The sequence below is a fragment of the Staurois parvus genome, unplaced genomic scaffold, assembly GCF_062004578.1.
Source record: "Staurois parvus isolate SC_StPar_1 unplaced genomic scaffold, SC_StPar_1.0 ptg000270l, whole genome shotgun sequence".
NCBI lineage: Eukaryota > Metazoa > Chordata > Amphibia > Anura > Ranidae > Staurois > Staurois parvus.
The window spans coordinates 3,476,517-3,548,605 of NW_028318066.1; the positions used below are offsets into that span (position 1 = coordinate 3,476,517).

Consider the following 72,089-nt stretch of genomic DNA (forward strand, 5'->3'; position numbering starts at 1 on the left):
ACTCCCAGGGCTCTGACAGGAGAGACGTTGTCCCTCCGCTGTTTCATTCACAGAAGCCTTTGTATTTTGTGAATGAGTTCACATAATACAAAAGTGCTCTGTGATTGGGCAGGAGGAGGGGCAGCACAGCTGCTGCATGAGACTCTATAGCTGCAGTAGCTGAGACCAGAATGTCCAGCATCAGAGCGGCAAAAGTATAGTGATAGCTATGTTTTAGTACAAATTCAAATTGTAAATTAAAGAGATAAGTCCAGGAGGTGACATGCACCTAGTTGGACTTAACCCCTAGTAATCCAGTACACTGTACAAGATGGTTGATTTTCTGAACCATCCACGCTGCTTTCCCAATCTTCAAGGTTATAGGTGAGGTTGTTGAGGGCAGTGGAGGGAGTGTCCACACATGGGTGTCTCTTTAGCATCTGGCAAGCTAAAGGAGAAATCAGTGGAGGGATGGGGGGAAGGTAACACTGAAGAGATGAAAAAAGACAAGTGGACCTCATCTTCTGAAAATATCACTTTAAAGAGTTTGTTCATCTTTTCAGAAAAATTTAAAAGGTGAAATAACATCAGACACACTCCCCACCTCCATCCCACCCAGGTCCCCACTGCATTTACCACCTTTCTTTCTGTATGGCTTCTGGGATGGATCAAAATGATTCTAATTCAGATTGGTCAGTGCCAGCAGTTGAACACTTTGACAATTCAAAATAGCTTTGATTTGCCCTGGAAATTCACTAAGACAACTTGTTTCAACTACATTCATTATTTTATTTAATGATTACATGAAATTATTGTCTCCTCACAGATCATTTGATCGAAAAAAATCTAATTCACTAAACCATAATGCATGTGTTGTTTGCCATTATTAGTTATTTTTAGCCATGCAACTGTTAGTTTGAGTTCGCTTTTGCTTTCATTGCTGTAAATAACAGTTGTTTTGTTGGTAGTTAATACCATTAGGTATAGCATAGTTGGGGAGGAGGGGGGTAGACATATTTTCTGCACAGGGACTCCTTTTGTCTGCCACCTCTTCCTTTTGCTTCCCTGTTTCTTGAGATTGTTTACACAGCACTAAGGTCTGGTTCACACCAATGATTTTAGTGCTTTTTGCAGAAACCCACTACAGTCTATTTAACATGGTTTCCTATTGAACATGTTCACATCTATCCATTTTTGAACTGCTGCATTTTTGGCAAGGGTCAGGGACTTTTTAAAACACAAAACGTTGCATTTTTTGGTTTAATAGACTTCAATAGAGACATTGCAGAAAATGCATGTATTGTGTTTTTGATGCATTTTGCGGTTTAATCTCCCCAAGAAGTTGACCCCCCCCCAAAAAAAAAGTATAAAAACAGAAAACGCAACAAAAAACACGCACAGTTCTGCTTTCCAGCTCCGCAAAAGATAGCAAAGCAATACGAAAATAAAATCTTATGTGAATGTAGTCTTTGTATTTGTATTTGTTTTCTAGGAAAATGGTATGATTCATTGCCACTCAAGCATTAACAAATTTATTTGGCCAACCTCTAGCTTAGTAAGTTAGTTTAAACGAAGGTAGAGCTTGTTTTAAAAAGTTCTTATCTAAGGGTGGAGATAGCGTTTTCTTTATATAAAGACAGTTTTGCTTTCACTTTGCAGATGAAGATAGACGCTGGGCAGCCAACATCTTTCACTGTCTAGAGAACAGTAGGTATTTGTTCACCATTTGTCATTCACTTTTTTGTTTGCATTTTATAGGGTAGCAGAATACACTTCAAGTGTCAATATTGATTGAAACATGCTTAGACTTATTTTGATTTGTTCACAACTGAAACTTTTTAGACTCCGTGTGAAAGTGGACTAAACATTTGCCCATTTTACACCCATCTGTTGACAGATGAAAAACAGTCAGCAATGCGTTCTTAAGGGCACGTCATCTGTTTACATCAATTTTTCGTATGCTTCCTTAAGGTCAGATTTAGAACATGTCTGTATTTTTGTCCCGATAAAAAAAAAATCGGAAGCAGACAATAAAACAGATGTAAATGGATGAAGAACGGATGTAAATGGAACAGAACTAAACGGAAGATGGATGTTAACTGATGTAAACTGAATCAATTTTTTCTGACACTGATGATAACCATGTAAATGGAGCTTAATGTTGCATTCACACCTGTACATTCCAGGAATGTGCACAGAAAACCCGCATTTCCATGTTCATTCTGGGAACGCATGAAAAATGCGCTACAAATGTGCATCACACTTGCGGTATCTTTAAGAATAATAACATCACAACTGTGATGTGCGTTCGTAGTGCATTTTTTGTGCATTCTCAGACCGGGTGCAGAAATGCAGCCAGTAGATGCACATTTTCATGTGCAACAAATCAAGCAAAAAGCGCACTACAATGCATGATACAAAAAGATGCAAAGCCCAATGCTTGAAAAGGTGTAGGAGCGTCTATGGAGCGTTTGTCATGTATAGGGCAGCCCATTCAATTCAATGGGCTGCCATATGTGCATTGCCACAAAATGTGCGAATAATACAACAAAGCTTGCAAAGGAGACCACATTCACAAGACATTAGGTGTGAGTTAGGTCTTAGGGCTCGTTCACACTATGTGGAGAATGACATTTTTCTGTGCTGGATAAATATCAGTCACCACAAGGGCACAAATAAAACAATTGTTTTTCTATGTGCCCCGTTAACACCACAACACTGTTGTGATGTGCCTTGTAGTACAGTACATAAAAATCCAGGTGCACTGGATAGCACTGAATGTCACCGCACTGCAGCACAATGCACAGAAATGAAGTGCCACTTTGTGCACTACATAAAGAAACAGTCAACTTCCCCATCATAGCGCAAGGAAAAGCTGACAGCTGCCCGCATGCTAAAATGGTGCGTTTAGAATGCCATCAGCAGGAACAAGCCCTTAGTGACTACTAGATTGCCATTTGTTAACCTTTGTGCTTGTTATTTTTAGAGATGAGCAAATCGAACTTGGCGAAGTGGAATTCGTTTCGAATATTAGGAAAATTTCAAAATTTTTCCAAAAAAGGCGGCGACATGTGCAGTGACAAAGTGGGGATCTCTGGGAAGGCGCGCAGACAAGGCGCGCTGACCCATTATGCATTCATTCATGACATGTGATCGCATTAGCCAATCGGCAGCCAGCCAGCCAGCACTGTGTAATGGTCGAGCTATAAATGGCGGCCATTTTAGAATTCTCCATTAGCCTCCAGTCATTCAAGAGAGGCAGACCTGTCTGTATTGAGGGAGAGAGTTAGGGCCACAGAATCGTTACTTAGGGACACAGAACCGTTACTTAGGGACACAGAACCGTTACTTAGGGACACAGAATCGTTACTTAGGGCCACAGAATCGTTACTTAGGGACACAGAACCGTTACTTAGGGCCACAGAACCGTTACTTAGGGACACAGAACCGTTACTTAGGGACACAGAATTGTTACTCAGGGACAGACACAGAATTGTTACTTAGGGACACAGAACCGTTACTTAGGGACACAGAACCGTTACTTAGGGACACAGAACCGTTACTTAGGGACACAGAACCGTTACTTAGGGCCACAGAACCGTTACTTAGGGACACAGAACCGTTACTTAGGGCCACAGAACCGTTACTTAGGGACACTGAACCGTTACTTAGGGACACAGAACCGTTACTTAGGGACACAGAATTGTTACTCAGGGACAGACACAGAATTGTTACTCAGGGACAGACACAGAATTGTTACTCAGGGACAGACACAGAATTGTTACTGAGGGACACAGAATTGTTACTGAGGGACACAGAATTGTTACTCAGGGACACAGAATTGTTACTCAGGGACAGACACAGAATTGTTACTCAGGGACAGACACAGAATTGTTACTGAGGGACACAGAATTGTTACTGAGGGACACAGAATTGTTACTCAGGGACACAGAATTGTTACTGAGGGACACAGAATTGTTACTGAGGGACACAGAATTGTTACTCAGGGACAGACACAGAATTGTTACTCAGGGACAGACACAGAATTGTTACTGAGGGACACAGAATTGTTACTGAGGGACACAGAATTGTTACTCAGGGACACAGAATTGTTACTCAGGGACAGACACAGAATTGTTACTCAGGGACAGACACAGAATTGTTACTCAGGGACAGACACAGATATGTTACTCAGGGACAGACACAGAATTGTTACTGAGGGACACAGAATTGTTACTGAGGGACACAGAATTGTTACTCAGGGACAGACACAGAATTGTTACTCAGGGACAGACACAGAATTGTTACTCAGGGACAGACACAGAATTGTTACTGAGGGACACAGAATTGTTACTAAGGGACACAGAATATTTACTGAGGGACACAGAATTGTTACTCAGGGACAGACACAGAATTGTTACTCAGGGACAGACACAGAATTGTTACTGAGGGACACAGAATTGTTACTGAGGGACAGAATTGTTACTGAGGGACACCGAATTGTTACTGAGGGACACAGAATTGTTACTCAGGGACACAGAATTGTTACTCAGGGACACAGAATTGTTACTGAGGGACACAGAATTGTTACTCAGGAACAGACACAGAATTGTTACTGAGGGACACAGAATTGTTACTCAGGGACACAGAATTGTTACTCAGGGACACAGAATTGTTACTCAGGGACACAGAATTGTTACTCAGGGACAGACACAGAATTGTTACTGAGGGACACAGAATTGTTACTGAGGGACACAGAATTGTTACTGAGGGACACAGAATTGTTACTGAGGGACACAGAATTGTTACTGAGGGACACAAAATTGTTACTCAGGGACACAAAATTGTTACTCAGGGACAGACACAGAATCGTTACTGAGGGACACAGAATTGTTACTCAGGGACACAGAATTGTTACTGAGGGACACAGAATTGTTACTCAGGAACAGACACAGAATTGTTACTGAGGGACACAGAATTGTTACTCAGGGACACAGAATTGTTACTCAGGGACACAGAATTGTTACTCAGGGACACAGAATTGTTACTCAGGGACAGACACAGAATTGTTACTGAGGGACACAGAATTGTTACTGAGGGACACAGAATTGTTACTGAGGGACACAGAATTGTTACTCAGGGACAGACACAGAATTGTTACTGAGGGACACAGAATTGTTACTGAGGGACACAGAATTGTTACTGAGGGACACAGAATTGTTACTGAGGGACACAAAATTGTTACTCAGGGACACAAAATTGTTACTCAGGGACAGACACAGAATCGTTACTGAGGGACACAGAATTGTTACTGAGGGACACAGAATTGTTACTGAGGGACACAGAATTGTTACTCAGGGACACAGAATTGTTACTGAGGGACACAGAATTGTTACTGAGGGACACAGAATTGTTACTCAGGGACACAGAATTGTTACTCAGGGACACAGAATTGTTACTCAGGGACAGACACAGAATTGTTACTGAGGGACACAGAATTGTTACTCAGGGACACAGAATCGTTTAATTAAAGAATATGTCAGACAACACGCAGAGGAGTGGCAGAGGAGGCAATGTTTTAGGAGCGAGCAGACGTGGCAGCAGAGGAAGGGGTCGAGGCAGCACTAGTCGCAGCCAGAGGCCAGTGCTCCCGGTGTCATCCAGCGGTCGTGTCTCCACCGACAACCCTGCCGTCATCGATTGGTTGGCTCGGTCGTCTTCCTCTTCCCAGGTCACCTCTGACACCTACAGCCAACGGTCGGTGGGTACGTCAGACACAACCGTTAGTTGGCATGGCCCGGGAGCAAGCCCACTGAAATCACGTGTCCTCTACCTGCCCCTGTCCTTTGGTGTTCCCTCACCAAGCGAAGTATCGCATGCTGTGGGCTCAGCCCCACTGTACAGTGAGGAAGAGCTAACAGAGGGCGGTCAGGAACGGGGGGAGACATCCGCCTCTTCAGCAGCCAGGCGAAGAAGTACTGGCGAGGAGAGTGGCTCGGTAGCCGGTCTAGAGACACGTCTGTCTCCTGACCCACACGCAGCCGAGGGGGCTAGTAGTGAGGCGGAGACCCTAATTGATGATGATGAGGCTGATCGCACTTGGCAGTCTTGTCGTCATCAGGCTATTGCTTCCGCATCATCAGGAGAAGAGGGTGCCAGCTTGGCAGCGAGCAAAACAGTCGGTGGGTTACCCAGGAGGCAGCAGGGTCGCAGCAGTGTCAGTGGAGGCAAACGGCCACGGAGTAGAGCACCAGCTCCACTGCAGCCTACCACAACGGCCAGTAGTGGTGCCAGTGTGCACGGAGGAAGTAGCAGTCAGCCAGTGAGGAGTAGCGGGGGCAAAGTTTCCTACTCGGCGGTGTGGCAATTTTTCGTCAAGCCGCCCGAGGAAGTAAACGTAGCCGTATGTCGACTATGTGGCCAGAAAGTCAAGCGTGGCCAGGGGGCCCATGTTGGGCCAGGTCCAGAGTGTGTCATGGGTCCCTGTACGGCCTCCCATTGCTGCTGCCAGGTCCAGAGTCTCTCATGGGTCCCTGTACGGCCTCCCATTGCTGCTGTCTCCATCGCCACACTCTGCCATGTGCCACTTTCAGGGCTCCTCACACTGCTGGTGTGTTCCATTTTTTCATAGGGTGCTGGCAGATTACGGTCCTCCCATTGCTGCTGCCAGGCCTGTAATCTGCCATGGGCCCCTGTACCGCCTCCTCATGCTGCTGCCAGATCCAGAGTCTCTCATGGGTCCCTGTACGGCCTCCCATTGCTGCTGTCTCCATCGCCACACTCTGACATGTGCCACTTTCAGGTCTCCTCACACTGCTGGTGTGTTCCATTTTGTCATAGGGTGCTGGCAGATTACGGGCCTCCCATTGCTGCTGCCAGGCCCGTAATCTGCCATGGGCCCCCGTACCGCCTCCTCATGCTGCTGCCAGGTCCAGAGTCTCTCATGGGTCCCTGTACGGCCTCCCATTGCTGCTGTCTCCATCGCCACACTCTGCCATGTGCCACTTTCAGGTCTCCTCACACTGCTGGTGTGTTCCATTTTGTCATAGGGTGCTGGCAGATTACGGGCCTCCCATTGCTGCTGCCAGGCCTGTAATCTGCCATGGGCCCCTGTACTGCCTCCTCATGCTGCTGCCAGGTCCAGAGTCTCTCATGGGTCCCTGTACGGCCTCCCATTGCTGCTGTCTCCATCGCCACACTCTGCCATGTGCCACTTTCAGGTCTCCTCACACTGCTGGTGTGTTCCATTTTGTCATAGGGTGCTGGCAGATTACGGGCCTCCCATTGCTGCTGCCAGGCCCGTAATCTTCCATGAGCCCCTGTACCGCCTCCTCATGCTGCTGCCAGGTCCAGAGTGTCTCATGGGTCCCTGTACGGCCTCCCATTGCTGCTGTCTCCATCGCCACACTCTTCCATGTGCCACTTTCAGGTCTCCTCACACTGCTGGTGTGTTCCATTTTTTCATAGGGTGCTGGCAGATTACGGGCCTCCCATTGCTGCTGTCTCCATCGCCACACTCTGCCATGTGCCACTTTCAGGTCTCCTCACACTGCTGGTGGGTTCCATTTTGTCATAGGGTGCTGGCAGATTACGGGCCTCTCATTGCTGCTGCCAGGCCCGTAATCTGCCATGGCCCCCGTACCGCCTCCTCATGCTGCTGCCAGGTCCAGAGTCTCTCATGGGTCCCTGTACGGCCTCCCATTGCTGCTCTCTCCATCACCACACTCTGCCATGTGCCACTTTCAGGTCTCCTCACACTGCTGGTGCTGTCCATTTTGTCATAGGGTGCTGGCAGATTACGGGCCTCCCATTGCTGCTGCCAGGCCTGTAATCTGCCATGGGCCCCTGTACCGCCTCCTCATGCTGCTGCCAGGTCCAGAGTCTCTCATGGGTCCCTGTACGGCCTCCCATTGCTGCTGTCTCCATCGCCACACTCTGCCATGTGCCACTTTCAGGTCTCCTCACACTGCTGGTGTGTTCCATTTTTTCATAGGGTGTTGGCAGATTACGGGCCTCCCATTGCTGCTGCCAGGCCCGTAATCTGCCATGGGCCCCCGTACCGCCTTCTCATGCTGCTGCCAGGTCCAGAGTCTCTCATGTGTCCCTGTACGGCCTCCCATTGCTGCTGTCTCCATCGCCACACTCTGCCATGTGCCACTTTCAGGTCTCCTCACACTGCTGGTGTGTTCCATTTTTTCATAGGGTGCTGGCAGATTACGGGCCTCCCATTGCTGCTGCCAGGCCTGTAATCTGCCATTGGCCCCTGCACCGCCTCCTCATGCTGCTGCCAGGTCCAGAGTGTCTCATGGGTCCCTGTACGGCCTCCCATTGCTGCTGTCTCCATCGCCACACTCTGCCATGTGCCACTTTCAGGTCGCCTCACACTGCTGGTGGGTTCCATTTTGTCATAGGGTGCTGGCAGATTACGGGCCTCCCATTGCTGCTGCCAGGCCCGTAATCTGCCATGGGCCCCCGTACCGCCTCCTCATGCTGCTGCCAGGTCCAGAGTCTCTCATGGGTCCCTGTACGGCCTCCCATTGCTGCTGTCTCCATCGCCACACTCTGCCATGTGCCACTTTCAGGTCTCCTCACACTGCTGGTGCTGTCCATTTTGTCATAGGGTGCTGGCAGATTACGGGCCTCCCATTGCTGCTGCCAGGCCTGTAATCTGCCATGGGCCCCTGTACCGCCTCCTCATGCTGCTGCCAGGTCCAGAGTCTCTCATGGGTCCCTGTACGGCCTCCCATTGCTGCTGTCTCCATCGCCACACTCTGCCATGTGCCACTTTCAGGTCTCCTCACACTGCTGGTGGGTTCCATTTTGTCATAGGGTGCTGGCAGATTACGGGCCTCCCATTGCTGCTGCCAGGCCCGTAATCTGCCATGGGCCCCCGTACCGCCTCCTCATACTGCTGCCAGGTCCAGAGTCTCTCATGGGTCCCTGTACGGCCTCCCATTGCTGCTGTCTCCATCGCCACACTCTGCCATGTGCCACTTTCAGGTCTCCTCACACTGCTGGTGTGTTCCATTTTTTCATAGGGTGCATTACGGGCCTCCCATTGCTGCTGCCAGGCCTGTAATCTGCCATGGGCCCCTTTACCGCCTCCTCATGCTGCTGCCAGGTCCAGAGTCTCTCATGGGTCCCTGTACGGCCTCCCATTGCTGCTGTCTCCATCGCCACACTCTGCCATGTGCCACTTTCAGGTCTCCTCACACTGCTGGTGGGTTCCATTTTGTCATAGGGTGCTGGCAGAATACGGGCCTCCCATTGCTGCTTCCAGGCCCGTAATCTGCCATGGGCCCCCGTACCGCTTCCTCATGCTGCTGCCAGGTCCAGAGTCTCTCATGGGTCCCTGTACGGCCTCCCATTGCTGCTGTCTCCATCGCCACACTCTGCCATGTGCCACTTTCAGGTCTCTTCACACTGCTGGTGTGTTCCATTTTTTCATAGGGTGCTGGCAGATTACGGGCCTCCCATTGCTGCTGCCAGGCCTGTAATCTGCCATGGGCCCCTGTACCGCCTCCTCATGCTGCTGCCAGGTCCAGAGTCTCTCATGGGTCCCTGTACGGCCTCCAATTGCTGCTGTCTCCATCGCCACACTCTGCCATGTGCCACTTTCAGGTCTCCTCACACTGCTGGTGGGTTCCATTTTGTCATAGGGTGCTGGCAGATTAAGGGCCTCCCATTGCTGCTGCCAGGCCCGTAATCTGCCATGGGCCCCCGTACCGCCTCCTCATGCTGCTGCCAGGTCCAGAGTCTCTCATGGGTCCCTGTACGGCCTCCCATTGCTGCTGTCTCCATCGCCACACTCTGCCATGTGCCACTTTCGGGTCTCCTCACACTGCTGGTGGGTTCCATTTTGTCATAGGGTGCTGGCAGATTACGGGCCTCCCATTGCTGCTGCCAGGCCCGTAATCTGCCATGGGCCCCAGTACCGCCTCATCATGCTGCTGCCAGGTCCAGAGTGTCTCATGGGTCCCTGTACGGCCTCCCATTGCTGCTGTCTCCATCGCCACACTCTGCCATGTGCCACTTTCAGGTCTCCTCACACTGCTGGTGTGTTCCATTTTTTCATAGGGTGCTGGCAGATTACGGGCCTCCCATTGCTGCTGCCAGGCCCGTAATCTGCCATGGGCCCCCGTACCGCCTCCTCATGCTGCTGCCAGGTCCAGAGTCTCTCATGGGTCCCTGTACGGCCTCCCATTGCTGCTGTCTCCATCGCCACACTCTGCCATGTGCCACTTTCAGGTCTCCTCACACTGCTGGTGTGTTCCATTTTGTCATAGGGTGCTGGCAGATTACGGGCCTCCCATTGCTGCTGCCAGGCCTGTAATCTGCCATGGGCCCCTGTACCGCCTCCTCATGCTGCTGCCAGGTCCAGAGTCTCTCATGGGTCCCTGTACGGCCTCCCATTGCTGCTGTCTCCATCGCCACACTCTGCCATGTGCCACTTTCAGGTCTCCTCACACTGCTGGTGTGTTCCATTTTTTCATAGGGTGCTGGCAGATTACGGGCCTCCCATTGCTGCTGCCAGGCCCGTAATCTGCCATGGGCCCCCCTACCGACTCCTCGTGCTGTGACGTTGCAACAAGGTGGAATTCAACCCTACATATGTTAGACCGCCTTTACGAACAGCGAAAGGCCATCACCGATTTCCTGATGTTACAAGCGGATAAAGGTACTCCCCTGTGTAACTTAGATGTCAGCCATTGGCAGCTCATGCGTGACACCTGCCGCTTGCTCAGGCCCTTTGAGGAGGCCACGCTATTCGTGAGTCGGCAGGACTATGGGATGAACGACGTCATTCCTCTGTTGCACGTCCTGGAACAAATGCTGTTAACAATGGCTGGTCAGGGTGCGGTAGACGTGGCGCACAGATCTCAACGCCACATGACCCCTGTGGGGGTAGGACAGGAAAAAGAGGAGGAGGTAGAGGAGGACATTGGTGCTCAGGAATTATTGAGTGAAATGGGTGGTTTTTCCACTCAGCGGACAGGAGTGGAGGAGCAGGAGCATCTGGTAGAGGAGGAGGAGGAGGAGACAGAGGACCCAGACGCACCGTGGCAGTATGCTGTGGAGATGGAGGCAGGGAGTCCCTCGCATTCCTTGGCACAAATGGCCCATAGCATGCTCGGTTGCTTGCGTAGCGACAGCCGAATAATAACCATCAGACAGAGGGATGACTTTTGGCTGTCCACCTTGTTGGACCCTCGCTACCGTTCAAAAATGGTGGCCTTTTTCACACCTGCTGAGAGGGAGGCCAAAATAAAGTACTATAAAAACCACCTATGTAGTCAGTTGGTCTCTGCCTTTCTGCGCCAACGTCCATCCTCAGACACTGTGGGCCCTGTGCGCTCGCGTTCCGCTGCCATGGCAGCAAGGGAGGGGTGGGGTGGTAGGAGCAGTGGCAGCTCCACCAGCAGCGGCTGCCTCAGTCTGCAGTCGATGATGAGTAGCTTTCTTCACCAGCGCAGTGAGGAAACTACTAACCAGCCGCAGCAGCAGCAGCATCAGGTGGACCTGGAGCAGGACCTCAAACAACAGGCTTGGGCCTACTTGGACAGCACCCTGCCAACCGAGGTAGACAATCCCCTTGACTACTGGGCAACGAAACTTGACCTTTGGCCCCAACTAGCTGAATTTTCCCTTGAAAGGCTGTCATGCCCGGCCAGTAGCGTGGCATCGGAGCGCGTGTTTAGTGCGGCAGGAGGTATTGTAACTCCGCGGAGGACACGACTGTCCACCCAAAGTGTGGAGAGACTCACGTTTGTGAAAATGAATCAGGCGTGGATTAGTCTGGATTTCAAACCACCAGTTCCTGACACAACTGACTAAATCCGCCATGAATAATGCCCCAAACATGTGCCACTTTCAGGTCTCCTCACACTGCTGGTGGGTTCCATTTTGTCATAGGGTGCTGGCAGATTACGGGCCTCCCATTGCTGCTGCCACGCCCGTAATCTGCCATGGGCCCCTGTACCGCCTCCTCATGCTGCTGCCAGGTCCAGAGTGTGTCATGGGTCCCTGTACGGCCTCCCATTGCTGCTGTCTCCATCGCCACACTCTGCCATGTGCCACTTTCAGGTCTCCTCACACTGCTGGTGGGTTCCATTTTGTCATAGGGTGCTGGCAGATTACGGGCCTCCCATTGCTGCTGCCAGGCCCGTAATCTGCCATGGGCCCCCGTACCGACTCCTCATGCTGCTGCCAGGCCCGTAATCTGTCATGGGCCCCTGTACCGCCTCCTCATGCTGCTGCCAGGTCCAGAGTGTGTCATGGGTCCCTGTACGGCCTCCCATTGCTGCTGTCTCCATCACCACACTCTGCCATGTGCCACTTTCAGGTCTCCTCACACTGCTGGTGGGTTCCATTTTGTAATAGGGTGCTGGCAGATTACGGGCCTCCCATTGCTGCTGCCACGCCCGTAATCTGCCATGGGCCCCCGTACCGCCTCCTCATGCTGCTGCCAGGTCCAGAGTGTCTCATGGGTCCCTGTACGGCCTCCCATTGCTGCTGTCTCCATCGCCACACTCTGCCATGTGCCACTTTCAGGTCTCCTCACACTGCTGGTGGGTTCCATTTTGTCATAGGGTGCTGGCAGATTACGGGCCTCCCATTGCTGCTGCCAGGCCCGTAATCTGCCATGGGCCCCCGTACCGACTCCTCATGCTGCTGCCAGGCCCGTAATCTGTCATGGGCCCCTGTACCGCCTCCTCATGCTGCTGCCAGGTCCAGAGTGTGTCATGGGTCCCTGTACGGCCTCCCATTGCTGCTGTCTCCATCACCACACTCTGCCATGTGCCACTTTCAGGTCTCCTCACACTGCTGGTGGGTTCCATTTTGTAATAGGGTGCTGGCAGATTACGGGCCTCCCATTGCTGCTGCCAGGCCCGTAATCTGCCATGGGCCCCCGTACCGCCTCCTCATGCTGCTGCCAGGTCCAGAGTGTCTCATGGGTCCCTGTACGGCCTCCCATTGCTGCTGTCTCCATCGCCACACTCTGCCATGTGCCACTTTCAGGTCTCCTCACACTGCTGGTGGGTTCCATTTTGTCATAGGGTGCTGGCAGATTACGGGCCTCCCATTGCTGCTGCCAGACCCGTAATCTGCCATGGGCCCCCGTACCGCCTCCTCATGCTGCTGCCAGGTCCAGAGTCTCTCATGGGTCCCTGTACGGCCTCCCATTGCTGCTGTCTCCATCGCCACACTCTGCCACGTGCCACTTTCAGGTCTCCTCACACTGCTGGTGTGTTCCATTTTTTCATAGGGTGCTGGCAGATTACGGGCCTCCCATTGCTGCTGCCAGGCCTGTAATCTGCCATGGGCCCCTGTACCGCCTCCTCATGCTGTTGCCAGGTCCAGAGTCTCTCATGGGTCCCTGTACGGCCTCCCATTGCTGCTGTCTCCATCGCCACACTCTGCCATGTGCCACTTTCGGGTCTCCTCACACTGCTGGTGGGTTCCATTTTGTCATAGGGTGCTGGCAGATTACGGGCCTCCCATTGCTGCTGCCAGGCCCGTAATCTGCCATGGGCCCCAGTACCGCCTCCTCATGCTGCTGCCAGGTCCAGAGTGTCTCATGGGTCCCTGTACGGCCTCCCATTGCTGCTGTCTCCATCGCCACACTCTGCCATGTGCCACTTTCAGGTCTCCTCACACTGCTGGTGTGTTCCATTTTGTCATAGGGTGCTGGCAGATTACGGGCCTCCCATTGCTGCTGCCAGGCCTGTAATCTGCCATGGGCCCCTGTACCGCCTCCTCATGCTGCTGCCAGGTCCAGAGTCTGTCATGGGTCCCTGTACGGCCTCCCATTGCTGCTGTCTCCATCGCCACACTCTGCCATGTGCCACTTTCAGGTCTCCTCACACTGCTGGTGGGTTCCATTTTGTCATAGGGTGCTGGCAGATTACGGGCCTCCCATTGCTGCTGCCAGGCCCGTAATCTGCCATGGGCCCCAGTACCGCCTCCTCATGCTGCTGCCAGGTCCAGAGTGTCTCATGGGTCCCTGTACGGCCTCCCATTGCTGCTGTCTCCATCGCCACACTCTGCCATGTGCCACTTTCAGGTCTCCTCACACTGCTGGTGGGTTCCATTTTGTCATAGGGTGCTGGCAGATTACGGGCCTCCCATTGCTGCTGCCAGGCCCGTAATCTGCCATGGGCCCCCGTACCGCCTCCTCATGCTGCTGCCAGGTCCAGAGTGTCTCATGGGTCCCTGTACGGCCTCCCATTGCTGCTGTCTCCATCGCCACACTCTGCCATGTGCCACTTTCAGGTCTCCTCACACTGCTGGTGGGTTCCATTTTGTCATAGGGTGCTGGCAGATTACGGGCCTCCCATTGCTGCTGCCAGGCCCGTAATCTGCCATGGGCCCCCGTACCGCCTCCTCATGCTGCTGCCAGGTCCAGAGTGTCTCATGGGTCCCTGTACGGCCTCCCATTGCTGCTGTCTCCATCGCCACTCTCTGCCATGTGCCACTTTCAGGTCTCCTCACAGTGGTGGTGGGTTCTATTTTGTCATAGGGTGCTGGCAGATTACGGGCTTCCCATTGCTGCTGCCAGGCCCGTAATCTGCCATGGGCCCCTGTACCGCCTTCTAATGCTGCTGCCAGGTCCAGAGTGTCTCATGGGTCCCTGTACGGCCTCCCATTGCTGCTGTCTCCATCGCCACACTCTGTCATGTGCCACTTTCAGGTCTCCTCACACTGCTGGTGGGTTCCATTTTTTCATAGGGTGCTGTATGGCCTCCCATTGCTGCTGCCTCCACCGCCACACTGTGGCTCCACACTCTGATTTTGGCCCCGTGACTGCCCAAATGAATGAAGTGTGCGGTGATTCTAAGATCGACGGCACTCATCTGCATGTCATACTGACTGACAGTATTATTTCTCTTCCCCAGCAGACTCCAAGGGCATTTAAATTAAAGGTACAGTGTTCTGCACTAATATAAAGGCTCTCTGAAGCCTAGAAACACCCTTTTATAAATTAAATTCGCAGCGAATATATTCGCATCGAATCAAATTTATTCCTCGAATTCGCCGAATCGAATTTTTGAATACTTCGCTCATCTCTAGTTATTTTAGATAAAGACCCCAAAGACACAATTAAAATCATCTTTTACATGCATCACCCTCTAGTGTGCAACTAGACTAGTGTAGTGTATTATAGGCAAAATCATTGTGTGTGACTCATGGTAGTTGTGTGAGTCATGTGATTGGGGTCGGTTATTGCAGGTCAGCTGGATGACTCAGCAGGTTATGGCTCTATCGCCTCCTCCTGACTCTGGAGGACCATAGAACCTTCCAGTAGTCGGTAAGCAGGAATGGATGGAGGCCTAATCTGCATATTTATGGGTGGTCCGGCTAATCCCAGGTTTGGAGGCCCTCATAGAATGATGGACTGCCCTATAATTATGGGAGAGTCAGGCTTACAGAGGAGTCAGATGGAAGATTGAGTGCTGAGGAGACGATGCCTAGGATGGATCCCCGAGCTTTGGGGGGGGGGGCTCTAGCCTGGGCTTGGCTGGCTCAGGAGGATACATTCAGTGGAGAGGCATAAATGGGATCAAGGTCTGGAGCAGCAGGGAGCAAGGAGGACAGCGAGTACAGCAGCACACCTTGGCATCTACAAAGGGAAAGACTGGCACACGTAGCAAACTCTCTAAGGATAACACTGGGCTCAATTCTTAATCATTGTCCCGGGAGATCTTCTGAGAAGCCAGAAGGGCTGGTAGTACTTGCAGGCTGTGGAACTGGGAGCAGCTCTTTAGGGGAAGGGAAGACATCTCTACATGAAGCAATGAGAAGTAAAGTGATTTTTGAGGAGTTGCTAGTTCCTCGCCCATAAAGGGCAGCTGCTACTGATCCGTAAAGACTGACAGCTTTCAGGAAAAGAGCAGTCCAGGATCTGTCTTTGTACATAGGAGGGAAGTGTCCCCCTTCTGTTGTTTCAAGCCAAAGTGGGCATCTCATAATCCCTATTCCCCATCCAAGTTGATTTCCCCTGATAAAAAAACAAAACCAAGTCCATGGACTGGTCATTGTCTTTGGATGCAAGTTGGTGTGAGAAATACCTGTTGCCTGGCTGTGCAGGGAGAGGCTGAAGGATACCCACAACACAGGGTAGTGCTACATACATTTCATGTATTAAGTGGGAAAACTTCTCAACCATGAATATCTTGTCCAAGGAAAGATTTCTGTTAAATCCAGACACGTTTAATCCTCCCATGTCTGGGGGTCATCAAAAACTTTGTGAACAGATCAGTAGTTTTAGTATCTATTCACTGGCATATCATTCATTGTACAAGAGTGTGTGCGGGGTGCACAGGCCCCGAGGGAAGGGGGGCACACTGTGCCCTGTCACACACTGCGAATAGTCAACCATTTCCCATCATGGCCACTGAATCCCACCCCCCTCCACCCCCCACAGCACAGACAGATTCTCTGTGGCTGCCTTGCAGTTGCCAGCTTTCCCTCCTATCCCTTGCCACTGGCTTTGGGTGCTCTGCCATCCCCCAATGCTCTGACCCCTACATATTGCTCTGTCACCTCAGGGATTCCCTGGTGCCCCCTTCCAGCCGGATTCCCCTCCTCCCCCTCCTGCCGGCTGCATGTCATGTTTACCAGCCCTAAGATAGCCCACAAAATGTCAGCAAGGAGTCAGAATTATTGGATCACATGATCATTGACTTGCTGTGGAGGGTGATGTTTGGCAAGCATTTCTGCTTGCAGATATTTGAGCAAGATATGTTCATGGCCAGAGAAGGAGGGACATCAGACAGGGAACAGCTAGAGGCAGTGATGGTCCAGCAGCTGCAGCGTACCGGAAAGTGGGCTCCAGCAAAGAGGAGGAATCGGATGACAAGGTGGCAAACCATCTGTAGGTGCCACATATTGGAGAAGAGGAAGGAGTTTTGAGGGAGAGGCAGATGAGAAGTGAGGGAAGATTTTGTCTAGGGGCAGAAGCTGCTTACAGAGGACTGGAAGGAGTAGCCTTCCCAGGGCTGGTCCACAGAACTATTCAGCATAGACATGTTTAACCAACTGTCTACAGGGCACTTTTACCCCCTCCCTGCCCAGGCCAATTTTCAGCTTTCAGCACTGTCATACTGTGAATGACAATTGCAACACTGTACCCATATTACATTTTTATAATTATTTCACGCAAATAGAGATTTCTTTTAGTTGTATTTAATCACCACTAGGTGTTTTGTTTTTTGCACTATAAATGAACACATAACGAATATTTTGAAAAAAAAAGGTTTTCTTTGTTTCTAATATAAAATTTTGCAAACAGGTAATTTTTGTTCTTCACTAATGTGCGTTGATGAGGCTGCACTGATAGACAGCGCTGATGGTTACTGATAGGCAGCACTGATGGGCACTCATAGGTTGCACTGGTGGGCATTGGTGAGGAGGCACTGATGATGCAGCACTGATGGGCACTGATAGGCAGCTCTGAAGGGAACTAATAGGTAGCACTGAAGGGCACTGACTTGTGGTACTGATAGGCTGTACTGACTGGCGGCACTGGCGGGCACAGATTGACAGCACTGCTGGGCAGTGCTGGGCAGCACTGATGGGCAGCACTGTTAGGCTCTTTTGGGGTGGCACTGATAATCAATGCCCTGATTATCAGTGCAGATGTCTGCTTTGACCTTTGCCAGTTACTGGCAGTACTTTCCTCACGCTGTGACAGTGTAAAGAAAGTACTGCCGATAATAACCAGCAAGTATATTTACATAGTTAGACTGGACACAACTGATCATGTGGCAAAAGGCGTGATTGGCCTTTTACCATGTTATGTGATCAGCTGTGTCCAAAAGGACACAGCGATCACAGACAGCGCCAGGTGTGCAACGCTGGGGTGTGTGTAGGGACATGTTCTGTGAGGACGCCCTCCCAGAACTGGACTACGGCGCTGTAGCCGTCATTTGTAGTAAAGTGGTTAATGTATCCACTGTCATCAGCACCAATGTGATCTGCAGGTTCTGCTTTTAGCATATCAGCTGTGGTAGAAGTACCAGCCACTTGGGTATCACATGCAGGAGGAAACACGTCTCTGCACCACAGAGCTCAGTGACAGCAGCACTTTGTTGAGACAAGTTAGCATTAAAAGGCCTGTATTATTCCTTCTCATTCCTCACTTTCTGCATCCCTTCCCCCTGCTGCATCCGCTGCCACATTTTCAGCCTTCAATTACATAAAAATGCAGTCAGAGAGGAAACATGAAAAAAAACAAAACACACAATTTCCTTCCTAGAGTCTGTTAATAATACAACTGCATTAAGATACATTTAAGCTACATAATTTAGGCTCAATTTACAAAATGTTAACACAAGGATAGGTAATCTTTATTTTATCTATCAGATTGTATTTTTTCAATCTCAATGGCTGAAAATAAATGTATTTTTTTGAAAGTAGGTAATTTAATCCTGATATGTTACATTTATGGATTGAGCATAATCAGAAAGAATTAACCACTTGCCCTCCAGAGGATTTACCCCCCTTCCTGACCAGGCCATTTTTTACGATACGGCGCTGCATTACTTTAACTGATAATTGCACGGTCATGCAACGCTGCATCCAAATGAAATTCATGTAATTTTTTTCCCTACAAATAGAGCTTTCTCTCGTGGTAGTTCTACGTTTTTTATTTTTTGCACTATAAACAAAAAAAGACTGACAATTGTGAAAAAAAACCTATATTTTTGACTTTTTGCTATAAAACATATCCAGTAAAACAAATTAAGAAATCAAATTTCATCATAAATTTAGGCCAAAATGTATTCTTCTACATGTCTTTGCTAAGAAAAATCCCAATACGTGTAAATGAATTGGTTTATGTGAAAGTTATAGTGTCTACAAATGGCGGTATATACAGTATACTGGAATTTTTTTTTCTATACTAGTAATGGTGGTGGTCAGCGACTTCTAGCAGGACTGCAGCGGGCATTCTGACACTGGGTGGAAACTGACTAACTGTCACTGACATCCCCAGTGACACCAATACAGTGATCAGCGCTAATAAAAAGCACTGACACTGTACTAATGACACTGGGCAGGAAGGGGTTAACATCTGGGGCAATCAAAGGGTTAACTGTGTGCTGTGTGTGGTTTACTGTGTAAGCACACTGCTTTGTATTGCTCTGCTATGCAAGTGAGTCTCAGCCGCACAATTTTATTGTCCCTCAAACAAATAAGTGTAAATAAGTAAAAAACAGGACTAACAGAGTATGTGTAAAGTTGACAGGCTGACTGTCAAGTGGAAATGATCCAATGGCTGTGCAGCCTCCAGATCACGTCCACACCCCCATGTCCTCTGCCATGCTTCACAGGGTCCACACTCTCATCAGCGGACCTAGGTCCTGCATGGTGGGTGCCACCGGTAGGAGGGAGGGAGATCAGCAAACACCTTTTCTTCCCTTCCTGTTAATGACCTGGAAACAACGCTGAAAATGTCACTTCTGAATCTTGGTGTCACAGTCCCTAGACAGGACTGGATTATGTTAGCTTCAGACAAAGGGATGTGAGTGAGGAGATAGGAGAGGAGGACTGGAGGGAATGGTCCCTTAGAATATACAAGGGCATTGGGAATGTCTCCCTTGTAGAGGAAGGCTATAAGGTCCTTTCTTGCTGGTATTTAGTCCCAGATCGATTGTCAAGAATGTACCCTGTCTCATCCTTGCTCTGTTTCCAAGGATGTGTTCAAGTGGGAACAATGTTTCATGTATGGTGGACATGCCCTAAGGTTACAAGGTACTGGATATGAGTTCATTCCTTGATTTTCATGGTGACCATGATTAATGTCATCAAGAACCCTAGAACTGCGCTGCTTAACGAACCCATTGCTGGAGTTCCAGATCCTCTCAGACCCTAATTTATTTCATGTTCCTGGCAGCCAAAATAGCAATCGCTACTGCATGGAAGAAGCCGGTAGTGGACTTGGCGTTAATGAAACAAAAACCTTCCTGGATCATAATTAATGAGAAAATGTTCAGTATCCTGCGAGATACCTCTGCCAAGTTTGTGCGAGTCTGGAACCCATGGATTAGTTACCTGCATGCTGCATCCTAAAATTGCTCTATTTTCTTTGTGCTGGCTTGGTGGAGCCAATTGCATGGGTGGATTCCATTTCTCCCTTTGTTCTCTTCTACTTCTTTTTTTCTTTTTCTCCATCTTTCTATCTTTTCTTGCCCGATTGGCCCTCTGATGACTTGATGCCTTATTGTAGTTTAAAGATACATTGTATAGTATTTTGGTTTTTTTGTGCCTGATATATGGGACTATAGACCCCAGGCTTTGGCACATTTGGATTGCTTCCACAGATCCAGCTTTTCCATCCCTTTGTACCTGTTGTTGACCAATCCTAGTGCCTCCTGCTCTGAGGTGGATTAAGGCAGCTGGACTTGCTATACTCTCTTTCTATATCATTGGTATATATTATTTTTTGTTATCTTTGTATTTTGCCTGCGTTGCAAGTTCCTTCTGTGTGGCCATCAGGGGCCTATAGTGATACTGTTATCTACATGTTTATATGTTGAAAATTATTTTCTCTTTTAATATTTAAAAAAAATTTTTTAAGACAGAACACAAAAAAACACAAGATAAAAAAACAAAAACATGAGGCGCAAAAGAACAGACATGTTGTAACCATATATCCACATGTCATGTAACTACCTGCTCGCTGTCAGGGCAGTACATATAGATGAATTCTATACCACCCAGGGACCTGGTGGCCATGCAGGAGCTATACCTCTGCACATGGCAGTTCCAGGGCAACAAGTTGGTTGCGTTTCAATAAAACCATTATATCATAACAAAAACATAAACTAACATGTTTGATAGCGACATAAAAATAGAGCATAATAAATTATTCAGGGTACAAACATGAGGAAAAGAAAGAGAAGTAGCAGGAGCCATGATAGGCAACTGTAAAATAACTCTGATCACAGGTCATAACACCATTTTAGATGTGAGGAAAGTAGGTAAGTATGTGGGTGAGAGATCAGTATACCATGAAGTTATGTATCGTCCAGCGGTTAAGCAGAGTGAGTCTGTCAGGCATGTGGCAACACTCATCAGTGGAGGGGCATTACCAAACAAAGTTGCCCAAAAAAGCTCTAGGGGTTATAGAGTTATATTGCCAGGGATAAGGTTATCTGGGCTGTCCAGTTCCATAGAGTAATACATCCAGATTGACCAAATGTCATAAAATTTCTCAAGATAATTCTTAACTGTATAAACCCAGCGTTCAGCTTCTAGTATCTTTTCCACCTCCCTCCTCCAGTCCTGCATGGTAGGACACTGAGATTGTTTCCATAATTTCGGTATTAAGCTCTTGGCTGCATTCAAAAGATGAGGGGTGACATTATGTTTATATGATTTGATAGAGGAGGGGGTAGCGTGAAATAAATAATGAAGGGGGTAGATTTAATAGGTTTAAGAGTTGTCCTCTGAATCTAAGGGGAAATATCTCTCCAGAATTTTTGGATCATGGGACAATACCCCCATATATTCAGAAAGATGCCTTCATGAGGGCAGCCTCTCCAACAGCCATGATCAACCCCAGGGAAGATCTTAGCCAACTGTGAGGTTGTCCTATACCAGCGAGACAGAGATTTATAGAACGACTCTTGGGTCTTCGAGCCGATGGAGGAGACGTGATAATTTGATTATTTTCTGTAATTGGTGAGGCGTAAAATCAAGTCCCACCTCCAATTCCCATTTCCTAACACAGTGGGGAGTTATCTAGGAGGAAATTCCCCAAGGTTCATACATATAGATTCGAAAGAAGTTAGTGAGTCGTTTGACGTACTTTAGGGACTAATTTCTGGAAGAAATCATGTAGCTGTCTGTGGTGCAAGAAGTGCATGGGGAATGCCCCAAAGGAACCTCTCAATCTGTCCAGGGGCAGCAGGTGGCCCGCAAAGGCCAAATTCAAACATGTAGTGTTCCCTTCTCTACCCCAGGAGTTAAAAAAGGAGATATCTTCTCCAGGAGGGAACCAAGGAAAACCCCCATTGGTGCCAGAGGTGAGGTTGGAGGAGAAAGAATTCCTGTTCCATTGGCTTGATCCCAGACTCTCATAGTGTTCAGTATAAACGGACTCGTCCAACTGGACAGTCTACGAGCCATACCTGGGATCCAAGGGGCCCCTGCCAAGTTCCTACCAGAGAGACTTTTCAAAGGTAACCCATATCTTCTTTCAAATGATGGCACCAGTTTATAATACGAACCAACGACACAGCTTTATAGTATAGAGATATATCAGGCACCCCAAAGGCCCCTCTTCTTTGCATCGATGAAGAAGCGAGTACCCCAACCTAGGCTGTTTCCCCTGCAAAATGAAAGTTGTAAATAACCGGCGTAAATTACGGAAAAACAAAGGTGGCAGGTGTATGGGGATTGTGGAGAGCAAGTACAAAATTTTTGGCAGGATCAACATTTTAAGATGTTAATTTGACCCATCCACGTGAGGGCAGTATTTTGCCAAGCACTTAAATCTTTTTCTACCCCTTGTAAGAGTGTACCATAATTTGCAGCGTACAATAATTTGGGGTCTGAAGAGATATCAGTGCCTAGATAGGGCAGTGTTTGTGATTTCCAGGTAAACTAACTGCAAATTAGTCTTGAGTGATAGCATAAGATCAGAGGGAATCGTGACTGATAGAATCTCAGACTTCCCATAGTTAATACTAAAATTGGAGAGAGAACCATACGTGTGAAGCTCGGACATCAAAACTGGCAAGGTGGTAAGTGGCTGGGATATGTAAAACAGATTATCGTCAGAATAAGCAGAAACTTTATGGACTTCAGACCCAATAAGTACCCCTCTGATGTCATCATTATTGTCATTATTATTCCTGTAGGTGTTGACAAATGAAGGTGCTATGGGTGTTGGCCCAGGATGAGTCGCATGGAGCTTTAAGGTTGTATAGGGGACTGTAATAAGTCCGGAAAGCCTCAGCAATGCGATCAGAGTCCACTACCTGTCTGTCACAAGCCATCAGTTTTTGTACATGAGAAAGTGCCTGTCATTTGCGAAGGAAGTGGGCAAGAAGGCACCTCATTTATTCCCATGCTCATAAAATTTTTGTGCATAGTAACGTAATTCATTCTGAGCTTTCCTTTCAAGGCACGCAGAAAGTTTGGATCTAAGATCTGTCAGTGCAGTCAAGTCGGAAATGTTGTAGTTGATTCTTGTGTGTTTGTTCAAGTAAGCGAATTTTACTAACCAAACCATCAATTTCTGTACCTATAGCTTTTTTAAGTCTTGATCCATAGACTATCAGGGCTCCCCTTATCACCACCTTATGCCCATCCCACAACACCCCTGTGGACACTTCATCAGTGGAATTAAGTTGGAAATATGTGGTAATGGAGGATTCAATGGCGGTACAGGTGGTATCGTCATCCAACACGAACTCGTTCAAAGCCAAGTCCAAGCAGGTCTTTGGGAGGCATACATAGACAGGTTCAAAGAAACAGGGGCATGATCAGAAATAGTTGTTGGGCCAATATCCGTATTGTTAAGTTAAGCAAAGATAATACTGATCAAACCGCAAATAGGAGTTTTGGACATGGGAGAAATAGCTATAATCTTTAAGAGAAGGGTGAGCCACTCTCCAACTATCCACTAAGTGAAGATCCTGTAGATGTTTCCAGAAATGTTTCAGAGCTTTAAAAGACAAGGACGATTGCTCTGATGAGGTGTCCAATTGAGGGTCGGGGGTTAGATTGAAGTCCCCCCCCCCAAGTATGAGGAGGCCTTACTAAAATTCAAGGAGGTTCCTCAATACAGTGGAGAGAAAATCAATGGTTCGGGTGTTAGATGCATAAACATTAGCTATAGTGTATAACTTATTATTAATAGTGCCCTTGAGGAACAAATATCTGCCTTCCCGGACAGCTATATAGGTGAGAGGGATAAAAGAACACGACTTATGGATGGCCACTGCCATTCCCCTTGCTTTAGGAATTGGAGAAGGGCATAGGAACCATTGGTTAAATATTGATTATGGGAGATTGGGCGTGGAAGTCACCGTGAAATGAGTCTCCTGAAGAAGTGGCATTGTTGGGTGTAATAGGCAGAGTTCCTGCCATAATTTCCCTCTCTTAGATGGTGAGCACATTTGGTGGACAATATATGAAACCACCGACAATGTGGACTCCATATTGTCAGTTGGTGGGGAAGGCTGGGGTCCACACCCTGAGAGTCCCAGCCCAGGAGACAACACATGTAAAGAAGGCAGCACAAACCACATATAATTAAGAAAAAACCTCCAAGTATACCGGTGATGAATCGGAAAAAGCATAGAATAAAATCTAAACATAGAGAAAAAACAGTAAACCAATACAGAAGTTTGCCAACTGTGAACAAGGAGGATAGAGGGTTCGCCTGTGCACCCGAAGGGGTACGTAGCCGAAGCCCCCAAACAACTGTAATCTACAGAATAATCTTCGTTTAATGGAGATTTACCCATGTGGGGGAAGGCCTACGTAAACAAAAACAGAGCAATCATTGTTCTCAATACCAGAGTAGAAGCACTGTAGTATCTTTAGGTGATGCATAGTCAGGAGCAGACGTCTCCAGTGCGATATGTAGTGGAACACCGATGCGTACCACCAAATAGAAGAACATAAAATAAGAGCAACTGTAGGGTTCCTGACATAGATTCTCAGTAGGCAATGTTCAGTTATGAGGCTGCAGGAACGTTGGAAAGAAACAAACTGTAAGGCCTTAAAAGAGCATCTGAAGACATTTGATTCTGAAACTAGGAAACCCTCAAGGGTCCTGCTAGGGGAGTCCAAGGAGACCCCTCTCTATTGGCGTTGGTGCAGGCGAGAGCACTGGGGTGCTGGTTGCCAGCATACTGGGCCTCAGGGGATGTACACTTCACTTGTAAAGCGCCAATCCTGGAAATCAGCTTGCGGGAGTTCCAGTGTCTCTAGGAATTTACGGAAATCATCCTTGTTGCGTAGGGTGGCAGATTTCCCATCTCTGCGTGTGGTAAGACGAAAGGGGAAGCCCCATCGATATGTCACCCCCTCCTGGCAAAGACCCGCCAGCACAGGACCCAAGGCCCATCTCATCATGAGGGTGCGTTTAGATAGGTCAGGAAAAAGTAGCAGGCAAGCCCCATCAAATTCCACAAATTGCTTTCCACGCATGGCAGTCATGATGGCCCATTTAACCACATACTTATGCACCTTACAGATGATGTCCCGGGTTTGTTTATATCCTGGGGTGGCGGTAATAAGGCCCTGTGCGTACAATCTATTTCCACTGGCGCTGATGCAGATTCGCCCAGGATAAGACTGAAGATCCCCTGGAGTGTGGGTACCAGGTCTTGCGCATGGGTAGCCTCAGGCAAACCACGAATCTGTATGTTCTGCCGTTGCTCGCGGTTTTCATAGTCATCCAGTTGTAATAAAAGGGATTCAATCATGGTGTCATGTGTATGGGAGGCTTCCCCCAGTTTAGTCATCGTATGGGATAGATCTTCATGAGCCGTTTCTAAAGTGTCTACTCGATGACCTATAGCAGTGGTATCAGCTCGCACTTTATCCAAGGCCTCTTTAAAGGAAGATTCCATGGCTGCAATCAGCTGCACCATATCAGCCTTAGTAGGGAGGGCCCTAATATGCTCTTTAATGTCCCAGTCTCCTGTAAGGTCATCTAGAACAGAGCCCACTGTTGAGGGCTGTGTAGAAGTATGTGAAGGAGTAGGGCTATCACAGCATAACTGAGACGAGCTGGCAGCATCCCCATGGTCAGAGGCAGCAGCTGGAGAAGAGGCAGAGGACGGATGGTGATCCGGTGCCATCTTGGATTCCTCATGGCGCGGTCCCAGTAAAGTAGGAATCCAGGGCTCCAGAGCGAGTCTGTGGGGCCCGGGCAGGTGTGGAATATGCTGCTTTCCTGGCATTGTCAGTTATATGTATATCAGCGCCCGCGCTCTGTGAAGCGGTAAATGGCCCTGGGTGGACGGGAGCTCTCAGGCTGCATGTCCTCACGCTTTCATGGCCAGACCACACCCCCCAATACTCACCTCCACTGTCACAATTTGAAAATAGCGTGGCCATTCAGGGCTATGCCAACACAGCTGGGTAATTTATTCACAGTTTCCTGTGAATAAATTACATAGTTACATAGTTAGTCTGGCTTAAAAAAAGGCAAAAGTCCATCCAGTTCAACCATAAAAAAATCAAAACAAGTTTTAATCCTATACCCACAGAGTTCACTATATGATCCACTGATGTGTTTATACATGTTGATCATATCACCCCTTAATCTCCTTTTCTCAAGAGAGAATAAATTCAGTTTCTCTAATATTTCCTCATAGCTGAGCTCCTCCATGCCTCTTATCAGTTTGGTTGCCCTTCTCTGTACTTTCTCCAGTTCCCCAATGTTCTTTTTGTGAATTGGTGCCCAAAACTGAACTGCATATTCCAGATGAGGCATTACTAATGATTTGTACAGGGGTAATATGATATCTCTCTCTCTGGAGTCTATACCTCTTTTAATACAAGAGAGGATTTTGCTCGCTTTAGAAACCGCAGCTTGGCATTGCATGCCACCATTAAGCTTGTGAAATGAAATTGGCTGTTTACCATGTGATCAGCTGTGTCCTATCACAGCCCATCACAAATTTAAACAAACAGCTGTTACTTGCTGTTACCGCTCCTCCTTGTAACACACGGAAGAGAAGGAGAAGGGGAACAGTGAGTTACCGCATTCAGTACTGTGCACCACACTGCCCTGAATGCCTGTTACAGCTGCCCATCAGTGTACCTGTCACCAGCCCATCAGTGTACCTGTCGCCAGTCCATCAGCATACCTGTTGCCAGCCCATCAGCATACCTGTCACCAGTCCATCGGCATACCTGTCGCCAGTCTATCAGTATACCTGTTGCCAGCCCATCAGCATACCTGTCACCAGTCCATTGGCGTACCTGTCACGCAGCCTGTCAATGTACCTGTCAGTACAGCCCATCATGTACCTATCAGCACAGCCCATCATGTACCTGTCAGTGCAGCCTGTCATGTAACTGTCAGTGCAGCCCATCAAGTACCTGTCAGCAAAGCCCGTCACGTACCTGTCAGCACAGTCCGTCATATATCTGTCAGCGCAGTCCATCACGTACCTGACAACACAGCCAACCAGTGTACCTGTCCTGCAGCCTGTTAGTGTACCTGTCAGTACAGCCTGTCAGCATACTTGTCAGCACAGCCCATCATATACTTTGTCAGCACAGCCCATCAATGTACCTGTCGTGCAGCCCATCAGTGTACCTGTCAGCACATCCATCAGTGCAGCCTATCAGTGTACCTGTCAGCACACACACCAGTGCAGCCTATCAGTGTACCTGTCATCAGTGCAGCCTAATCAGTGTACCCATCACAGAGCTGCCATCACTGCCACCCATCAGCAGTGTACCCAACACAGTTGCCTGTCATACAACCAAGATGTAAAAAAAAATATTTCACTAGTGAGGAGGCTTTTAAAATCCTCTGCATGATGGACGAGAGCAGTGGGGAGCTCTCACCATCTGATTCTGATTTGGAATACGAGCTAGTTAAAATTAGTGGATCAGTGACCGAATCAGAAGAGGAAGCAGTCCCTCCTAAAAGAGTAAGATGCTCTGAAGAGCAGGCAACCATGAGCAGCGCCAAACAGAGCAAGACCCCAGGATGAAAGTACCAGCACTGGAATATCACACCAGACCCCAAAATTCAGGGCCCAAACAAACCTCCCAGATGCTCTGGCAAACCCTTTATGGCTGCCTTCCAGCTCAGGATCAGCTAAAATCCCCCCTTTCACTGCACAACCAGGTGTGCAGCCCAACACAGAACATTTTTCCCTAATTGATTTTTTAAATTTATTTTTCCCCTGATAATTTCCTTCAATTTATTGTGGATCAGACTAACCTGTTTGCTCAACAATATATCACAATCAGCACAAATGTATGCTATGCCCATCCATTTGAATGGAGACGGCTAACAGTAGAGGAGTTTAACTTGTTTTTGGGCCTTACGATCAATATGGGGCTTACAAAAAAAAATGTATTGCATTCATATTGGTCCACTCACCCCATCCATCACATTCCCATCTTTCCAGCTGTAATGTAATACATTCCCCTGCTAAATAATTTTTTTTCTAAAATATTTGCTGAACTATATGTCCCTGACCAAAATATCTGTGTGGACGAATCTCTTTCTACTTTCCTGTCATGGAAAGTAAGCAAAACATTCCCAGTAAAAGGGCTAGGTATGGACTGAAGTTCAAAAAGCTTTGTGAAAGTGCCATGGGATATGTGCATGCCTTCCACGTGTATAAAGGCAAAGACCCCCAGCTTCAGCCCCCTGGGTGCCCAACCTATATTGTCACAAGTGGAAAAATTGTTTGGGACCTGGCTTTTCCACTTTTCCAAAAGGGGTATCACATCTACCTACAGTTATTACATAAGCCTGCCCCTTTTCCTCCACCTGTAACTTGAGAAAACAATGGCCTGTGGTACTACCCGAACAAACAGGAAGGGCTTCCCACAAAATCTAGTGAACACAAGGCTACAAAGGGGGCAATCTGCATGAATGAGGAACGAGGAAGTGTTGGCCGTGAAGTGGAGAGATAGGAGAGATGTTTACACCCTGTCCACCATCCACAATGACACCATGGTGGAAATTCACAGAAGACAAGGTCCCATCTGAAAGCCAGAGTGTATCTGCAATTACAGTCAATTCATGAGAGGGGTGGATTTAAATGATAAGATGCGGCAGCCATATTTATCAAAAAGGAAGTCCCTCTTCTGGTATAAAAAAGTTGGAATATACTTTTTCCACATGGCCATTTTTAATGCATATATCACCTAACAAGTCAGTGGAAAGACCTACCACCTTCCTCAAATTTTATAGAAGATGTTGTCACTACCCTAATCTATCAGCATGGATCTCCACCACAAAACATTAGCTCCAATTGTGTCATGATCGCCATTTCCCTGAGAACATTCCACCATCAGAAACAGGATGAAGAAGCCAAAAACAATTTAGGGTATGCAACAGAGGAGGAGTTAGGAGAGACACCAGTTTTCATTGTCCCCAATGTCCCTCCCAACAAGGCCTATACATCAGAGACTGCTTCCAACATTATCACACGTTACTAAAATATTAGTTCCCCTTATTTTTAACAGCCTGCAATTTCCCAATTTTTATTATCTGTGCTGATCCTGTGCCTGCTGCCTTGATTGACTATGCCTCTGCTTTCCACCTTAACTGACCCTGGCCTGTTTACCAACAATGCCTCTGCTTGCTATCTGGATTGTTTCTAAACCACATTTCTGCCTTCCACCTGAGCTGACCCTGGCCTGTTTATCAACTATGCTTCTGCCTGCCGTCTGGATTATCAACCACGTTTATGCCTTCTTCTTGGACTGACCTCAGCCTGTTAAATCGACAATGTTTTTTGCCTGCCACTTGAATTGATCTTTTGCCCTGCTACTGTAGTAGTAGGATTCAAGATAACATAGGGGTCTCGCATATGTGAGGGGCTTCAGAGTAGAGTTCTGAATAGAGAAAACCAGTTTTTGGTTTTCTCCGGGTTTTTTAATCCCCGGAACAAGGTCTGTTTGTCTGGAGGCTTCAAAGAGATTGGGTGGGATGAAACCTCTACCCCTGTGGCCTGTTCCTACCTGACCGAGGTCCTAAGCTTGATGTTTCTGCTTGCTGCCTGGACCAATACTTTGGCTGTGCTGAGCATATCTCTGCTTGCTGTCTGTATTGACCCAAGATTTTTTATGAACCATGTTCCTGGCTGTTGCCTAGACCAATAATTTGGCTGTGTTGGCCATATCTCCTCTTAATGTCTGTACTGACCTGAGACATTTTATGGACCATGTTTCTGCCTGCTGCCTGGATGTCAGCCTTCTGCCTGTTCTGACTCTGGCCTGTTTATCACCATATTCCTGCCTGCTACCTGGGTGATTCCTGTGGCTGTTGCGTGCTTCCTAGTACAATGCTCTCCTCTGCGGACAACTGCTCTACTAAAACCAAAGGTAATCTTTTTTTTATCTTTCTTCAGCTAGGCTGTGAAAAAGTATCACATGTGGTATTGTCATGTTCAGGAAGAGTAGCAAAATGTATATTTTGAGTAGAAATATCCTATAAATTGTCAACTTTGTGTAAAAAAAATACTTTTTCATTTTCTTTCTACATTTTCCAAAAACTTGTGGAAAAAAATTCCATGTTCAAAAGACTCTTTATGCCTTAACCACTTGCCCTCTAGAGGATTTACCCCCTTTAATGACCAGGCCTCATTTTGCTACTCGGCGCTGCACTAATTCAACTGATAATCGCTTGGTCATGCAATGCTGTACCCAAGAAAAATTTACGTCTTTTTTTTCACACAAATAGAGATTTCTTTCGGTGGTATTTGATAACCTGTGCGCTTTTTTTTCGCACTATAGACAAAAAAAGACCGAAAATTTTGAAGAAAAACGATATTTTTTACTTTCGGCTATAAAAAATATATAGTAAACTCAAAGTTAGAAATTTAGGCCAAAATGTATTCTGCTACATGTTTTTGGTAAAAAAAAATCCCAATAAGTGTATATTGATTGCTTTATGTGAAAGTTATGGCATCTTCAAACTATGGTATAGATACTGCAATTTGCGCCATTTTTTGCTATACAGCGCTGCACTAGTTTAACCATTAGCCGCCCGGCCAATGGCCGTTTGGCGGCTTCAAAAGTGTTCCTGCATTCCGGGTGCACGCCATTTGGTGTGCTCCCGCACATGCGCAGTTTGCGCTAATGCAGAGCGGCGCAGCAGCGCGATCTGTCACCAGCCGTGCACCTCGGACACGGCCGATGACAGATCCGAGTACCGGCTCCCGTTGCTGGTACCATGTGACCTGCTGTGACCAATCACAGCAGGTCACATGACAGTTGTATACAATGGATGGCTTCATTCATGATGCCATCCATTGTATACTAGTGCCTAGCTGTGAATGGTCACAGCTAATCACATGCACATGTCATGTGATTAGCTGTGACCAAATCACAGCTAAGCACAAAAAAAAAAAAAAATCGATTTCATTCAGGTAAATGCTTGCTTATAGCAAAGTAATTCTTTGCTATAAGCAAATTGTGTAAAAAAAAAAAAAAAAATACTGATCACTTCCCCAAAGTAGTACAATGTTACTATGGTAACATTGTACTACTTTGGTCATAGTAAAATATGAAAAACAAATCTTAAAAAAAATAAAAATAATGTAATAAAAAATTAAATATAATAAAAAAAATTAAAAAAATATATATATATATATTTTTTTCATACTGTCACCAGTCAGTGTCCCTGTTCACCGCCATGCCAGTTATATGATGACGCTGTACTGCACTGGTGACAGTATGTAAAAAAAAAAATAGTGAAAATTATTTTCATTTTCCGAAAAATTATGACAAAAAAATACAACTTAAAAAAACTCGCCATGCCTCTTATGAAGTACGTCGGACTGTCTACTCTGCAAAAAGGGGTCATTTGGGGATATCTGTACTATTCTGACATTCTTGGACCTCAAGAAATTAGATTGGCTGTCAGTACTTCAGGATTGATCAATTTTCAGATCTATACCATAGTTTGTGAACTCTATAACTTTCCTACAAACTAAAAAATACATCCTAATTTGGGTTATTTTCACCAAAGACATGTAGCAGAATACATCTCGGCCTAAATTTATGAAGAACAATTATTTATTTGTAAACTTTTATAACAGAAATAAAGAAAAATGTTTTGTTAATTTAGCAAAAAATAAAAACCCCAGCGGTGATTAAATACCACCAAAAGAAAGCTCTAGTTGTGTGAAGAAAATGATCAAATTTTAGTTTGGGTACAGTGTTGTATGACCACGCAATTGTCATTCAAAGTGTGAGAGCGCTGAAACCTGAAAAATGGCCTGGGCAGGAAGGTGTAAAATTGCACGGTATTGAAACGGTTAACTGAGAATTACGCAGTCATGCAATACGGTACATAAATGAAATGTTCTTATTTTCACACAAACACCCCCAAATGACCCCTTTTCAGAAAGTAGACACCTTAAACTATCTGCTGAAAGGCATATTGAGTCCATGGAAGATTTACTTTTTTTCCACAAATGTCTGAAAAATGAGAAAAAACGTTTTGTTTTTTGTACACAAAGTTGTCATTTAAATGATATATTTCTTGCACAAGCCATGGGTATATGTAGAATTACACCCCAAAATACATTCTGCTACTTCTACCAAGTATGGGGATACCGCATATGTGAGACTGAGCCTGAAATCAAATGACCACTTTGAAAGCCCGAAGGTGCGTAACTTCCTCAAATTCACATCCTCACTACCTATCACAGTTTCAAAGGCCTTGAAATGCCAGGATAGCACCAAACCCCCCCCCCCCAAATTACCCCTTTTTGGAAAGTAGACACCCCAAGGAATTTAAAAAGAGGCATGGTATTTTGCAGATCTCATTTTTTCTCACAAGGTTTTGAAATATAAAATAAGAAAATATAAAATAAGAAACAAAAAAATATGTTTTTGCTTTTTTTCTTCATTTTCCAAAAACTTGTGGCAACAAACGAGATCTGCAAAATACTCACCATGCTTCTTATAAAATTCCACGGGGTGTATACTTTCCAAAAAGTTGTCATTTTGGGGGGGGGTGCTATCCTGGCATTTCAGGGCCTCCGAAACTGTGATAGGTAGTCAGGAAGTGTAAAAACCTGAAGGTGCTTATTGGATTTTGTACTTGGCTAGACTGCCAAAATGTCTCTCACATGTGGTACCCCCATATAAGTAGCAGAATGTATTTTGGGGAGTAATTCCACATATACCCATGGCATGTGTGAGCAGTAAATCATTTAAGTGAAAATTTTGTGTAAAAAAAAAAAAGAAAATGTTTTTGTCATTTTCCAAAAACTTGTGGTAAAAAAAATAAATTCTTCTATTGATTCAACATGCCTCTCAGCAAATAGTTTGGGGTGTCTACTTTTCAAAAAGGGGTTTTGGAGGCTGGGGGCATTTTATGCCCAGTATTAGAAGTTTATGCCACACATCACTCACTCTTCTAACCACCTGAAGACCAAGCCTTTTCTGACACTTTTTGTTCACATGAAAAAAATCAGTATGTTTTCTAGGAAATGAATTTAAACTCCAAACATTATATATTTTATTTAAAGAAAACACCCTAGTGAATAAAATGGTGGGTGCTGCAATTTTTTATGTCACATAGTACTCTCGCAGTGATTTTTCAAACTCATTTTAAAAAAAAAATACATTTATTTTACTTTAAATGCACAAAAACACAATATATTGGCCAATTATTTGGTAAAATAAAAATATGATGGTATGCCAAATAAATAGATATCGAACATGACATGCTTTAAAACTGCGCATGCCCCATGCAATGGCGACAAACTGCATACGTTTTTAATATCCATAGGCAACGTTTTAAAAGCCTTTTCAAGCTACCATTTTAGATTTACAAAGGAGGTCTAGTGTTAGATTTACTGCCTTTGATTTGACATTCGTGGTGATACCTCATATGCATGGTGCAAACGCTGTTTCCATACTGGCACAGGGTCAACGCTCACAAACGCAGGTGGGGCGAGGGTACTTTTTGTAATATTTTGATTTCTTAAATTATTTTTACACTGTCCCTTTAATTTTTTTTTTATCACTTTTATTGCTATCACGGGGAATGCAAATATCCCCTATAACTTCAATGGGCATTGTCATATATTCTTTTTTGAGAAATCTGGGTTCTTTCAGAATCTAGATATCTCTCTGCCCTTACATTATCTAATCAAACCAAGATCGGTGTGATCAGCTGCTTTCCCAATTTACAAATGGCGCGGTTTATATCCTGCAAGACTAAAGTGATGAAATGCTCGTAGATTCCGATTTCTTAGGCTATAGAGATGATTGTCACCATTCTGGTCTCCATTCAGCTCTATGGTCAGCTGGCAGAAACACCGGCTGCATTTTCAGGTTCCCTTGATGACACGGGACTGCCGAATAAGGCCTGTGGAAGGCAGCGGGGGAGGAGACATAGTCTCCCGCTACTTGTAAAAGCAATCCTGCAGCTAATTAGCAACTAGGATTGCTTTTACATGAAAGCCGATCGCCAGCTGAAAAAAATTACACCATTATGATGCCTTCAGCTGTAGGCATCATCCTGGTATAACCATTCAAAGTCCAGTGATGTACCAGTTCCTCACTGGTCCTTGTTGGGTATATATGCTATGTTCTTTTTTTTTTTTTGTATGTGGCCTTTGGACTGAATTGAAAAAATGAGAAGAAATCTCTGCCAGAAAAAGTGTGTGGTATGCCCACCATTAGAATATACCACCCTGCATCCACCCACTACTAATGGTGGGCACACATTAGGTCACACGGTGCCACACGGTGCCAAAAATTGTTCATGTATAAGTGGTACCCCATATGGAAAAAGGATGACACCAAGTCCCAAACTATCTTGTCACTACATGTAGTATGACTATCTTTTCCCTTCTAAATCTGAAACTTATAAGTATAGCTTGTTGCCCTCTCACAGGTCTTCTACATCTTGACCCCATATCTGGTATACTTTCTGGGAAGAAATTGTTTGAATGCAATGCGGACAGAAAAATTAATGAGGGGCTCATCAATGCAGATTTTTTGCTGGGGAGTATAGACATCTGCAAATTTTTGGTTAAGGTGATTTACGAGGGGCTAAATTTTGTGGAGCCGGTCAAATTCAGGGTCACCTCAAGGATGACAGAGTGTATTGTTGAAATGCATAAAACTCATTATATTCTCATATCTATGCCTGGCCATGGCAGCAGAGAACACTGGATATAATGAATCAGGTCTGTGGGTCAATACAACCGCAATTCATTTTTTTTGTAATGCCCATGTTGAGGGTTAGGTCCAAAAAAAAATTTAAATTTGGAAACTGTAATGAGTTTCCATGCAAATGGTCTGGCAAGGTTTGAATTTGGGTTGGTGGCGATAAATTGTTGTGCATATAAATTGCTTTGATCCACAATCAATGCATACAGATCTTCCGTGAAAAACAGCTCCAAAAAATCAAAGGGAGTAGTTAAATTTGCTATTTCCACCCGAATTCCAGGTTGGGCAGTGAATGGGGGAAGTACGGGTGCTGCAGAATTTGTGGGCTACCAATCAAGATTTGCAAGCACATCCTGAAGGATACTAAGGGCTCTACGGGCTTGTGTGTGAATTCTTGGTGGTTGCGGGACAATACTTGTGCTCGCCACTGCACCAGCTTGTACTGCACTTATGGGATTCACCACGTCACCAAGTGATACTGCAGTGCTGGTATTATTATTATACAGGATTTATATAGCGCCAACAATTTGCTCAGCGCTTTACAATATAACGGGAGACAATACAGCAACAATACAGTTCAATACAAGAGGGTTAGGAGGGCCCTGCTCCTTGGAGCTTACAATCTAAGAGGTATGTGAAAGACCAGAATGTACTAGGCCACTAGTGCTCACCAGTTCACCAAAAGGTAGCGCGGCACTAGTACTGGCACTCTGCTGCGTATGAGAGTCATCACAATTTACCAGCAAGTGCTAACAGAGATCAGGCCTGATTCTGCGAACACTGCGGTTTTGTGTGCAATGTATCAAGTGACAGTGACCTACTGACACTGCACTTGCTGGGGGAGAAGGGGGGGGGTAAGCGTAGGGGCTAATCGCAGGTGCTGGTAGGTGCCGGGGCTGATCCCGCTAACGCTGCATTTTTGGGGATACTATACTAATGTGAACGCTGATATAGTGCTGATTTGATCAAAGATATTGATCTGTTCCGACACTATACTAGCAATGCAGGTTTATTATGTATGAGCGTGTTCCTGGCAATCAAGGGGTTAAATGTGATGACTGGTGTACTGACGGCAAGCCAACGCTATCTGGGAGGGGCGTGAAAACCAGAGGAGTGCGAATCACGTATAAATATGTGATTTTGTGCACCTGTGCCGCCCTGTAGCAGTATTTCTGCTATAGGGCAGTCAGGAAGCGGTTACATAAGCGGTTTGTGTTATGGCACTGCATCATTTTAACTGACAATTGCGTGATCATGCAACGCTGCACCAAAATTTAATTTACATACTTTTTTTCCCCATGAACTGTGCTTCATACTGATCTCTAATAATTAAAGATTATACATTTAAGGCCCCATTCAGATGATCAGTCCATTTACATCTGCCACCCCATAGATGTGAATGAAGGGTCCAATCTGGTCTGTCACAAAAATGGACAGGTGGACCCAATTGGACCCTTCATTCCCATCTATAGAGCAGTGAATGTAAATGGACTTGCCTACTACTAATCTGTCCCACTAAAAATAAACAGAAGGGGATCTGTTCCCCTCTGTCTAGGTGGTTCAGAACGGAGGGTTGTCGGGTGTAAATGGACAGCTGGTCTGTGTACACCTGACTGCCCACAGAGCAGAGCAGGCTGTGTCCACTCTGCATAAGCGGAGCGGATAAGGACCTGTCATCCATCAGCTCCACTCGGGACAGATCCCTTGCTGAGCGAGTGGATTCTGCCCATGTGAAAGGGGCCTATGTTTGATGAATGTTTAGCAATCACTTGTGCACCCTATCGTACCAGCAACACTTTAGTTCATAAACTGGTCATTTTCAAGCCTCTCCCTGTTTTATAAGCTTGCATTCACACTTGAACGTTTTGTAGCTTGAAGCTCCAAAAATGCTCAAACTTAAAAAGATCAATTGCTCTCTGTGGTGCCTGCTCACTGATCAGGTGTGAACAGGCACAATAGAGAACAATTGATGTTTTTAAGTTTCAGCTTTTTTGGATTTGTGAGCTTCAAGCGTCAAAACGCTCAAGCGTGAATGCAACCTTAAAGAGGACAATTTCCCCCCATTCTAAAAATTCCAGTTGCATGCAGCTCTGCATGCACTTCCCAAAATATCTTCAAGTCATTTTGTAAATCAAATATTTATTTAACTGATAATTGCATTCCACTTCTAGGTTGAATGAGGCACTGGTGTCAAAGCCAGGGATTCACAAAAGTACCCTGGGAAGGCTATGCCACCATTGCCTTCCAGGGAGAGATGTTGGCTGTGTGCTGCATGATCTCATGAACTTTTTCAAGATCTCAGATGTAGTGTTATCTAAAGAATAGGATTTTTGGGTAGTGGAGCATGTCCAAAATCTTTCTGTGCATCCCTGGGGGGTTGAAACCAATTCTGAGAACAGAAGTGGGACTGAATCTTCTGCTCTCAGTTAATATGAGTAGCAAAAAAGGTAATAAAAGATTCAGCAGCCAATTCACAAACTGTATAATGGTGCCGGTATATTATTAATGGGGAGTAAGATGAAGGTCAGCTTTAAAGATTTTGTCTAAACAGATTACATGATCTAGAGTATACAAACACAATGGGGGGTTGGGATTTACTAAAAATGGTGCACTCAGAATCTGTTGCAGCTGTGCATAATAACCAATCAGCTTCTAATTTCAGCTTGTGCATTTTGAGTCCAATTGGCAATAAAACCTGGATGCTGATTGGTTACTATGCACAGCTGCACCACATTCTGTGTGCACCAGTTTTAGTAAATCTCCCCCAATGCATACATACACACAGTAACTCTCAGCAACTTTTTCATTTCAACCATTTTATTCCTCAAAAACTGCATTACAGCTGTTCAGAAGGACAAATTCTTAAGTAACAATTACTAAGGGATATGCATACAATGTAATATTTCTGCTCTTCATGTGAGGGGGGCTTATGTGGAAGAAGGCGCAATGTTTATTTATTTTGGTGTATTGGCTTATAAGATTTAAAATGATTAGCACACATTTTTTTAAAAAATGTTTATTGATTTAAGAAATGCATACGAGGGAGAGGTGCAGCGCTAGCTGAACAGATATACACTTATATACTTAATAAATATACACTGATATAAAGTGCTATTAAAGTGCAAAACGGTGACTAAATGACAAATATAGTCCGTAGCGTGCTCAAAAATCCAAGAGAGTCCTTAAAGAGCTCCAATCCCTGGATTCGTGGATGAGGTGATAAAGATAAGAATTGCGCACTCACCAGATACGCAATTCAAGTGCGCATTTAAAGCTGATAATTCCAGGGTCCTCATATGGATCTGGTCAGATCTGGTCACAAAAGCCTCTCGCCACCTGGTAGTGTTTTCCACACATGGAAGAAAGGGGCCGCTCTTTCTTCAGAGCTTGTGCATCTCCATGAGATGGATGCCAGCTCATGGAGATGCACAAGCTCTGAAGAAAGAGCGGCCCCTTTCTTCCATGTGTTGAAAACACTACCAGATGGCGAGAGGCTTTTGTGACCAGATCTGACCAGATCCATATGAGGACCCTGGAATTATCAGCTTTAAATGCGCACTTGAATTGCGTATCTGGTGAGTGCGCAATTCTTATCTTTATCACCTCATCCACGAATCCAGGGATTGGAGCTCTTTAAGGACTCTCTTGGATTTTTGAGCACGCTACGGACTATATTTGTCATTTAGTCACCGTTTTGCACTTTAATAGCACTTTATATCAGTGTATATTTATTAAGTATATAAGTGTATATCTGTTCAGCTAGCGCTGCACCTCTCCCTCGTATGCATTTCTTATTATGAAGGTTTATATGGTACCTTTTGGTGTTCAGCTGCTTTCTTCTTATTTATTCATTTTATTCACTAATTGATTTTATTAGTTGTTTGAAGCGCTCACTTATTCTGAGATTTACTGTTTATTGATTTAAAGCAGAGGAAAGTGCAGCTGACATGATGGACCCAAGTTCTGAGTCGAATAACTCTCAAATCTCAGAGTATGAGATGTTGGCGCTAGAGACAGAGGTAATTGTTTAATATTTTGCTACATTCTCAGGTAGATGTATTTTTTTACTATCATATAATAGCTATTTACTTTATGTTCATGTAAAACCAATAATAGCAAAGAAGATATACACTCACCAGCTACTTTATTAGGTACACCTTGCTAGTGCCGAGAAAATATCTCCCACACCATTACACCACCAGCCTGCGCAGATTATACAAGGCATGATGGATCTAGTCTTTCATGTTGTTTATGCCAAATTCTGACCATTCTCCTCTGACATCAACAAGGCAATTTCCTCCACACAACTGCCGCTCACTGGATATTTTCTCTTTTTCGGACCATATTCTGTAAACCCTAGAGATAGTTGTGTGTGAAAATCTCAGTAGATCAGCAGTTTTTTAAATACTCAGACCAGCCAATCTGGCACCAACAACCATGCCGCGTTCAAAGTCACTAAAATCCCCATTCCTCCCCATTCTGATGCTCAGTTTGAAGTTCAGCAAATCGTCTTCACCTCGTCAACATGCCTAAATGCACTGAGTTGCTGCCAAGTGATTGGCTGATTAGCAATTTGTGTTACCAAGCAATTTAACAGGTGTACTTAATAAAGTGGCCGGTGAGTGTAAATACACTATATTGCCAAAAGTATTGGGACACCCCTCCAAATCATTGGATTCAGGTGTCCCACTCACCTCCATGGCTACAGGTGTATGAGATCAACCACCTAGGCATGTAGACTGCTTCTACAAACATTTGTGAAAGAATGGGTCGCTCTCAGGAGCTCAGTGAATTCAAGCGTGGTACCGTGATAGGTTGCCACCTGTGCAATAAGTCCATCCAAGTAATATCCTTGCTACTAAATATTCCACAGTTAACTGTTAGTGGTATTATAACAAAGTGGAAGCAACTGGGAACAACAGCAATACAGCCACAAGTGGTAGGTCACGTAAAATGACAGATCGGGGTCAGCGCATGCTGAAGCTCACAGTGCGCAGAAGTCACCAACTGTTTGCAGACTCAATAGCTAAAGACCTCCAAACTTCATGTGGACTTCAGATTAGCACAACAACATTGCATAGAGAGCTTCATGGAATTGGTTTCTATGGCAGTGCAGCTGCATCCAAATCTTGCATCACCAATTGCAATGCAAAGCATCGGATGTAGTGGTGTAAACACGCCACCACAATATTCTAGAGCAGTGGAGACGTGTTCTGTGTCTGGGTTTGACAGTTGCCAGGAGAATGGTACTTTCTTTACTGCATTGTGCCAAGTGTACAGCTTGGTGGAAGGAGGATTATGGTGTGGGGTTGTTTTTATGGGTTGGGCTTTGCCCTTTAGTTCCAGTGAAGGGAACTCTTAAGGCATCAGCATACCAAGTCATTTTGGACAATTTCATGCTCCCAACTTTGTGGGAACAGTTTGGGGATGGCCCCTTCCTGTTTAAACATGACTGCGCACTAGTGCACAAAGCAAGGTCCATAAAGGCATAGATGAGCGAGTTTGGGGTGGAGGAACTTGACTGGCCTGCACAGAGTCCTGACCTCAACCCTATAGAACACCATTGGGATGAATTAGAGCAGAGACTGCGAGGTAGGCCTTCTCATCCGACATCAGCACCTGACCTCACAAATGTGCTTCTGGAAGAATGGTCAGACATTCCCATAGACACACTCCTAAACCTTGTGGACAGCCTTCCCAGAAGAGTTGAAGCTGTTATAGCTGCAAAGGGTGGGCCAACTCAATATTGAACTCTACAGACTAAGACTGAGATGCCATTAAAGTTTAATGTGCATGTAAAGGCAGGCGTCCCAATACTTTTGGCAATATAGTGTATATATACACATTATAAAAACCAAACATGAAAGGCTGACCAGAAACTGGAGATCTCTCAGCAATGATTGTATGAGGTCCGATATCTGCATATCTTAAAGTGTAATTTCACCCAAAAGGGTAAGTTCCGTTTGTCTGTCCTCTGCCCTACTCTTTAACTTTTTGCACTTTGTTTTTGCTTTTGACAGGTAACCACTCTCACTTCTACCTGGATCGTTTAGGCCAGGGGTAGGCAACCTGTGGCTCTCTAGCTGTTGTGGAACTACATGTCCCATTAGGCATTGCAAAGATTACAAAACTGACAGTTACAGCTATGACTTGCAGAGGCATGATGGAACTTGTAGTCCTGCAGCTCTCGGGTTGCCTACCCTTGGTTTAGGCGATTTGAGTGGAAGTTTGAACCCCCATTCGCTCACTGCTTTCTGGAATGCGTCACAAGCCCCAGAATGCTGCGTGACCATTCACAAAGTGCAGCACTTGCGCATGTGCAGTGGGAAGCCAACTGTGGAGCAGCAAGCAGTCACAGTCAGCTTCCCAAAGTAAACATGCCAGCACCGGTAACCAGAACACTAGCAAAGAGCTGGCCCAGGTGAGGACGGCGCTGGATTCCTGAACAGGAAAGTGTCCTATTTTCAAAAGTCACTAGCTACAGTATTTGTATTTTTAGATTCTAGGGTGAAGAACCACTTTATTATTATTATTATACAGGATTTATATAGCGCCAACAGTTTGCTCAGCGCTTTACAATATAACGGGAGACAATACAGCAACATTACAGTTCAATGCAAGAGGGATAGGAGGGCCCTGCTCCTCGGAGCTTACAATCTAGGAGGGAGGGGCTAGTAGTACAAAAAGGTAGTAACTGCGGGGGATGGGCTGGTTAGAAGAGTAGAAGATTCCATTGTTAGCTGAGGGCAGGATAGGCTTCCCTGAAGAGATAGGTTTTCAGAGATCGCCTAAAAGTGAGCAAAATAGGCGATAGTCTGATAAATTGGGGTACAGAGTTCCAGAGGATGGGAGAAGCTCTGGAGAAGTCCTGGAGATGAGCATGGGAGGAGACAAGGGAGTTAGAGAGCTGCGAAGAGCGAAGCGTACGGTTTGGGTGATATTTAGAGATAAGATCGGTGATGTAACTTGGGGCTGAGTTATAAATGGTTTTATACGTTATTGTTAATGTTTTGAATTTTATCCGTTGGGCAACAGGAAGCCAGTGGAGGGATTGGCAGAGAGGGGTGGCAGATACAGAACGGTTAGTAAGGTGGATGAATCTGGCAGCAGCATTCATGATAGACTGAAGAGGGGATAGCCTGCGATGAGGTAGGCCAATGAGGAGGGAGTTACAATAGTCAAGGCGAGATATAACAAGGGAGTGAATAAGTTGCTTAGTGGTTTCCGAGGTTAGGAACAGGCATATCTTGGAGATGTTGCGGAGCCGATTATATATTTCAAAGAATTATATCTGCATGCTAGGCTAAAACAAATGTTTGTGCCTGAACACAATTTAGCAACTTTGACATGTCTTAGTAGAACTGTACATGTCATTGTAACTACTTTTTGTGTCCAGGCAAAAAATACCTTGTTTTTATTTTAGAACGAATCGGACCTTCTTTTCGTGGTAATTGGTAAAGGATATCTCCTTTTTTTTTTTTAATTATCAAAGGAAAACTGACCCATTATAGTATAAAAAAACAAACCAAAAAAAAACACTTTTTTTAACCACTTCCAGTCCGGATCAATTATGACATTGCTCTCCTACATGTAAAAAAGCTTTTTTTTTGTTAAAAACTAGTTAGAACCCCCAAACATTATACATTTTTATAAGCAGAGGCCCTAGAGCAGGGCTTGAAAAAGCCACTCGCCAAATGTGAGGAGAAATTCCTCTGCAGCGAGCACAGATGAAGCATGGAGTGACTGCACCTGCGCTCCGAGCCTCAGGTGGGGTTGGGGGGCGGATCTGGGCAAGGTTGGGTGGGGCAACTGGTGGAGAGTAAGTTTTGTGACTGGCTAGTAGGTCTGGACTCGAAATTTTAACCCCTGCCCTAGAGAATAAAATGGTGGATTTTGCATATTTTTATGCCACGTGATATTTGTGCGTCAGTTTTTCAAACACAATTGTTAAAAAAAATACATTTTAAGAAGTTTTAATCCACAAAAACAAAATATAATAATTGTTTGGTAAACATATAAAAGATACCAAACATGTCTCGCTTTAAAATTTCATACACCGTGGAATGACGCCAAACTACGGTACCTAAAAACATCTATAGACTACGTTTTAAAAGCCTTTATGGGTTTATCAGCCTAGAGTTACACAGGAGGTCTGGTGCTAGAATTATTGCTCTCATTCTGATATTCATGGCAATACCTCACATGTGTGGTGCAATCAGCATTTACTTTGTGTGTGAGCATGGGGGGACGGGAGCGCTTTACATTTTTTTTTAAGTTTATTTTTTATTTTTTCATTGTACCTTTTTTATCAACTTTATTTCTAATACAAGGGATGAACATCATCCTTTGCAATAGCAATAGGCATGACAGGTCCTCTTTATCAAGAGATCTAGGTTCTACTAGACCTCAGATCTCTCTTCTATCCTCCAATGCAGCCACAGATAAGTCTGGTCAACTGGACGGTAACCAGCCAGTAAGCACAGCACTGTCACTTCCAGTTAATGATAACACACAGTGGGAGGAACAACATCCATTCCTCTCACTGAATGCCTAGAGCCATGTGGATGGTAGAGTCGGTAAAGGTAGCGCAGGAAGAGGGGGACCACCGCCTGTAAAAGTAATCCAGTGGCTTTTTAGCCACTTGGATTACTTTTACTAAAGAGAATCGCTGTATTTAAAAAAATTACTGCATACCAGGATCATGACTGTAGCTGCAGTCATGATCCAGGTATAACCATTTCAACCTTAGGCCATTTATACAGGATGGGAAGCAGTTACATTTAGCTGTATATTTCTTCCTATTAACATCATTTATCACTAAAGAACAACCCATAATAAATTTTCCTGTCTCCTAACGATTGCAGCATTACCAAATATGTATATGCTAGTTGTTGTTTGTCCATTCAGAGGAGGAAGAAGACACACGGGTGGGCTGCACAGTGACTAACCACTGTGATAGCCAAGCGATCAGGGACTGGGTACTGGGGGAGGAAAGAACAAAGAGAGGGTGCACAGGCCTAGTGCATTACCATAAAAAATGTTTAATAAGAAATAAAATAGGTGTTGTACTCACAAACGACAATAAAGTCAAGGCACATCATAAAAGAACAGCTGGGTCAACACCGCGCTGAGTAACAGTCCATAATGGGGAATGTAGACATCCAATAGGCTGACACGTTTCGAGGACTTGCCTCTTCCTCAGAGCCACTGGGGGTTCTAATTCCCAAATGTTAGTACAAGACCCAGGGCTCTCAGTGAGAGTCCAGTCTCTGTGCTGGCAGCATGCTGTGCAGTGCGCTCCCAGCACAAACACATAGGCAGCCTCACAGGAGAAGATCCACTTCAGTGAGGCCGTATGTGTACAGGCAATACCAAGGGTTCAGACTGTCTAATGATCAGGCCAAAAATAGCAAGATTAAGCACCTGTCATGTCATGACACTGGGTACCAACTGCCAAGTACACAACGGGGCCCTTAGACCATATCAAAAATAAAAAGTAAATACTGCACAGCCAGAATTATTCCTGTACTAGAAATGTTAAGAAGTATTTAAAATTAATCTGTGGTCAGACCTCTCTAGCTGCATGTACTGCGTAGTAATTCATTTTCCAAAATCCTCAACAATCATAACAAAGACTCTTAAGTTAATTTTATTCTGTTCCTAACAGCCTACACTTGCTGTACATTAGAAGGCTGGCAGGCTCCTAAGCTGCCATAGGAAGTAAAAAAAGCAAACGTAATGTAATTTCGGTACCTCTGCTGTGAACTTTGAAGACAAATTTTTCTAAAATGCCTACACCTACAGGGGTGAATGAGGGCTCTGGCATGATATCACTTATAAGAAAACTCTCAAATTAATTAATGGTAATAGTTTAGACAAACACCATAGTAGCTCACAAGTACACTCATTTATTTTTTTTATAAGAAAACTCTCGCCCTTGCTCAGTATTACACCCATTCTCTTTAGTGTACCTAAATGTGCATATCAAAACAAGTCAATATCAATAAACCCCCGTTACAGATATACTGTAGTTAAAGTAATACTCTCTTAGAAGCAAAATAATGTGTACACAATTATCAACCAAAGTGAACTTGTTTTTTATGTTTGTAAAATGCCAACCTAATAGAAAATCTGTTATACCCAGGCCCTGAAAGTCCTCTGGCAACTCACTGGACCATTTAGTGTCCCCTTCCCCAGAATCTACCTTATGACACATGCAGTGACAGTAACATAAATTTTACTTTGTTACAAACAGACCAGATGAAACTGATGTAATGGTGAGCATCCCATCTCCTGTAACTACTTCTTCCACCACTACAGCACAGCCATCCACAGCAGTGTGCTTACACTGAAGCACACTGACACGGCCCCCTAGTAAAACACTCCCTGCACACAGTTAACCCTTTGATTGCCCTTCATGTTAACCCCTTTCTGCTCAGTGCCATTAGTACAATGCCAGTGCTATTTTTTTTAGCACTGATCACTGTATTGGTGTTACTAGGGATGTCAGTGACACCAAGTCAGTTCCCCCAAGTGTCAGAATGTCTGCCGCAGTTCCGTTATAAGTCGCTGATCGCCTCCACTGCTAGTAAAAAAAAAAAAAAAAAAATTCTAGTATCTATACCGCCATTTGTAAACACTATAACTTTCACGTAAACCAATTAATTTACACGTATTGGGATTTTTTTCTAGTAAAGACATGTAGCAGAATACATTTTGACCTAAATTGATGACGAAATTAGCTTTTTAATTTTTTTTACTGGACATGTTTAATAGCAAAAAGTAAAAAATATTTTTATTCTCAAAATTGTCTGTCTTTTTTTTTTGTAGCGCAAAAAATAAAAACCGCACAGGTGATCAAATACCACCAAAAGAAAGCTCAATTAGTGGGAAAAAAGGCTGTAAATTTAATTTGGGTGCAGTGTTGCATGACTGCACAATCATCAGTTAAAGTAACGCAGTGCCGTAACGCAAAAAATGGCCTGGTCAGGAAGGGAGGTAAATCCTCTGGAGGGCAAGTGGTTGAAGGACAGGGTGCCCAATGTATGATCTTGCACACAGGCTCCCTGATTTCATAAAATACTCCTGTTTTAGTATATACAGCACTGGGAAATAACTGTTCAGGAATATCCGATGGCTATAAAAGCGACATAAGGAGATTATGGTTACAAGAAACATCCTCCTGCAAGATACGCGATACACATCATAACACATAACTGTTGTATCTCCCCCCCTCCCCTCCAAAAAAAATGACAAAACTTCAGTTTTAAAAGTTAAAACAATGATGAAACTAGAGAATGATGACAGCAGTGATCAGTGTACATATACTCTACATATCCTAATAAATAGATTACTACAAAGATGATGTTTTTCTCTTGGCATGTATTTCATATACTTTCTGTTTTAATTCTTTTTTGCAGATTGGACAATACATGAAAGAATTCGGAGAAAACCATAATGTGCTTCAAGAGAGCCTTAGTATGTGTATCGAGGAATTGCTTGACATTGCAAAGTACATAGATGAATTTCATAGAAAGGCTACCATTACTGGTGTCTTTGGAAGTTCGGTGGGCATAGCCGGAGGGATCACCACTGTTGTAGGCCTGATCCTGACACCTTTTACACTTGGTGCTTCTTTGATTGTTAGCGCAGTTGGCATGGGTGTGGCTACAGCAGGAGGACTCACTGGTGCTGTGGCTTCTATAGCAGACAATGAGAACATTAAAAAGAAACTCAAAAGAGTAGAAGAAATTGTAAAAGAAATTCAGAAACATATTGAGCACGTACAAACGATTTCTGAAAAAATGAACAGTGTTTTTCAAAAACTTGGTATCAATGACTTTCGTAATGCTGCCACGGTTGGGGTTGTACTCACAAGTGCAGCAGTTCAGGTAGGCAGGCTGGTCCGGCTGGGCAGAATAATTGCAACTGCAGCTCAAGGTGCTAAAACAGCAGCCCAAGGGGCCCGTGTGATTACGGCTGTTTCTGGGGTTCTTGCTGGATTGTTTTTAATTATTGATACAGTTTTTATTGTAAAGGGAGCACAAGATCTAAAAAAGGGTTGTAAAACAAAGGAAGCTGCTGAGATTAGGGACCTGGCTCAAAAACTTAGAAAACTCAAAAGTGAGCTACAATCTAATGAGGAAGCGATGATAAGGGAATTTGAAGAGCATAATTGGTTTCATTAGACTTGTGTCTGATGCTTTGATATGTGTGCCCCATCTTCTCAAAACCCATTCACAAAATGGGCATGCAGGCTTGGAACATCACAGAGGGGGACTACGTCTGCTTCCCCAATGCTCAAGGGCTATTAGGCCACATGTTTGCTGCATAAATATTGACTTTAATATAATAATTATTAGACAAATCAGTAGATTAGGCTGAAAGCACTACTAAAACCGCCAGTGATTAATCAGTCATTACACATTTGTTACAAAAACCTCTCTATGGAGTGAGGTATACAAGTAGCAGGTAATAGCTTGTTGTAGTGATTAATCCCACACATTTGGAGCATTGTCAATCATTCAGTCACTTCTGCATGCTACTTGTGTACCTCAATCCATAGCCATTTGTTCTACATGTGTAGTGGTCAATCAACACTACTACTATTAGCAATTTTATTAACATGTTTGCCAATGTGCTCCTAGCCTTAACATAAAGCTTTTGACACAGAAAAATATTGAATACGTTAATCACATAATGGTGTAATGAATTGTAAGTGTTTGATAGATTACTTCCCAGCTGCTTTAACTTTACATGATTTACATTTACAAACAGTAACTGCTGTCAATTTTCAGCTGATGGTGTAATACTCATTTATCTACAGACTGTTATTTTATGTCGTTTTTATTTTAATAGTAAATGTTTCTTTTGTTTCTGTCAAAAAGGCATACTAAATATTTGAATGCAATGTATCAGTTATATGGGTTCCTGTGGCAATAAATGGATTAAACATTTATTTCAAATCGCTTCCTCATTTATTTCTTCTTTCTATTTACGTTACACCTTGACAACAGATATGCTCTGCACTATAGTAAATGTAAGTACCGTAAGCATAGAGACATTTTAAGCACTGGATCTAAATATAAAATCAGCAATACTTCTCTACTATATTTTTCTCGAAGCCTAATTTTAGTAATAAGTAAGCGAAATACATAGACATAAGTTCAGCTTTCTATGAACCCCATACGTTTTGGTTCAGAGAAGAAAAAAGAAGCTCACTTGGGAACAAGTGGCCAATTTTGCCTCAGGGATAGAAACAATTTGACATTATCTAAAGCAGGGGTCTCCAAACTTTCTAAACATAGGACCAGTTTTTTGTTCATTAGACTTTCGGGGTGCCGGACTGTGGCCATTGGGACTAGAAATTGTCCCGGCATCAGTGGGAGTAAACAACGCATCTTTGGTATTAGGGGGAGGAATAGCGCCCAATTGTTGGTGTCAGCATAAGGAATAGTGCCCAGTTGTGTCAGTGGGAGAAATAGTGCCCCATCATTGATGTCAGTTGGAGAAATAGTGCTCCATCGTTGGTATCAGTTGGAGGAATAGTGCTCCATCGTTGGTATCAGTTGGAGGAATAGTGCTCCCTCGTTGGTATCAGTTGGAGGAATAGTGCTCCATCGTTGGTGTCAGTGGGAGAAATAGTGCCCCATCATTGGTGTCAGAGGGAGGAATAGTGCCCCATCATTGGTGTCAGTGGGAAGAATAGTGCCCCATCATAGGTGTCAGTGGGAAGAATAGTGCCCCATCATTGGTGTCAGTGGAAGGAATAGTGCCCTATCATTGATGTCAGTGGAAGGAATAGTGCCCTATAGTTGGTGTCAATGGGAGAAATAGTGCCTCATTGTTGATGTCAGTAGCAGTAACTATGCCCTATTGTTGGTGGGAGGAAAGGAATAGTGTCTTGTACCAGTGGGAGGAAAAATGCCCTGAGGGCCAGATAACGGCAAGCAAAGGGCCACAACCAGCCCCTGGGCCACAGTTTGGAGACCACTGATCTAAAGTTACAAAGTAATACATACAGTTTGTTTGTTTTTTTTCCAAAAAAATAATGCTTTCATTTGGTGAAATTGTCTTGCAAAAGTTATTACTTCCAAGCAATTCTATATTGAACATTGTTAGTTTAACAACTGCCTCTCCGGAGATATTTTTTATTTTTTTTTTCTGATTTTTTTTTTAGCTAGAAAACTATTTAAAACCCCTAGCAAATTATATATTCTCTAAAATCTAGGCCCTGTAGAATAAAAAGATGGTAGTTGAAATGTTTTATGTTGCACAATATTTGCGCAAATGTTTATCAAATCTATATTTTCAGGAAAAATACACTAAAATGAATGCCAGTGTACACAAAGACAAAATACTGTATTTTTTGTAAAACATAATAGGCTGTGTAAAGTAAATAGATATTAAATGAGGTAGGCCTCAACACAGTATGCACCTGTGGAATCACAAAAAATTATGGTACCCATATTTATCAATAGGAGATGCTTTAAATAGCTTTATAGCTCATCGGTTTAGAATTAACTGTAAATAAGGGAAAATTATTTATCTCACTTCAGCATGCATGGCGATATCCAATAAGTGTTGCTTAATTGCTGTTTGTTTGTTTATGTATGCATATGTGCCTTACACATGCATTTGTGCAGCTTGCTGGGTCCTTTGTATTTTTTCATCATTTTTATTTATTGTATTATACTTCACATTTTTAACACCTTTTTAGATTCTTTATTGCTATCACAAGGTGATGAGACTTTCATTGGGCTGGTTTACATCAAGGTGTGATTATTTTCCAGATTTGACATAATCTTTTAAACCAGGCATAGTAAACTGAGAAAGTGAGTTTTATGAAAGGAAGGTTCCAGTTCTGAACATGATACTGAATTGAAAATACTGTGTGTGTGTTACGTTTCTGTGAGTTGATCACAATATATAACAGTTCTCCTATCGCTGCCAATGACAAAGGCCCAAAAAAGGGTTCACAACAAATCCAATTTCAATAAAGTTCTGTCTGCAAAACCTTTTTCTTTTTTTTTTTGGAAGGAGGAGGAAATAGTAGAAATTGCTATAAAAGGTTTTTAGAGTACCCTAGGCCTCCATTGGATTGATTTTCCCTCACTAACTGTTCTGACAATTGGTAAATTCTGGGACAGGGTGAAAATAGAACAAATGTAGCAATAAGAACACTTGCTTTTAGTAGCATGGGAAAGGGTTGAAAATTAGATTACAGTAGCCAGCTACTATTTCCAATACAAATGTGAATGCATGCTATCCATGTGTTCACATCTCCTAATGATTACTTGACAAACACTCCCCTACACCATTTCAGTATTTATTAAGATAAACTCATAAGGGAAGACATGGCAATGGAATATATGTTGTAATTTATCATTCCTGCACAAATATGTTAGCACTTTAACATAGCACTTCAACTAAGAATGCAATTATAAACAGGGTTCCTATCCAGACAATGCATATGAATCTGTTTTATCCCATTCAGTTCTTTCTTATCAAATCTGATTTTTTTTGTTTATAATCTCCACCCTGTATTATGCTCTCTCTACCTTTCCTTCTCTATTTCCTTTACCCTCCTCTCCACCCCACAGTTATATATATATAATTCTCATTCCTGCCCTCTCCCTCTTACTGCACTCATCACCTCCTGCTTGTTTTGAACCCACATGCTGACATAACCCTCAGGCCACTAGAGCATGTGTCCTCAATACATTTTTGCTCCCATCTTACCTTCCTCATCCTCCTACTTCTTCAAATCTTGGGTTATTTCACCTAACTTTGGCTCTCTACGATCTTACTTTCACAACCTATGCTTAGAACCCTCCTTCCTCTAGCAGCAGTTGCAATTCACACACTCTAATTTCTATTCCCCTGCTTCTAAGAGCCAGCCCTTTCTCATGTGCCCACTGGAATGCCTACTCTGTGTATAACAAGCGCACCTTTGTCAATGTCCTTTTTGTCTTCTTTAAACTACTTGTTCTTTCTAAAATCTGGCTTCAGGAATATGACTATGCCTCTTTATTTGATCTGTCTCATGGTGACCTCCACTGGACTGATTCACCCAGACTTAGTGGACCAAAGGGAGTTGGAGCCAGAATCCTTCTAAGCCCACAAATCACTTTTCAAGTTCTTCCTATGGCTCCATCTCTATCCCTCTCCTCTTTTGAAGCTAGCTGAATTTTTTTCTCCAGTTTCTCTGATTACTGTGATTTATCAGCCTCCTAGACTGGTGTCACACTTTCATGAAGACATCACTGCATGGCTAAACTATTTCTTCTTCAAGAAAATACCCACTATCATCCATGGTGACTTTACCATTCCTGTCATCTACCTCTTAACTCCTCAGTCTAACCTTTTCCTTTGATCTATTGGACATACGCTTCTACTTACTGTAGGGCAACATAAGGGCAACACCCTTGGCCTTGTGTTATCCCACCTCTGCAACCTCTCCAACACCCCTTTCCTCTTCCATCACATCCTTATCAGTTTCACACTCTTCCTGTCTTCAGCCTCTTATCCCTGCAACCATCAAACAGTTACCAAATAACCCTTGCCACTTAAACTCTTCTTTACCTATTCTGCAACAGACTACCTCTATGACAAAATCTCACCCCTGTCCTGACCTAACCTGGCCACTCATGACCACTATAGCTCATTTTCATCCTTCCTGTACACACTTGTTCCCTTTGCCACACACAGGATTAGACCCTGACCACTACAATCCTAACATACAGCATATAGATGACTATTTACTGCTGTAACAGGAAAGTGAAGGTAACACTATGAAATTGGAGGCTGTTAGTGCAATATATATCTGACTGTATATTAATTTATGTGACTTGTAGCCCTCTTTTCGGGGTGGCTTATGAGAAATGGCCCTCCCCAAGCAGGATAGTGTGCTAAGCCTATAGGTAAATAAGAGAACCAGAACCTTTGCTAACTGGAAGAGTGGGTTTGATAATAAAGTTGGCAGTGCCTCCACCCAGGACATGTTCCCTGTGAACAGTGGGGATTCCCTTCCTTGGAAATTAACCAGCTATGTAATCAGAGTAATTAGGACTAGAGGGACTACTGCAACTAACCTATAACATTAACCATAAGTACTGTATATATCGTATATGAACACCAGCATGAAAACAGTAGAAGCTTTATATAGGAAAACATTGATAATAGTAAACACATCCAATGAACAAACATGTACTATCAGCACAGGGCCCAACAGGAGTCTTGGTGGAATTGCACCTATACTCAGGTATATACAGTTATTAAAAAAGATTCCTTAAGATGATAGTTCAGTTGCAGGGGCCCCTGAGGATGATCATGATGCAGCATTTTTCCTTTGTGTCAGTGACCTAAAAACAAGATCACGGTGATGGGGAGATTCTCAAACCATTGTCCAACCAGCCTGGAATGCAGCTTCTCACCAGTAGAAACTGGGGTGTGGCACTGGAATTCTATTCTGCATCTTAGTCCCTATTAATTTCTAATATGCTATGCATCCAGATCTCTAACTACCAAAACTAGCTGTCAGAAGCCTAATCTGGCTCTGGCCTTTGCTGGTTATTGAGCCCTAAGCTAAAACTAGCTATAGAATCCCAGACCAGAAGGGACAGGATCAACTAAAATAACAGGAACTACATATAAACTGTATTGCAATAAACAGGTTCACCTACTAATATACTGGAAGGCAACCACTACACACATCAGAGGTATAACTAGAACATTCAGGCCCCAGTGCAATAAACCATGAAGGGCCCACCTGACACCCCCTTTCCCTTTCCATCGGTCTCAGGCCCCTTCCCTCTGAGCCTGGGGCCCTTCCCACTGATCCTGGGGCCTTTTACTCCCATTGCAGGGCCCTTTATTACAGACCCAGAGCAGGACCCTTTCACATGTTCTGCAACGGGCCCCCTTCCTGCCATCTTGGGGCTTCTCCATGGTGGCAGAAAGCAAGAGATGCACACCAGGGAACTCCATATAAGGGTCTAACGCAGTGGTAGAACTACTAGGGTCGCAAAGGTCGCAATTGCAAACAGGCCCTCTTGCTGTTCTGTTCCTGCTATTGACAACATTTATTCATCCACTCTGTCTCCATAGCAGCGGCAGCAGTATATTAGGACCCAGTACTGGCTACATTATGACTGACATGTGCGAGAGGGCTGCCACTATTGGTTGTAAACAGCTGAGCTCCACGCTGGTTACCTAGCAGCAATGACAATGTATAGCCTTCTCTGTTGACATGCCGATCAGGATGTGATCTGGGTGATGTTCCCGATCAGATCTACTATATAATAAGATAAGGATTTTATTGATCAGAGCCCTCATGTTACTGCATGGAGGCCAAATGGCTGCTGAACATATTGTTGATATATATGTGAATGTAAAGAAACAAATATGTGTATGACCGCACTCAAAATCTCAAGTGTTAAACCATCTAAAACAAGAAAAAGTGTTAAAATAATAATAAAATCTAAAATGTATCAACAAAATATACACTTTCAAAATATTTTGCAACTCAGTTCACAAACAATGTATCTATAATAATTATTATTAAATCCAAATAAACAAAGCCCTTAATGTCCACCATCAGATACAATATGTGCTGGGAAACAAAAGCTATATATAGTGAAATAAAATTGTTTCAACACAACTTAAAATACAAAGTAAAAATTCTTTCCTTTAAAAGGTATCATACACAATGCAATCCACTTCCAATCTTGCTGTAGCACTATGCAATTTTTAACAGCCAAAGATGGGTTAATAGATCCACTCTTTTCATTAATGGGCTTGCAAGTTTCTCACAGTTCCAGACCATTTGCCAGAATGTAGAAAAATAGAAGAGAAGGCTTCATAGCGTAAAACAATCTATTATTTATTAATAAAAACCATCATAGGTACACTCACATTGCCATGTGTCATGCCCAACACTAAGGAGGTATGCACATTTATTATTTATTTCAGGTACTTATATAGCGCAGTCAATTTACGCAGTGTTTTACACACATATATATATATATTGTATATTCACATCAGTCCCTAACCCTCAAGGGGCGTACAACCTAAGTACATATCCAAGTAAAGCCGCCGGCCCCAGCCCCAAATACAGACTGCAGGTCAAAGCAGACTCAGTGCGGGGAACTTCACTCAGAGCGTGGCTCTGCCTAACATGTTTCGACATGTATCGTCATCAGAGGCAGGCTGGGAACCCCCACTGTGGTAGAACGCCAGGTCCCGGTCGCAAGTGTGACCTTTGCGACCCTGGAAGTTCCATGTACAGTAGCCCAGACCTAGCTCTCTGGCACTGTGCATGTGACATAATAACAATAGGACAGATATAAGTCTGTCACAAGGATTTAAATACACACACATGCATTATAGGGAGCTACAGTTAAACTTTTAGAACATAGGAATAATTATATAATTGTCTCTGCTTCTGGCTTGAATGAAATACAACAAGAGGCCCTTAAGGTCTTCTCAGAAGCCCACCTCACCACCTGCCCCCTGGACCCTGTCCCCTCACAACTCCTTTGTTCACCCTCCTCTTCCATCCTATGCTCACTCACTCACATGTTCAATCTCTCCCTCTCTACAGGTGCATTCCCCTCCCCTCTAAAGCACGTGCACATCACTCCCATACTTAAGAAACCCTCCCTAGACCTCACCAACCTGAACAACTTTAGACCCATCTCCCTGCTGCCATTTACCTCTAAACTCCTAGAACGCTTAGTCTACAATCATCTGAGCTCCCACCTCACTGACAACAACCTTCTTGACCCCTTACAGTCTGGCTTTCGCCCCCCTATACTCCACCGAAACTGCCCTACTAAAGCTCTCTAATGACCTACTAACTGCAAAAACCAACGGCCACTATTCAATACTCCTACTACTCGACCTCTCCATGGCTTTCGACACGGTTGACCATCCCCTCCTCCTCAAAAAAGCTACACACTTTTGGCCTCAGAGACTCCGCTCTCTCCTGGTTCTCCTCCTATCTATCGCAGCGCTCCTATAGTGTTACCTATAACGCTGCCACCTACTCCTCTCTCTGTAGGGGTCCCCCAAGGTTTTGTCCTTGGACCCCTTCTCTTCTCCATCTACACCTCCTCCCTTGGTCACTTGATAAACTCCCACGGCTTCAAGTACCATCTCTATGTTGACGACACACAAATCTATCTGTCTACCCCTCACCTCACCCCTTCAGTTTCCACCCGCATCGCTAGCCTACTAAGCAACATATCGGCTTGGATGTCACTCCACTTCCTCAAACTCAACCTTTCCAAAACTGAGCTCCTAGTATTCCCCCCTGCCCGCGCCACCCCCATTGACTTCACCATAAATATCGCTAACACCATCCTCAGTCCATCCCCTCATGCCAGGGTACTAGGTGTAATCCTAGACTCCCATCTGTCCTTCCAGCCCCAGATCCAATCGCTGACAAAATCATGTAGACTTCACCTCCGCAACATCTCCAAGATACAACTGTTCCTAACCCGGAAACCACTAAGCAACTTATTCACTCCCTTGTCATATCACGCCTCGACTACTGTAACTCCCTCCTCATTGGCCTGCCTCATCGTAGGCTATCCCACCTCCAGTCTATCATGAACGCTGCTGCCAGACTCATCCACCTCACCAACCGTTCTGTATCTGCCATACCTCTCTGCCAATCCCTCCACTGACTCCCAGTTGCCCAACGGATAAAATTAAAAACTCTAACAATGACATATAAAGCCATCCACAACACTTCCCCAACTTACATAACCGATTTTATCTCTAAATATCACCCAAACTGTACTCTCTGCTCCTCGCAGGACCTCCTACTCCCTAGCTCCCTTATCTCCTCCTCCCATGCTCGTCTCCAAGACTTCTCCAGGGTGTCACCCATCCTCTGGAACTCCCTACCCCAATCTATCAGACTATCACCTACTCTACTTGCCTTTCGGCAATCACTGAAAACCGTTCTCTTCAGGGAAGCCTATCCCGCCCCCTGCTAATTCTGAAATCCTCTACTTTTCCAACCACTCCATCCCCCACAGTGACTACCTACTGTACCATTCACCCCTCCCTCCTAGATTGTAAGCTCCAAGGAGCAGGGCCCTCACATCTCTCTTGTATTGAACTGTATTGTTGCTGTATTGTCTCCCACTATAATGTAAAGCGCTGAGTAAACCGTTGGCGCTATATAAATCCTGTATAATAATGTATAATAATAATTAGAGATGAGCGAATCGAACATGACGAAGTGGAATTCGTTTCGAAGATTAGGAAAAATTCGATTCGCGCCGAATCCGAAAATTAGCAGACTTCGGATGCACGAATCAAATTTTTCCAAAAATGGCGGCGACATGTGTGGCGACGGAGCGGGGATCTCTGGGAAGGCGCGCAGACAAGGCGTGCTGACCCATAATGCATTCATTCATGACATGTGATCGCATTAGCCAATCAGCAGCCAGCCAGCCAGCACTGTGTAATGGTGGAGCTATAAATCGCGGCCATCTTAGAATTCTCCATTAGCCTCCGGTCATTCAAGAGAAACAGACCTCTCTGTATTAGGGACAGAGTTAGGGCCACAGAGACTTTAGGGCCACAGAATCGTTACTTAGGGACACAGAATCGTTACTCAGGGACACAGAATTGTTACTCAGGGACACAGAATTGTTACTCAGGGAAAGACACAGAATTGTTACTCAGGGACACAGAATTGTTACTCAGGGACACAGAATTGTTACTCAGGGACACAGAATTGTTACTCAGGGACAGACACAGAATTGTTACTCAGGGACACAGAATTGTTACTCAGGGACAGACACAGAATTGTTACTCAGGGACACAGAATTGTTACTCAGGGACACAGAATTGTTACTCAGGGACAGACACAGAATTGTTACTCAGGGACACAGAATTGTTACTGAGGGACACAGAATCGTTACTGAGGGACACAGAATTGTTACTCAGGGACACAGAATTGTTACTCAGGGACAGACACAGAATTGTTACTCAGGGACACAGAATTGTTACTCAGGGAAAGACACAGAATTGTTACTCAGGGACACAGAATTGTTACTGAGGGACACAGAATTGTTACTGAGGGACACAGAATTGTTACTCAGGGACACAGAATTGTTACTCAGGGACACAGAATTGTTACTCAGGGACACAGAATTGTTACTCAGGGACACAGAATCGTTACTCAGGGACACAGAATTGTTACTGAGGGACACAGAATCGTTACTGAGGGACACAGAATTGTTACTCAGGGACACAGAATTGTTACTCAGGGACAGACACAGAATTGTTACTCAGGGACACAGAATTGTTACTCAGGGACAGACACAGAATTGTTACTCAGGGACAGACACAGAATTGTTACTCAGGGACAGACACAGAATTGTTACTCAGGGACACAGAATTGTTACTCAGGGACACAGAATCGTTACTGAGGGACACAGAATCGTTACTCAGGGACACAGAATTGTTACTCAGGGACACAGAATTGTTACTCAGGGACAGACACAGAATTGTTACTCAGGGACACAGAATCGTTACTCAGGGACACAGAATCGTTACTCAGGGACACAGAATCGTTACTCAGGGACACAGAATTGTTACTCAGGGACAGACACAGAATTGTTACTCAGGGACACAGAATTGTTACTCAGGGACACAGAATCGTTACTCAGGGACACAGAATCGTTACTCAGGGACACAGAATTGTTACTGAGGGACACAGAATCGTTACTGAGGGACACAGAATTGTTACTCAGGGACACAGAATTGTTACTCAGGGACACAGAATCGTTACTCAGGGACACAGAATTGTTACTCAGGGACACAGAATTGTTACTCAGGGACACAGAATCGTTACTCAGGGACACAGAATCGTTGAATTAAAGAGTATGTCAGACAACACGCAGAGGAGTGGCAGAGGAGGCAATGTTTCAGGAGCGAGCAGACGTGGCAGCAGAGGAAGGGGTCGAGGCAGCACTAGTCGCAGCCAGAGGCCAGTGCTCCCAGTGTCATCCAGCGGTCGTGTCTCCACCGACAACCCTGCCGTCATCGATTGGTTGGCTCGGTCGTCTTCCTCTTCCCAGGTCACCTCTGACACCTACAGCCAATGGTCGGTGGGTACGTCAGACACAACCGTTAGTTGGCATGGCCCGGGAGCAAGCCCACTGAAATCACGTGTCCTCTACCTGCCCCTGTCCTTTGGTGTTCCCTCACCAAGCGAAGTATCGCATGCTGTGGGCTCAGCCCCACTGTACAGTGAGGAAGAGCTAACAGAGGGCGGTCAGGAACGGGGGGAGACATCCGCCTTTTCAGCAGCCAGGCGAAGAAGTACTGGCGAGGAGAGTGGCTCGGTAGCCGGTCTAGAGACAGGTCTGTCTCCTGACCCACACGCAGCCGAGGGGGCTAGTAGTGAGGCGGAGACCCTAATTGATGATGATGAGGCTGATCGCACTTGGCAGCCTCGTCGTCATCAGGCTATTGCTTCCGCATAATCAGGAGTAGAGGGTGCCAGCTTGGCAGCGAGCAAAACAGTCGGTGGGTTGCCCAGGAGGCAGCAGGGTCGCAGCAGTGTCAGTGGAGGCAAACGGCCACGGAGTAGAGCACCAGCTCCACTGCAGCCTACCACCACGGCCAGTAGTGGTGCCGGTGTGCACGGAGGAAGTAGCAGTCAGCCAGTGAGGAGTAGCGGGGGCAAAGTTTCCTACTCGGCGGTGTGGCAATTTTTCGTCAAGCCGCCCGAGGAAGTAAACGTAGCCGTATGTCGACTATGTGGCCAGAAAGTCAAGCGTGGCCAGGGGGCCCATGTTGGGACTACAGCGTTGCGTCAGCATATGCAGCGTCACCATTCGGTGGCCTGGGAAAACCGTGATAAAGATACGGCGGTTCTGCCTGCCCCAGCCCCCGCTCCATCACCCGCTCCGTTACTTGCTCCGTCACCCGACGTCAATCGCCCTCTATCAGCCAGTCAAGGCTCCAACACCTCTGCTGAGGGGAGTTGTCGCTCGTTGGCATCTTCCGCTCGTTCAGATGCTCCTTCTCCTGCTACTCCTCTTCACGGATTCCGTCAGCAGTCTTTCTTGGAATCCGTTTCCAAGAGACAACAGTTTGCGAGCACACACCCGACGGTGCAGAAGCTGAACGTCCTCCTGTCCAAGTTGCTGGTGCTGCAGTCCCTCCCTTTCCAAGTGGTGGACTCAGCACCTTTCCGAGAAATGATGGCTTGTGCCGCGCCGCGGTGGAGAGTGCCAAGCCGGCATTTCTTTGCCAAAAAGGCAGTGCCAGCCCTGCATTCACATGTAGAAGAGATGGTGGGCCAGTCTTTGAGCATGTCGGTCTCTGCCAAAGTTCACGGCAGCGCCGACGTGTGGAGCTGTAACTACGGTCAGGGACAGTACATGTCATTTACGGCCCACTGGGTGAACGTGGTGCCGGCACAGCCGCACCAGCAACTTGGACAGGTCACGCCGCTTTTACCTCCACGTTTGCACGTCCTTGGTCCAGCAAAGATGTCCGCCTCTACCACCTCTTCTTCCGCCGTGTCCTCAGCTGCCACCCCCGTGCCAAGTCCCATTACCCGACCGGCATATCACATGTGCAGGGCGCAACGGTGTCACGCTGTGCTGCACCTGGTATGCCTTGGCGAACGTAGTCACACAGGGGAGGAACTTCTGAGTGTAATGAACAGAGAAATCGACAGATGGCTGTCTCCGCGCAAACTGAAAATCGGAATCATGTTGACCGACAATGGAAAGAACATGGTGTCTGCTCTGCGTCAAGGAAGGTTGTGCCATGCGCCATGCATGGCTCACGTGTTCAATCTGGTTGTCAAGCGGTTCCTAAAATCCACCATCCCACTGCAAGACATCCTTAAAATGTCACGTAAACTTTGCATGCATTTCAGCCATTCCTACACCGCAAAGCACACCCTCCTTGAGCTGCAGCGGCAGAACGGAATTCCACAGCATCGCCTGATCTGCGACGTTGCAACAAGGTGGAATTCAACCCTACATATGTTAGACCGCCTTTACAAACAGCGAAAGGCCATCACCGATTTCCTGATGTTACAAGCGGATAAAGGTACTCCCCTGTGTAACTTAGATGTCAGCCATTGGCAGCTCATGCGTGACACCTGCCGCTTGCTCAGGCCCTTTGAGGAGGCCACGCTATTCGTGAGTCGGCAGGACTATGGGATGAACGACGTCATTCCTCTGTTGCACGTCCTGGAACAAATGCTGTCTACAATGGCTGGTCAGGGTGCGGTAGACGTGGCACACAGATCTCAACGCCACATGACCCCTGTGGGGGCAGGACAGGAAGAAGAGGAGGAGGTAGAGGAGGACATTGGTGCTCAGGAATTATTGAGTGAAATGGGTGGTTTTTCCACTCAGCGGACAGGAGTGGAGGAGCAGGAGCATCTGGTAGAGGAGGAGGAGGAGACAGAGGACCCAGACGCACCGTGGCAGTATGCTGTGGAGATGGAGGCAGGGAGTCCCTCGCATTCCTTGGCACAAATGGCCCATAGCATGCTCGGTTGCTTGCATAGCGACAGCCGAATAATAACCATCAGACAGAGGGATGACTTTTGGCTGTCCACCTTGTTGGACCCTCGCTACCGTTCAAAAATGGTGGCCTTTTTCACACCTGCTGAGAGGGAGGCCAAAATAAATTACTATAAAAACCACCTATGTAGTCAGTTGGTCTCTGCCTTTCTGCGCCAACGTCCATCCTCAGACACTGTGGGCCCTGTGCGCTCGCGTTCCGCTGCCATGGCAGCAGGGGAGGGGTGGGGTGGTAGGAGCAGTGGCAGCTCCACCAGCAGCGGCTGCCTCAGTCTGCAGTCGATGATGAGTAGCTTTCTTCACCAGCGCAGTGAGGAAACTACTAACCAGCCGCAGCAGCAGCAGCATCAGGTGGACCTGGAGCAGGACCTCAAACAACAGGCTTGGGCCTACTTGGACAGCACCCTGCCAACCGAGGTAGACAATCCCCTTGACTACTGGGCAACGAAACTTGACCTTTGGCCCCAACTAGCTGAATTTGCCCTTGAAAGGCTGTCATGCCCGGCCAGTAGCGTGGCATCGGAGCGCGTGTTTAGTGCGGCAGGAGGTATTGTAACTCCTCGGAGGACACGACTGTCCACCCAAAGTGTGGAGAGACTCACGTTTGTGAAAATGAATCAGGCATGGATTAGTCTGGATTTCAAACCACCAGTTCCTGACACAACTGACTAAATCCGCCATGAATCATGCCCCAAACATGTTATTATTTTTAACATAGGCCTCTGTATGGCCTTCAATTTATGCTGCTTACGCTTCGCCACTCTGCCATGGGCCCCTGTACCGCCTCCTCTTGCTGCTGCCAGGTCCAGAGTGTGTCATGGGTCCCTGTACGGCCTCCCATTGCTGCTGTCTCCATCGCCACACTCTGCCATGTGCCACTTTCAGGTCTCCTCACACTGCTGGTGGGTTCCATTTTGTCATAGGGTGCTGGCAGATTACGGGCCTCCCATTGCTGCTGCCAGGCCCGTAATCTGCCATGGGCCCCCGTACCGACTCCTCATGCTGCTGCCAGGCCCGTAATCTGTCATGGGCCCCTGTACCGCCTCCTCATTCTGCTGCCAGGTCCAGAGTGTGTCATGGGTCCCTGTACGGCCTCCCATTACTGCTGTCTCCATCGCCACACTCTGCCATGTGCCACTTTCAGGTCTCCTCACACTGCTGGTGGGTTCCATTTTGTCATAGGGTGCTGGCAGGTTACGGGCCTCCCATTGCTGCTGCCAGGCCCGTAATCTGCCATGGGCCCCCGTACCGACTCCTCATGCTGCTGCCAGGCCCGTAATCTGTCATGGGCCCCTGTACCGCCTCCTCATGCTGCTGCCAGGTCCAGAGTGTGTCATGGGTCCCTGTACGGCCTCCCATTGCTGCTGTCTCCATCGCCACACTCTGCCATGTGCCACTTTCAGGTCTCCTCACACTGCTGGTGGGCTCCATTTTGTCATAGGGTGCTGGCAGATTACGGGCCTCCCATTGCTGCTGCCAGGCCCGTAATCTGCCATGGGCCCCCGTACCGACTCCTCATGCTGCTGCCAGGCCCGTAATCTGTCATGGGCCCCTGTACCGCCTCCTCATGCTGCTGCCAGGTCCAGAGTGTGTCATGGGTCCCTGTACGGCCTCCCATTGCTGCTGTCTCCATCGCCACACTCTGCCATGTGCCACTTTCAGGTCTCCTCACACTGCTGGTGGGTTCCATTTTGTCATAGGGTGCTGTATGGCCTCCCATTGCTGCTGCCTCCACCGCCACACTGTGGCTCCACACTCTGGTTTTGGCCCCGTGACTGCCCAAATGAGTGAAGTGTGCGGTGATTCTAAGATCGACGGCACTCATCTGCATGTCATACTGACTGACAGTATTATTTCTCTTCCCCAGCAGACTCCAAGGGCATTTAAATTAAAGGTACAGTGTTCTGCACTAATATAAAGGCTCTCTGAAGCCTAGAAACACCCTTTTTATACGTTAAATTCGCAGCGAATATATTCACCTCGAATCGAATTTATTCCGCGAATTCGCCGAATCAGCCGAATCGAATTTTTGAATACTTCGCTCATCTCTAATAATAATCTCCTGTGTGTAAAAAGTCATGTGGCTTCAGACTCTCTCTTTCTCCACTTCTTTCTTCCGGGGTTTTCAAAGTCAGCCTCCCAGAGACAGGAAGTTCTAATACACAATTATATATTATTATTATTATTATTATACAGGATTTATATAGCGCCAACAGTTTGCTCAGCGCTTTACAATATAAGGGAGACAGTACAATTACAATACAGTTCAGTACAGAAGGAATAGGAGGGTCCTGCTCATGGAGCTTACAATCTAAAGGAAGGACAAAGGTAGAACATTGATATTTGCAGCTAATAGAAAAGGGCAGCAGATCCCTACAGAACTTAAGTGGGTATATTTGCTTGAAAATTTGCAGATAATAGTTTATGCCCCCTTTGAAATATCAGTGAAATGCCTTAAAGTAACCTTTTCCATTTCAGCTTAAATGGACACCCAGTGGGGATGATTTCTTAAAGGGATAGAGACTGTCCACTGTAGTATATTGTTGTAATAAATATCTAGCTATATATAGATAGACAGACAGATAAATAGATAGATAGATATTGAATGAACACATGTAGGCCAGTGACAAGCCAATTTACACATTAAAAGGGAGGTCAACCACTTGCCCTTCGCCCTATACCAGAAGTACTGCTACAGGGCGGCACAGCTGTGCAAACTCATGTATATATACATGATTTGCAGTTCCGGGTAGGGTGGGCCGACCTACCCGCACCACTATTGGCAGCTGGAGATGTCAATCATCGGGTCCCTGCCGGCGATTCCCGACTGGCACTCAGTGATTGTCGGGGAAAGCTGACAGGGGAGAGACCTGTTTGCATGGACATGCTGCTTTGTATCTCTGCACAGCAGAGAGATACAAAACAGCATGTCTCCAAAGCAAAACAGCACACACAACACACTGTTAACCCTTTGATCACCCCAGATGTTAACCCTTTCCTGAACAGTGTCTTTAGTACAATGTCAGTGCTTTTTATTAGCACTGATCACTGTATTGGTGTCACTGGGGATGTCAGTGGCAGTTAGTCATTTCCCCCCCAGTGTCAGAATGCCCGCCGCAGTCCCACTATAAGTCACTGATCACCGCCATTACTAGTATAAATAAATAAATAAATAAATAAATAAATAAAAATTCCAGTATATATACTGCCATTTGTAGACACTATAACTTTCACGTAAACCAATTAATGTATACATATTGGGATTTTTTTTTAGCAAAGACATGTAGCAAAATAAATTTTGGCCTAAACTTAAGAAGAACTTAGATTTTTTAGGTTTTTTTATTGTATATGTTTTATAGCAAAAAGTCAAAAATATTGTTTTTTTTTCAAAATTGTCGGTATTTTTTGTTTATAGTGCAAAAAATAAAAACTGGCAAGGTGGTCAAATACCTCCAAAAGAAAGCTCTATTTGTGGGGGGAAAAAAATGACAAATTTATGTACAGTGTTTCATGACCACGCAATTGTCAGCTGAAGTAACACGGCGCCATAACGCAAAAAAAGGGGGGTAAATCCTCTGGAGGGCAAGTTAAGATTGATAGAGCTGGCAGACTACTCCTATGATAATACTTCTTAATAGGCAGATGGTACTTGTATAACTGTATCGAGAAAAATGTTAATTGGCCAGATGTTCACTTGTTTATTGTCCTGGGTAACAGGGGTTGTAGACACTGTAGCTTCATTGTAAGTCTTAGTTGTTGCTTATAGTAAAATGCAAGTAGGGTCTTTTCATGTTACGATAAAAAGTGCTTGACCAACCCATCAGCTGTTTGTAGATGGGGGTAAGAAACTGTATATCAAGAAAAGATTTTTTTGTTGCTGACACTACATCATGATGAAAGCATAGGCCTAAAAAGATATTATTCATTATTGCATGCCAGGAAGCTACCTAGGTGTATATTATAGAATGAAAATACAGTATGTTGGACAGGTAGAATATCTCTATGCCTGCTAATGTATCATCAGAGCAGGATTGGGTACATTCAAGGTTTCTGATCACTGTATTATTTGCCAACACTCTGTGGACTCTGTGCTGGGACCCAATAAATGGAAGCCTCGCTGGAAACCCAAGTTGCTGTGGGATAAAATCATTTCTTGGATAGAGGAGTTTTACATTACATATTGGCTAGCTAACTCTTGCCTCAACAACAATAATAATAATTACTCCTCATCCTTGTGATATATGACAACATCCACTTGCAAGTGAATGCTCACTTATTTTAAGGTGGATCTATATTCATTTTGAATACTTAATCATGTGCAAAGGAAATTTTAAAACATGTTTTTGCTTGTCTAAGATTGTGTGATTCCTTGTTCAGTGTTGTATGGCTGTTTGCAATTTTTTTTTAATCCAAAAGAGTTTTCAGTTGTATTGAAATTGGCATAAATTAACATCAATGCTGACAAAGACATGCAAATATGTCACACATATTCAGTCAAAAGAATATATAAGACAAGGTCTCTGCAATGTAGCACACGTAGAATGAATGTATTACATAGACAATCAGCAAGTTAGAGTCATCTTGGATACTTTAGTAGCGGGGGGGGGGGGGGGGCACAAAAAGAGTAGGAACTACAACCTATGTATGATGCTGAAGTAGTTTGAAGCTCACAGAAAGGGGGTGCCCTATTGGCCATATCAGATCTCAATGGGGAAAAATATCATGCTGGATATCTATACTGATATGGACTGGGTAATGTGTTAGGAATGTAAGGATGTCCCATCATTTGATGGAAATCAAAATTATCAACCTACAGAGGACTGAATTCAAAGACACCCTGAAAATCAAAGTGAAAAAATGATGCAGCAGGCTAGTCCATTTTGCTGAAATTTCATTGCAGCAACTCAAAGTGGTACTCAGTAGTTTGTATGGCCCCCACGTGCTTGTATGCATGCCTGACTATGTCGGGGCATGTTCCTACTGAGACGACAGATGGTGTACTGGGGTATTTCCTCCCAGATCTGGACCAGGGCATGACTGAGCTCCTGGACAATCTGAGCTGCAACCTGGTGTCATCGGATGGACCGAAACATGATATCCCAGAGGTGTTCTATTGGATTTAGGTCAGGCAAGCATGGGGGCCATTCAGTGGTATCAATTCCTTCATCCTCCAGGAACTGCCTGCATACTCTCACCACATGAGGCCGGGCATTGTTGTGCACCAGGAGGAACCCAGGACCCACTGCACCAGCGTAGGTTTTGACAATGGGTCCAAGGATTTCATCCCAATACCTAATGGCAGTCAGGGTGCCATTGTCTAGCCTGTAGAGGTCTGTGCATCCCTCCATGAATATGCCTCCCCAGACACTCACTGACCCACCACCAAAACAGTCATGCTGAACAATGTTACAAGCAGCATAATGTTCTCCATGGCTTCTTCAGACCCTTTCACATCTGTCACATGTGGTGAGGGTGAACCTGCTCTACTCTGTGAAAAGCACAGGGCACCAGTGACGGAATTGCCAATTCTGGTGTTCAATGGCAAATGCCAATCAAGCTCTATGGTGCTGAGCAGTGGGCACAGGGCCCACTAGTGAACATCAGTTCTCAAGCCACCCTCATGAAATCTGTTTCTGATTGTCTGGTCAGAGACATTCACACCAGTGGCCTGCTGGAGGTCATTTTGTAGGGCTCAGACAGTGCTCATCCTGTTCCTCCTTGCACAAAGGAGCAGATACCGGTCCTGATGATGGGTTAATGACCTTCTACGACCCTGTCCAGCTCTCCTAGAGTAACTGCCTGTCTCCTGGAATCTCCTCCATGCTCTTGAGACTGTGCTGGGAGACACAGCAAAACTTCTGGCAATGGCATGTATTGATGTGTCATCCTGGAGGAGTTGGACTGCCTGTGCAACCTCTTAGGTCCAGGTATGGCATCATGCTGCCAGTGAAGGGGATATCACTGTTGAAGACCGATAATATCCGAGAAGGGTGGACCAGACCGTGGAAGGTCACTCTTGTTTTCTAACAGGCGTTTTGGCCCTTTGGGTCGCTTCAAGGAGGTAAGGGGGCAATTCAGCCGTTTTATGGAGTATTTCCTTCTGGTTGTCATGCAAATGTAACTATATTACCTGCACTTTCTGAATTGTTGGATTAGTTGGTGTTTTATACGCACCTTTGAACTTTATTTTTCTGGACAAATTTATGCGACACTTTAATAGTGGTTTCTTTGAATATCACTTTTGTTGTGATATCACCTAAATAATGTTTGATTTTATTAATTATTTTTTGTCTTTTAATCACTGCACTTGTCATTATTGTGTGTTATATTTAATCCCACATTTAGAGATTCACGGATCTTTTTTCACTACTTTTCACTATTTTTTGGCTAATTTACAGCTTCTGTGGTCACCATTATTATCAGTGTGATAATTGATCCCATATTTCAGGAATTCACCTTTTATGTTGATTATTATAGTTCATAATTATTTGAGTCCCATTAGGACTTTTTGACTTATTTTCTTTCACTGGTGTTTCTTCATCTATACATTATCAATTCACTTTTTTGTCCCACTATGGATCCCCTAGTGGATCAGTTCACTTTATGATCTGTGAGTGATTGGTTTGTTGTATTCACTGAATAGCACTGGTGGCATTCATTAGTCACTTATAAAGTTTGATATGAGCAATTTTGGATGATTCAAACTGTTTTATGTGCATTCTATTCTATTTTACACATGTATTGTCTATTGGTATGTTACATCATTTATTAGTTTATTCATCTGATATTTTTTTGGGATACGTTAGTGTGGAAGTAGGGTAGTATTTGGGGTAGCGCTGCACCATTTATTTTACATATTGCACAATACCCATTTGGTATATGGCTGGGTGTTAGCAGTCCCCTCCCCAAAATTGTCATTAGTCCATTCTGAGTAGCGCAGGAGGTCCTTATCGTTTTATAAGTAAGCTTAGGAGTAACCAAGAGTGCAATATGTGAATATAAAATAATTGGTGGATAATTGGATTACTACATGAATATATTTTTAGTGTATGCTATGTCTACTTGATCTCTTTAGGAACCTGGATGTGACTTGTTGAGGAGCTGGAAGGCCCCCTAGTGGTCCATAATATGCATTACTACAGATAGCTCCTTAGGCCAGTGTTTCTCAACCTTTTTTCAGTCAAGGCACCCTTTAAAATTATGGACACCCCCGAGGCACCCTTTAAAATTATGGACACTCCTGAGGCACCCTTTAAAATTATGGACACCCCCAAGGCACCTCATTGTACAATGGGGTGCCTCTAGACTGTCCATGATTTTAAAAGGGCACCGCATTGTAAAATATGAAAAACTATTCTAAGGGCTCATGTACAGTGCAGCTGATAAACTCACGTTTAGGAGCTGTTCAGCGTTTTTTTCAGCAGCCCCTGAACTCTCCCTAATGGTTTTCTATGTGTCAATGTACACATCTTCGTTTACAGTAGTTTACAGGCATTAGAGTTTACAGTCATTTTTTTTAAACGCAGAAAACTTGCGTTCAGCAGTCGATTTTTATCAGCGCTTCAAATGCGAAATGCTTGTAAACGTGGCTAAATGAAGCATATCGCGTTTATAAGCGTTTGCGGTTGAAAGTTTTTTGTTAACTCTTCCAATTCCCGATGCTACCCAGAGCCTTTTTTCATCATAAAAAATGCATGCATTGTGTTTTCAAGGTACTCAAATGGACAAAACACTGAACAGAGGATAATCCCACCAAGCTTGTCACACATTGTAAAGACCAATTCACACCTCAGACCTCTCCCACCCTTGGAAACAAAAGATATGTTAATGACCATTCACACCTCAAATTCCTCATGAAGACCCCCTGCCAGGTGGCCTTAATGACTAAATCCACCAGACACCTGTCCCACCCTTGGAAACTAAAGAAATGTTAATGGACAGCTCACACCTAAGCTAATCTCAACACATACTGCTGTCTCTTATTCTACTATCTGTATTTCTGTGAAACAGTCTGAAATAGTTAATAATTTACCACTTTTCAGTGCATTTTGGTCATTTGGGAGGTTCTCCTGTGCTTATCTTTAAAAAACGCTTCTAAACACAAACACGCATAAACACGTTATGCAAACACGGCTAAACAGACATTTAATAAAGCGGAACTACACTGCATTTGAGCAGCACAAATAAAACAATGCCATTTAATTAAATCTATATTCATAACAAACTCCCTATCCATCCATGTGTCCTTTCTTTATTTTGCTCAGAATTCACTTTGAAAAACACCCCCCTAGCATTTCTGGATGCAATCATCTTAAGTAAGTGCAGAGGATCCATGGAGAATTTACTTCCTAGAATCAATCTGCCCTTAGCTCATGCAGGCAAGAAGTTGTGCTTCGCTGAGAAAACCCTCCAATACTCATAAACATTGCAAACAGTGAAGATGAAGTCCATCTCACTACCCGCTTGTGAGTAGAAAGACTTCTATACGGAATAATATGCATGCTGCTACTGTAATTGATTATAAACTTGTAACATCCCTGTTTATTTTTCTGCCCAGATGTGACAGTTGGCAAAGTGTGCCCCGACCTGGTCCCCTGTGGTCTTCCAAGTCCCCATACAGAATACAGTTTTGTAATAATAACCTATTAAACAATAAATATGTATGTGTCTCAGTACTTGCACACAGGGCTTTTTTCAGTGGGAACATGGGGGAACGCAGTTCCGGCACTGAATGTATTTAATGGCAAGGGATACTGGGGTGTGCTGGAGGGTCTACTGATGCAGGCTGCTCGTGATCTATTGTCACTGGAGGGATTCTATTTTTTCATGGTGGTCTATTGTTGCTAGGGAGGTCTAATGATGCTGGTGGGTGATATATTGTTTCTGGAAGGGGTCTACTGTTGAGGGAGGGGTCTATTGTTGCTGGCTGCTGGAGAGTCTATTGATGCTGGCTTCTGGGAAATCTGTTGTTTGCTGATGGGGGTCTGTTTTTGCTAGGGTGATTTTTTTGTTGTCAGGGTCCATTGTAGCTGGGGGAATCTATTGTTGCTGGGGGGGGTCTATTTCTGCTGGCTGCGGGGGATCTATTTTAATGCTTTTCTTGTCATCACTAACAAATTCTATATAAATTACTTTGCATCACAAAATAACACTTGGCTGTGCATTCTCTATACGCAGTGGTACTGGTAGGTGGGTAGGGTGGAGCCAAGCTACTGTGCTCAGAGGTGGGTAGGGGGGCAGAGACAAGACGTGATTCAGAAGTTCCTGCACCTATTTTCTGAGAAAAAGAACCCTGCTTGTACACAGAGGTATATAATGACTGTATAGAGTACCACTAAGGCCTATTTTTTTTTTTTAAATGTTCTGTAGTTAAATGGTAGAGATACAAATTGGAAATGCAGATCAGCTATTGCAAAGTGTAGAAAATGTGCAGAGTGCAGAACCAGCTGCTGAGAAAAGTCTCTAGCTTTTTGTCTAAAATTGCCTTGCTTAGGTGAGATAAGGGTGGGTCTGCCAATGGTGGTGACAAGTTTCCGAACAGAATGCGCAAATGTTGACAGAGTATTTTGGAACAAAGTTGGAATGTTTTTTCTCCCTAGAGAGTATATCTTCAATTGTTATTGGCTTGAAAAATATGTGTCGGTGAAAAGCAGGATGCATTTTTTTTGTTCCAAAAATATTTGTTTAAAAAATGTTGAATACCCTTTACAACTGTTGTTTCTCTTTGTCTGTAAATTGTCTTTTTTTGTATGCACACAATAGTTTTGCTGTGTCTTTGGCAGCTTTGAGAGAGAGGAAGCCTATTTGTGATGGTCATTTCTGGCACTTGGCTCCCTGTGCCTTGCTTAAATGCTGTTGTGCATGTATTGGATATTTCAGCATCACTGCACATGTGCCGGTTAGAAGGCAGCAACACACATGGATTAGCGCTGTTGTCCATACATACTGTACTGATATCAGCTGATAAAAGATACGTGTGTGGAGGCCCGAGGCCATACCGTTGCAGTATGCCGAGTTGTAAGGATCTCAAAGGCCAGAGTGTTGTCCAGGAAAGGGTCAGTTAGATGAATGTCCAAAGCATTGCGGATTATATTCTGTCAATATATTGTGAAATATCCCAGTTCCACAGCAGAGAGAGGTTTCTTAGCATATGAAGAGGCCTGAGTGATGTACTAAGGGCCCTTTCACACTAGCCCAGTCCACTGTAGTGTTAAAAGCACACGATTTAACATCTGCAACATCAAGGCAGCCCATCAATTTGGATGTGATGCCTAATGCACCAAAAATCATGCATACAACATTTTAACAGCACTATGCAACACACATAATGCACCACAAAGCACTAATGCAAGTAACACACATTATTCTGTGTTGCAGTAACAATATTTAGCTTAAATCCTTTTAAAGTGTTCCTAAACCCAGGACCCTGCATTCATTATATCTGGTCTCCCACAGTACACAGAACATGGAAATGCAATTACTTTAGTAAATAAAAACTGATAAATACCCTTTCTCATCAGAAGTTAGAGCAGTGTTGTGGCTTCTATCAGTGTTCAGCAAAGCACTAGCTACAGCTTGTAGGAAGAGTTTTCTTTCTGCTCTAGGAGGATGCTAAACCGCTGACCTTTGTCTGGACAGTGCTGATTGGCCCTGTGCTGATCACATGCACTGTCCCAAGAAAAAAAAAAAAACTTCTCTAGCAATACACACCAAACTGAGCATGTGCAAAATACCTATGGTTCAGTCTGTCTTATCAGGGAATAAGAGGTGGTAGCTTAAACAAGGGGAGGAACAGAGCAATAAGGATCAAAAGGCCTTTTTACACAATGCAGAGGATTAACCCCTTAGGTTCCACAGTGAGTATAACAAGCATGCTTTAATGCAAATACTACTGATTTTACTGTTGTGGGTTTAGTAACACTTTAAGGAATGGAATTCAGATTCACTGCAACCTTGGTTTTGAGGCAAATACCTTGGTTTTGTTAGTATTGCAAATGTCAAACTTTTTCCAATGTTTTCCGTTTTTCCACAATAGTGCAATGTATATCCTTGAGTGTGTTGGAGCTGCTGGGAAGAATGTATGGAAAGATACTATGTTATAATATGGATTGCAGTGGTGGGCCATATATCTTTTGGCACTCCATCCTCTCAAAAGTCCTTTATAGGACATCTGTCACAGCAACAAGTATGACATTTTTTTGTTTCTTTTGTAATATATTGGGGTCCTTTTTTTCGTTGAATATCTTCTAGGGTTAAAAAAATTACACATATACTCTCTCTGTGTATATAAATACTATATACACAGTATATATAAATATTATTTCAATGTTGCTAGGGCCTTAATCATGTTTGGATGTGCAGCATATACTTGTTGCTGAACAGTTCGTCCAGCTTCCCATTTGTGTACAGTACGGTGCCCACATTGCTGTATGGTAACTAATTTGCATTATAGCACCACACATTCACCCCCTATCTCTTTAGTATAAATACAATCTAGGCTTTCCGGTCACCTCCATAAAACACTACAACTACTATCAGACCTGACCCACTTTCAAAGTACCCTTGCCCCAATGTAGAGGGAGAAGGGTGTTTTCTCCAACTCTGCGTGCTCCTACAAAAAAAAGTGGGATAATAGTGAAATTGGGGACTTATGTTGAATATGGAAGCCCC

At 44.9% G+C, this 72,089-nt stretch overlaps 1 protein-coding gene across 1 annotated transcript; it reads left to right on the plus strand.

Moving 5' to 3' along the window:
• The first annotated feature begins 1,560 nt into the window (after positions 1-1,560).
• LOC149459191 (apolipoprotein L3-like) lies at positions 1,561-47,807 on the plus strand. The gene is made up of 3 exons (XM_089681521.1): positions 1,561-1,686; positions 38,770-38,861; positions 46,263-47,807. The coding sequence occupies exons 2-3, from the start codon at positions 38,790-38,792 to the stop codon at positions 47,028-47,030; spliced, it is 840 nt and encodes a 279-aa protein (XP_089537647.1). The 5' UTR covers positions 1,561-1,686; positions 38,770-38,789; the 3' UTR covers positions 47,031-47,807.
• The last annotated feature ends 24,282 nt before the right edge of the window (positions 47,808-72,089 follow it).

Coding starts and splice junctions, on each gene's coding strand:
- LOC149459191 (XM_089681521.1), top strand. CDS start 38,790: ATGATGGACCCAAGTTCTGAGTCGAATAACTCTCAAATCTCAGAGTAT. Junction 38,862..46,262: donor TGTTGGCGCTAGAGACAGAG/GTAATTGTTTAA, acceptor TCTTTTTTGCAG/ATTGGACAATACATGAAAGA.